The sequence below is a fragment of the Meles meles genome, chromosome 19, assembly GCF_922984935.1.
Source record: "Meles meles chromosome 19, mMelMel3.1 paternal haplotype, whole genome shotgun sequence".
Lineage (NCBI taxonomy): Eukaryota > Metazoa > Chordata > Mammalia > Carnivora > Mustelidae > Meles > Meles meles.
This window is the reverse complement of record NC_060084.1, coordinates 39,251,018-39,320,121: the sequence shown is the minus strand read 5'-3', so window position 1 is coordinate 39,320,121 and position 69,104 is coordinate 39,251,018. Positions and strand designations below refer to the sequence as shown.

Here is a 69,104-nt window from a genome sequence, read left to right as displayed (position 1 = left end):
AACAGATCTCTGGATCAGGAGGACCCACACCAGAGAGCCTGGGCACGGGGCCAGTGACTCCCCGAGTGACATTGTCGAGGGAGGACAACATTTGCAAGGTTCCTAATTCAGAGGTCCTTTTAGATTGAAATAGAAATTTTGCTCCTGCCAGAGCCAAATTGAATTCTGTAGAATTAGCTCATAGGCTGTACTTGGAAAATACTCATCGCGTATCACTTTTCTTAGAGATAAGACATTTCCTTTTCCCCCAAGGTGCCAGGATCTCTAAGTTGACATAATTCTGCACAAATCACTCTGGTGGTGTAACTTCGAGTGTCCCAATCCCCTTTGGACCCTGGCCTTTGTAACTGGGCCATCACTCACTTAGTTTCACCTTATCTTTAAATAAATGTAACCAGAAGGGACTTGTTCGGCTCACCACCTCTTGAGTGATGTGAATTATTTATATGGTCTTCATACGCATTCGTTAAGCTGCACACAGACAAGTGGAGAGGAGCTGTTTGTCTCTTGTTCAGCCAGAAAGGGTAAGACCGCGAGGTCGGGGTGCAGAGCAAGGGCCTCTGGAAGCCTTCCCCCAGCTTGGTCGTGGAGAATAGGGATGACCCGGACTGGTTGTCTTTGTCAGGCTCCTGGGTGGTTGCGCTTCATGGGGGGAGAGCTCCGGAGGCTGTCTGTCCACCAGGGAGATGCGGGAGTCTCGGGCCTTGGCCAACAACTCACCTGGCCTGTGGAGTAATATGGCCCACAACCCAGGCTCTGAAACACGGCCTCACTGGGCTGCCAGGAAGACCTCTGGCTTAATTGGACAAGGACCAGGAGAGGCTGCAGCTCCCTGGGAGTTTCTTATAAAGAAAATCAGTCTGGAACGATCTCCAAGACAGAGCCCATGCTCTGGTTAATTGGGCATTCTGGTTAATAAAGACTTCGCGCCTGGTGCTGAGGACGAATGAAGCTGGGAGTTGACAGTGCCAGGTTAGGGCAGGTCCACCTCTCTGGGCTTCATCCGTGAAAGGAGCATGACATCATCCCCACTCACACGCTTGACGTGAGCAGGAAATGGAATAATAGTACAGGCAAACGTGTTTGCTAAGCTCTGAGCTCTGACATCATCGCCAGCTGTGCGTCGGTGCTGTGGGGGGCAAATTTCAAACAGTAAAACTTGGGGACTCCCTTCTCCCTGTAAAGCTTTGCAGGACCATGCTCGTTTTCCTGTGGGAATCAGAAGGTGCGTCCCCATTCCACGAGCCGGCAGCCCTCACTGTGAGCCGTGATTAGGGCTTGTGAACTTCCTGAGTATTCAGATTTTTGGGGGATCCCGGCTTAACAAGAATGTGCTCTGTTTCGCCTGGGACCCTGGAATAGTCAACCTGGAAAGGCTGGGAGGGCCTGGAGAGAAAGAACTTACAACTGGCTACTGGGGACCCTACTGCAACTTGGTTCCTGGTCATGGCGGCATAACGCTCCCTCCTACCAGACACCAGACTCGACATCTACAAAGCCAGGCCAGTGACCTCATCTACGAGGTGAGCTGGGCCACGGCTGGCTTCGCGGGCACTGCAGCCCTCTGAGACCTGATCTTTCTATTTCCAGATTCAACTTTCCATGTGAAATGTCCTGAATTTCAAACACATTCTATTTAAAATGCTTGAGGAACACCATGCCTGTCAGATAAAACTCACCTGAAGGTTGCCTCCCATCATCAAACCACTGGTCTTGCCGCTTACTTTTGTTCTCCTGGTTTTGAGTATTAACTCTCCTTGAAGAGCGTATGCCTTATTTTCACTCGCAGAGAAAGAAACCAGCACATCCCAGTTTGTCCGGAAGTTTCCCAGTTTCAAACACTGGAAGTCTCACATCCTGGGAACCTCTCAGTCTCCAGCGAACCCCGGCAGGGGGAGAGGGGTCACCCTGCTGCCTGAGAGGGGTCTGTGTGTTTGTGGGGTGTTTCTGAGAAGATAACTCCCCTACTGAGGTCTGAAATGCATTTGTGGGATCAAACAGAATCTGGATTTAAATGTCCTCTCTGTCACTTACCACCCATGTGGAGATGATAGGAGATCATCTCCATGATGATGAGGTGACAGGCCCCATAAGGGTCATCAATTATCATCATCAGGTAAGAGTTTCCGATATCAGAATGCCAACCTGAAGCCCCAGACCTTCTGGAACTGTCCCCTATTAGCTGCCCACTCATTCCTCTCTGGTCCCTTAGCCATGTCCTTGGAAGTCTGGACACTGAAATGTCTGTGAGAAATCAGTGTGGGTTCCTCTGAACGGCTTTGCTCAATGGAAGGACTGTGGTTTCTCACACCTGCTTGGCAGTTTGAGGGACTGCAACCTGTCCCCGTTGGAAGAAACCAAGGTGCTGACCCAAGAGAAGGAAGTCCTTCTCATCCCCTCCTCTCTGGCCCCTGGAAGCTGGGAAGGGAAGGCACTGGTCAGCAGGCCTGGCCGACAGCATGCCCTATGTCTCCTTCTGTCAAGGCAAATTGAAATTACAGGAAACTTCTCCCACAGCTTCCAATAGGCTTACCATAAGTACTTTGCCTTGGAATATTGTATTACAAACTCTGGGCAAAGTGATGCGAAGGGCTTCCCTGTATTTAGAAAGAAAAGGCAGAGTTGTGTTTTTGTTGGTGTCTGTTTCCTGACAAATGCCAAGTCTGCGGAATCATGACTTCCCATCGACTCAAAGTTGTTCTCACTCGCATTCTGTGATCTATTTCTCAGCCCCCCAAAATTGCCAATTAAAAAAGGGAAAATGTCAGAGAGACCCACTAAATTTCTAAGGAGTTATTTGGAGTTGTTGAATCCGTAATACACGGCTTTCAAACTCAGTATTGAATAAATATCAGATTCCCCAGGAGACAGAAATGGCTCCAAAGAGATTTTCCCCAGGGTCTCAAGATCTGTAAATCGAGATAATTCTACGCATTGCTGCCCGAGTATGGAAATTACTAACAAAAGAAATTAAGAGCAGGAACCCCGTGATTAGACTAATGCATTGATCAAGTCGTTCTTCTCTGTTTCACTGCCGGCACGGCACATAAATAACACGTGGGCAATTACCGTGAGTAAATTATATGTGTTTTATAACCTTCCGTGAACATTTTTCCTTTAAAAAAAACAACAAAACAAAGCCAAACAAAAATATTCCTCAGGGGAATTGAGTATCAGACAAAAGAGTCAAATATGTTTTTAAATTTTTCTATGGATGGGAGAACGGGGCGGGGTGAGGGGGGATGCTCTCCACTGGGGCGGTTGGGTTGGAGGCGGATGCTCTCCACTGGGGCGGTTGGGTTGGAGGCGGACCCGTGGGGGTATTAGGTGGACCGCTCTCCCGTTCCCTCTCCTGTGTGAATCTCCTTCAGCTTCATGGCTTGCTCTCTTCCTGCTGTCTCTCTCCGCCTCTTCCCCTCCCTTTACTCCCTCTGTGTCTCCATCTCCCTTCCTTCCTCCTTCCCATGAGGGTCAGGAGGACTTGAGAGGAGAAGAAGACCTTTCCAAGCCCAGCCATGTGGCTCCAGAGGTCCAGGCAATGGACCAAGGGGTGCCCGGCCAGCTAAGTAGGTGGCGCGTATGACTCTTAATCTTGGGTTGTGGGTTTGAGCCCCACATTTCCTTAAAAAAATATAGAGTCAGTGGACCCGTCAGGTGGGAAATGAGGTCATTGCTTGCATCCCCCAGGCTCTGCTGCCACGTTGGGTGCTGCTAACTCAGGCTCACACACGGAACAGCCTTGCCCTTCCGTTGACCAGCACGGCCCACCGGCCCTGCCCACCATCCTAGGTAGGGGTCCCAAGGAGGCCACTCTGCAGGTCATGTTCTCTGTTTTGGGGCATGTGGATAGCCAGCAGTCTGGATGCCCATCCTCTGGGGACTGCTGGTCCAAGTTGCCACCTGCTTTGCCCTTGTCCATCAGGTCTTCCTGAACGGGCGCCCACTTCCGCTGCACGACCTTCCGAAGCCATGGTGCTCCGCTGGGTTCCTCTCTCTCCAAGCTCACAGCCCGGCTGGAACGGCGGCAGAAAGAGCCCCATTGGATGCCATAGAACACCAAGTGTGGGGGAGCTTGGGGCCTAGCAGGGTTTCTAGCCCTACCTCCTGGCATCTGGGGAGGGTTTCGGAGCAGGTAACATCTGAGCTGAGTTGTGAAGGTTGAGTAGGAGTGTTTCTGTTCCTCAACCAAAGGAACAAACAAACTTTTTCCTTGTGGCTTTCCATGTGGCTTTCCAGCCATGAAGGAACTTTCTCCACACCATGTGTCTACTCCAGCAGCAGCCCTGTCTCCCGCCCCCCTCACCGCCTGAGCCCAAGATCCTTGCGGTTCTCGGCAATGCTGACGGGTTGCTGGCCCACAGACCTCGAGCCTGGGAAGGACCAGAGCTTCCCCCACAAAACCAAGGTGGGCTCAGTGCCGGAATAAACTAAGGTCTTTCTCTACAGGAAAGTTTTCCCCCTCTTTGTCTCACAGTTTAAAACTTTCAGGGGTGCCTGGGTGGTTCAGGTGGTTAAGCAGCTGCCTTCGGCTCAGGTCATGATCCCAGCGTCCTGGGATCAAGTCCCACATCGGGCTTCCTGCTCCTTGGGGAGCCTGCTTCTACCTCTCCTTCTGCCTGCTACTCCTGCTTGTGCTCTTACTCTCTGTGTCAAATAAATAAATAAAATCTTTAAAAAAAATAAAACTTTCAAAACATTTGGCCAATTGAGGCAAAATGAAACTCCTCACTAAACTTTTGGAGGCCTCCCCCTTGATGGGATCTGCAACTTGGTCACTTACACCAGAGTCTTCCCCAATCTCTGGCAACTCCCTCCAGGGTGCGGGTTCCAGACCCAGGTGGATCTGGCTTCGTGCTCTGGCTCTGCCCTTCCCTCTACCTATGCTTGTGCAAGCTGGTCACACCTGCTCACTTCTATATCCTTGCCCATAAACAGCAGGCATAGAGCTTACTGTAGTATCAAGGTCCGTCCCATCAGGAAAGCATCTAGCCCAGTTCTGGCACAGAGTGGTGCCCAATCTTTTTGGTGTGAGATTAGAATCATGAAGATAATTAGCAGGGAGTGGCCAGAGACCTGCCAGGTGTTCATGTAGACCTCACTTAGAACCCTCTGGACATAAGGGAGGCCACCTGTGCTGGCCAGAATGACCCATTGCATTGCACTCTTTCCTCTTGGGGCACGTGGTCAGGTCCCAGTGTGAGGAGAGGCATTCCCTCCCATGATTTGGTTATGGAGGGAAGATGCCCTTCCATGCTTCATCTTTCAGGGAATCTCGATGCCTCTATGTCGCTCGCTGGTCACGTGCCTCCCTCTCAAGCGGCCTCCCTTCCTCAGAAGGACCTTTCCTGCCTTCCTGGGGTAGGGTCCAGAGCCAAGCCTTCCCATTTCTCTCTGTGCATTCTGGCTGACTGCACCAAAACATAAAAATCTTGATTTAAGTATTTTTGTATTCAAGGATCATACGCAAGTGTTCATTTGAAGGTTCAGTGGCATTTTGAAATGAGAACATCATATATAAAGATGTCAGCGATGGAGCCTCCCACAGTGAGGTTGAAAGAGAGAGAGGAACAGAATGAATAGAAGAGTTCCTGGGATCCAAGAAATTTTAACATCTCATTATTTAGATTACCCTACATATAATTTTCCAATATTTGGTATTATAGACTTTTGAAGGTATTGGTTAAAATTACTTCATGTCTGACATCAATTTAGTCTTATTCATTATCTAGCTAAAATAAAACCTTAAAAATAGCTGATTAGAGTAAGTAAGCAATTTTCTGATAAATGCAAATTCCCTACCATTTCCAAAGGAGCGCTCACAGCAGACAGAAATAGAAGGGCCAGGGGGTAATGGTCCTTCAGTGTTTCCGCATCCTGGCGTGGAGCAATGTGGATTCGGGAACACTCCTAATGCCTGCAGGATTTGATTGTGTTTGGAATGTGCCCAGATTTCCAACCCTCCCACCCCAGGCTCCTGCCTCCATGACGGGCCAAATGCTGTAGACTCCACTCCCCCTGGATTCTGCCCCCAGTCCTCTGTGAGCCAGCGAACCATAGGATCGATATGTCCCCATCATCTCAGAGTGAGCAGAAACAGATGCATCTCTGTGTCTAATCGGGGCACTCACGCAGGGGCTCCCTCCCCAGCCACAGAAGGTGCCAGCCATCCTTCCAGAACTTACGGCTCCTCAGTCTGGCGGGGCCCCTAACTCAACAGCACCGCCCCCCCCTTCAAATCGGTTACCTTGAATCACAGATTTGTACCTGCTACCTGCCTGCCTGGCAGCTGGAGTTGTTCACTCCAGGAGCGAGGTTGTCCAAGCAGGAAGGAGGACCGCCCCAGACCAACTCTCGGTGGCTGGAATCAGGCTTGTTCTCACCACGTGGCCCTTACAGAGATCAGCAGCTAGAGGCACGTGAACTGCTGTATCTCGGAGAATTCGAGGAGGTCTTTCACCATGCCTGAGTAATTTCATTCAGCTCCAGGGTCTTCAAAGTGTCTGAACTTTTTCAGTTCAGAGTTGCTCCTTGGACTCCGGGCATTTTCTGGAAAAGCCCCTTCTGCACGTCAGGATGCGTCTCCCGACCTTGTCCTTCCTGTCTGTGCCCTACAAGTCAGGTGCGCCGTTGAGACCTGAGGCCCTTGGGACCCTGTCTGATTTGTTTCCCTACGAGAAACAGGAGTGTATTCCCACCTCCTCCACTGAGTCCTGCCTGGAAGTGTGGCGCTCTGGGGATCCACTCAAGGGTCAAAAGGCACCATCACAGCCGCATTTGCAGCTAAAATATTGAAATATTATTGTCCTGGTTGGCAAAACCCAGCTTCCTGAGCCTTGAAGGTCCTCCTCGTCCCGGCCATCCCAGCCCTCCCTGAGACCCTTCCGCAACCCAAGAGCTAGAGGACCTGGGATTGGCAGGTTCTAGTAAGCTGCTCCTATTTTGCTTGTACAATAAAGGTTGTTAAGTATTTGGGTGGTATCTCTTTTCCCTCCATGGAAAAGAAGAAAAGTTTTCCCTTCCCTAGTCTACCTCTGTCTCCAGAGATATAAACCACCTTGTCCAGCTCACAGGGAGGAAAGTTTAAGAGTGGCCTGGGTTTTTAAGTGGGCACGCTAGATGGGTATCATAACCTTGAACCTACCTTGGGGAACAGACAACCCTCACCTGCAGGACAGTCAGCAGGCATCAGGCTGGTCGCCGTCCTCACCATCCTCCACTAGGACAGAGATGAGGTTAACTGTGGTTCCATGCATAGTCGGTCATGCTGGGACAAAGGCAGTGGGATGACTTTTGTCCTCTGCTCTTTTTTTTTTTTTTTTAAAGATTTATTTATTTATTTATTTGGCAGAAACAAAGAGAGAGGGGGAACACAAGCAGGGGGAGTGGGAGAGGGAGAAGCAGGCTTCCTGCAGAGCAGGGAGCCCGATGAGGGGCTCAATCCCAGGACCTCAGGATCATGACCTGAGCCGAAGGCAGATGCCCAGCGACTGAGCCGCCCAGGTGCCCCAGTCCTTTGCTTCTGTCATCACTGTAGACTTACCCACATGGTTCTCCTCATCCTTCCCTCCTCGTAGGTTCTTGGTTGCGTCTGGAATGTGCTCATCTCTCCTCTTCCAAAATGGTTGTCTATGACAAAAACAGTGTTCTGGGATCCCAAAATCTTTTTCTTTCCAACAATTTGCTGTGCTATTTGAAACTCATCAGCTTAGAACCTACACCCATTTGTTTTTCTCAACATTTCTGCTGCAACTACCCCTTTACCAGGTAACTGAAGAAGGGAAGCTCCAGCTTCTGGAGCTGAGGGTTAATGCCAGGACAGTAGGGCAATAGTAGGTGACCCTGTGAAGGGATGCCCACCCCTACATGCCAGTCCGTCTTCTCTGGCATCTTGTTTCCTTTTTTCCTTGGGGAATTGGTGACTCCCAGCCCCATGTGTTGAGGCTTTGGAGGTAGCCAAAAGATGCTCCCGCTAGCACAAATCCTGCCATTATTTTGAGCAACTTCACCTTTCAGTTCCTTTCCCTCCAATAAAGCAATCCTCTCCCCAGCCAACCATTGGTCCTGACCTTCCCAGAATGGCTCAGTGTTGGTATTTCATAATGCCCACAGCGTGCGCCGTGACCATGATCACTTCTGCCTCTGGCTTTTGCTCAGGGAACACCGTGCTGGTATTCTTGGCCTCACGTGTTCTTCAGAACTCTCAACCCTCAGACTCTTCCTATTGTCGTTCATGTCTCTTCCCTTCTTCCCAATCCAGGGCCCATCGGCACAGTCACTCACCCTTCTGTCCCCCAGCCCTCCTGCCCAGAATCAGCCCCTGTTTACCTGCTCTGTTCCCCTAGTGGTCACCACCTCACTGGGCCCTCTGCTTGCCCCCCAATCCTTTCCCTAGCTCGTTTCCACCTTCTCTACTCTCCTGAAACTCTCACCATGCCATCCATGTCTCTATCCTCATAAGGTGATTGAATGAGAGCCCCTTCACTTTCCTGAACCCCATCCTCAAGAGTTAACCCTGTTTATCTTTTTTCCCCTCTACCTGTCCAGATCACACACTCCACACCTGTGCCTGGACATTCATCCCTTCCTTTCTCATCGGGCCCCTCCCCATCCCTCACCTCTCAGTCCTCTGCCTCTACACCCCTGCCCTTCACTGACTTCTCCCTGTGAGCCTTTGAGCAAGTTCAGATCCTTTCTCTCCCATATAAAGTAGCAAGAAATACTGTCCCCAAATCCCCACCTCCTCTAGCTACCTCCCTTGCCTTTAATGCTTGGCCACCCCTGCTCCCATTCCCTTTCGATGTTTCTTTCCAAGTGTGATTGGACGTTTCTTGTGCAGGTGGTTTTTTTTGTTTTGTTTTGTTTTTTTTTTTTTTTTTGTGCAAATGGCGGTGCATTAATTATCTTATTCTGTGTCTTACTGTTTTCACAGAGCATGGTTTTTTATGCCCATGCCTGTTGCCAAGTGATGACACAGTCTGAAGCTTCTACTGCTGCATGATACCCTGAGGAGGGGATCCGCCAGATGACACAGCCCTTTGCGCGTCCGGGGTGGATGCCCATGTGGCTTCCAGCTCCCCATCCCCACAGGCAAGGCAGGAACGAACACCTTTGCCCAGGCCCTTCTGGGGACCTCTATGAGAATTTCTTAGCCATGTGTACTGAGTAGAACTGCCCAGTCAGAGTGGATCTAGGTTGTCATTTGGCTCCCCGTGCCTGACTGTTCTCCAGAATGCTTGCATCGTTCGAAACGTCATCTAGCTCCGTGTGAGAGTTCCCGCAGCCCCATGTCCGGCCAGTGGTCAGCCTCATGAGGCTGATTTATGCCATCCAATAGATACAGTACATAGAAAGGAACATCTTCCCCTTGTCTTAATTGACATTTCTCTGATTTCTAATGGGTCTGAGCATCTGTATGCATTAATATTTTGGATTTCTTCTTTTGTAAGTTACTTATTTCGTCCCTTCATCCCTTTCTGTAGGTTGTTTCTTTCTTCTACCTTTTCTAGCGTTCTTTGTATTACCTACATACAACCCCATGTTGGTCAGAGACATTTGCAAATACCTTTTCCCGATCTGTTATTTGTGTCTCAGTTGTGTTCACAGTTTCTTTCTTTGTGACGAATGGATCTTTGGTTACTGTCACCTCCCTGGTAATCCTAAAGCACACCTTTGCTTACTTTCTTGTAAAATGCAGATAATAGGCATATTTACTTCATGTGGTGGTTTGAGGGTTCAGCAAGATGGCACACCAAAGCCACACAGCAGAGCTCAATAAGCAGTGTTCGGAGTAGTCATAGTATTTGTAGTAATGGTAGTTGGTGTTTTTTTCATGGCATTTCACAGGCTCCTCAATGACCACTGAAGCTATAGGGTAAAGGCAGCAGAAGTTAATCAGATGCCACATCAGTAGGTCATAGTCTCTTTCTCTAACCAGAGCCACCTGTGGTCCTGTTTAATCAACAGCCTTGGGTGTACAGACAATCTGTACGGCACGTACGTTTCCTGAGGCTCTAACACAAAACCACATTCTCCCCAAAATCAGTTCATACCCACTGTAGGCTGCTCACAGTGGAATTTATGTCCCTGCCTGGTGTTTTGCAAAGTTACAGACCCATCCAGAACGACTTTGGTGTCTCCTTATCTGTCTCTGCGGATCAGAGGAGCAGTGGGACTCCCTCCCTGGGAAGAATGATTTCAAAAAGCTGCCTGGGTGAGACTTCCCTGAACATAAATGTGAGCCAGATTCACACACATTTCATTTCTCCCCCAACACAGACTCAGAAATTAAAGGCAGGAATCGTTGTCAGAACGCATTGTGGCTGTGATAGGAGACAAGAGACCACCGTAGAACATGGGAGCTCTTTTAACAGATCGGATCTCAGCCAAGAGAGCCGGAGGTCCCCCGTAGGGGACGCGGGTACTGAACCACCAGGAGGGACTGACAGGGCAACTCTTGCAGACAGAGGAAACAGCAATCCTTCAATCTTGGCCTGAACTTGCTGCAGGTGAGTTCCAGTGGGCACCTTCCTCTTCCTCCAGACTGTGAAAATCCCTACCCTGTGAGGGCTTCCTCTTCTTCCTTGGGGACAAAGATGGCTCCATTCCATGTAGCCATTAAAATGGAAAGAAGTCACCCGGTGCACCTGCTTCATTCATCAGATGGGGAAACTGAGGCCAGAAAAAGGAGTGAACCCCCTCAAGGGAGCACAGCCAGTCAATAGGAAAGTCTGCTGTAGAACACAGGATTGTTCCCTCAAAGCGGTCTTGCCCCCTACGAAGGGAGCTCTCTCTCTGAGGAAGCTTCCAGAACAATCCACCTTTTCGAGGGTTCCTGTTCCAAAGACTAAGCCACTGGGAATGAGGGGCCAGGAAAAGGCTCGCTGTCATACCAATGTGGGACAACGTTGCTCCAACGGCCCTTCCCGGAGGACACACACACCAAACAACTGGAGCTCCTCTTTCACTAAGGGCACTCTGTGAGGGATCCGCTGCCAGAAGCCATTTCCCCACATTCCCTCCCCTCCAGAGAGAGGCCGGTGGCAGCAGGTCAGAAATTCACCATGGTTCTGTGGAACAGTACAGCTGGATCTCTTCCTAACATGGCAAATGAGGTGGAAATTGAGATAGTTTCAAGACTTTCCTAAGGGTATGCAACCCAGAATGGGCCCGGGGTGCTTGAACCAGGCTAACAGATGATCTCAAGGCCCAGAGCCTTCCAGTAGCACACACTATTTGCCCTTGCAGCTGGGAACCCTGGGTGGGCCTCAGAGGGGGTTTCTACACCAAGGTCTGTCATGCAGTCCAACCAAGGGCATGACCCAAGCTCCAGGCAGGTCCAGTCGACTCAGGGAACCATCCACTTCCAAGCTCTGTTCTCCGCAGACTGTGGGCCCAAGGCTACTCTCAACTCCTGGTTCCCTGGGCCTCCCACACAGCAGCTTCCTTCCTCCATAGCCCGTCAGCACAGTGAAGGCCACGATCTGTTCTGACCTAATCACGAAGGAGCCTCTCCTCCTGTCGGCTGTGACCCCTCGCTCAGAAGTTGGTCCCTTGCTTGGGTCCACCTTGGAGGCGAGAAGTTTCTACCACCAAGGAAATACCACCAAGCAGGGCTCACTAGGGACTACCCAAGAAGTCTTCCTACCACAGAATGGTAGAAAGGGCAGAGAATTTCTGGAGACACTGTGGACAGTGAGTAGACAGTGATGGAATGGGTCAAGGTGGCTGTGAGGTCCAAAACCTCACAGAAAGTCAAGAAACCAACAAGAAAGTCCCAGAAATCCACGAAAAGAAGACAGCAGCCTGAGAAGGGGGAAAAAATGTACAAAGGCTATAAATAGTCAATTTACAGAAGAGATGCAAAAGGCTAATTAATAAGCACATAAAGAGAGGCTCACATTTATTAGTAATTAGAAAAATGCCATTAGAACAAGATCGCACTTCGCACCATTTAGACTGGCAAAACAGACAGCCGGAGAGTGCCACGTGTTGGCAGGCGTGCGGGGCTTTCATCACTGCTGGTGGGCGTGCAGACCGAGGCCACCACGCTAGGAGAAGCCGTGCCGCCTAGTCAAGTTTAATAGACGTACATGCTAGGACCCAGCAATTCTGCCACTGGACATCTGTCCCAAAGAAACCCTCACTCTCATCCCAGAGTATGCTCCTGCCACGTTGCAACCTGGTTGCGACACGGATGCCCTCTCCTGGGAGAATGTACGGGCATTGTGGAGCATCGTGTGGGACCAGAAGCATCCCACGGTGTGTTTATAGGGCCACGTGTGTCCACAGGAGGATCACGGTGCCCTTGAGAGACGGGACAGACAGGCGGTGAGAAAAATAGCACCGCAGCCTTTATACACATTGAAGATACATGCAAACACAACAAAAATGCACGCTAAACAAAATTCACACGTTGCCTATAGAAATAGGAGCATGGGAGGGGCAGAGAGGATAAACGTACAACTCAAGAAAAGAGCCACGTACAGACCAGAGATAGTCAAGTCCTAAGAGCCAAGGAGTAGGAGAATTGAACCCGCTGCCTCCAAGGCAAAAGCAAACAAACCAAGACAGAAAGTTTTGCCTAACCCATCAATCCCTTTAGTTGTATGTGGTGCTCTATCACAGGCAAGAACCCATTGAACTGGGCTTAACCCCAGGGCTGTGCCAGCTTATTTCACCCCAGGACTCTCTTTGCACAGAAGACCTACTGAGAATGGTTAGAATCTGTGCTTGTTGGCATGTGCTTTGGAAAACATAGTTGACAATAAATCAACCTGCTGACTTTGCATTCACTTCATGGCCCCGGGAGCCTGCTGTTTGTTTATGCTTGTGTGAGTGTGTGTGTGCATGTACAAATGAACGGTGATGGTCTCTTCTGGGAATTAATGATGCTTTGGACTGGTGCATTTCTCAGAACCGCTCAAAGGGTTAATTTGGCTAGATAAAAATTCTTACTTGGCTTGTGACTTGTCTTCTCAGGACACTGAATTGTTTCTCTTATTTTCATCTTGTCCCATTTTTTTCAAATAACAACTCCTGGTGATCAAGACTGGACAGTAAATAATTAAACTTTGGGTTAAGCTCACAGATACAAGGCATGAGGTCTGAAGTGTGAGAAAATACACACACACACACACACACACATCCCCACACACAGCATCCAGCTTCCCAAAGAGGTTCTAGTTTCCAATATTATCAGCACCTGGCAGGATGAGACTATTTTATGTAAATGGATTCATTATTATTAATTTCTGCCGGCGCTGAACGATTTATGAACTGCTTTTCGAATGTAGAAAAGTGGTTCATGAATCAGAAGGAAAAATGTTCCCCAAAACTGGCATCGATAAATAACGACTTTTATTCATGGATCCCGCCCATGGTGTCTTTTATCTTCCGAAAGGATGGGATGGAAATTACCAAATCAGTGCGGGGGTGGGGGGCTGGGACACACAAGAAAGCAGGGGTCAAGGAATCCCAGAGCTGGTTCTTGCTGCTGCAGTTCCAGGGGCCGGTGGTAAATTGTGCTGGCTGAGGTTACCCTCCCTGCCTTCTCCTCCCGAAGCACTTTCTCTCCTCTCCTCTCTCTCATTTGTGTATCAAAGTGCTGGATTAAAATAGTTTTGCACTTTTCCAATTGCAAATGAGATTCAGAAAAACAACTTCATCTGCCAATCACACTTTGATTCATTGTCCCGGGAAAGACCAGCAGAGGAGAGCAGGGGTCAAGTGCATTGGCTGCCGGAAGAACCATACCAGTTTAGGGTCTTCTGTCTCCAGAAATTTTTGGAGCCACTTTGGACCTGCAAGGCAAGGACAGGAATTAGGGAGTTCACCAAACACTGCTGGAGGGCGCATTTCTAGGATCCGAAGTCAGCGGCAACAGGGCTCTTTGGTACATTATTATTTCCAGGTTCTGCCAAGTTAAGAAGACCCTGGATGTCACTGGACTGCTGCCTTACAAGACTCACAGGCCACGAGGCAGATGGGCAAGGCTCTCGCAGCTTTGGCAGGCAGAGGGAATTCAAGACTATTCCTAAAGCCCCGGGACCCCACCAAAAGGCTACCTCTCACACCCAGAGAGAGAGATCCAAGTGAGCCGTCCCCCCCACTGCCTCCAGACAGAAACACAGCTAGCGAGTCCTCCCAGGGATTGGGAAGTTCATTGGCTGTCTGCACCAGTCTCCAGAGAAGCGATAAATCAAGCTACAAACAATCTGGGACAGCCCGAAGCTACAGGAGAGTTACCACTGTTGGATTAATGCGAACGCATACCCACTCGGGGGAAGAGGGGGCCAGCGGAAGAAAAACATTGCTTGAAGTGGTGGCCCCCGCTCTACCTGCCAGCTCACTCAATCAGCTTTTGCCTGGAAATAAGCATAAAATTGAACCATGAATCTGCAGTCCCTTCTGGGTCTCATTCCCACATGTCTCTCTTTGGGTGGTCATCTCATGGTGTGTGATTCTAGCTCTTTAAAATATTCATTTTTAATACAACTACTTAATCTAGTGTTCCACTGTAGAAACAGTGATCTGTTTCAACACCAGAAGATAAATTGGAAAACCAGTTGTGGGAATCCCAAAAGCTCATGTGACCATTTCCAAAGGGACACTTCACAGGCCGGATAGGCTTTAATCCCCAGATAAGATGGGGCTCCCTGCCTTTGTTGGTTGGCTTTCCATGTTAATGAACTCCTCCCTACCTCTTAACCCCATGGTGAATAAGCAGAAAAGCACCTTTGAAGCTAGTCAATAAATAAATATATTTTATTCTGTTCCGTTGTGCAATGAGTTAATCCATGCACTATTTCTGGACAGCAGATGAACACTTCTATTTAAAGGAAGAAAAACGAAGATACCAAGTAGCCTACCGTGACATGCCAGAAAGTTGGAATCAAATTAAAATGAAAACTTTCCATTTCTGAGTCTTCGTCCCAGACAGACGTATCCATTCAGTTCTTGAGCACCTTCTGGCTGCTTCCACCATTGTGTGGGCCCATGTGGAGTTTTTACCCCAGGGCAGGAGAGGACAGTAGTAAGATGGCATAATGAAATAAAACAAGATAACTAAGACATGGCTATTTTTTTCTAACAAATCAAATGGTCAGGAGAAGTCATCCAATGAAAGGAGGACACGACAATGTGGAGAACTGGCAGACAAGTCCAAACAGACGGACAAAAGTGCGTGGGAACAAGAGAGACCCAAGAGGGCTGGCACCAGACAGGCAAGGGGAAGGGAAGAAAAGGATGAGCTTAGAAAAGCCAGCTGAGTCAAATCATGCCGAACCAACGGTGAGGTGCTCAGTTTTTATTCTTCACACCATGGGACGATCTGTTAGACAAGGAACCAAGAAGGTTAGTTTCAATGACTTTATTACCATGGAACCTCACTGAAGAAACCACACTCAAAAACCAAAAAACCAAAACAAGAACGCAAAGAAGAGTATTTTCTCAACCTACTGGCAAAGTCCATTCTCAGGGAGAAAGAGAGGACTGGCTGTCCTTAGGAACCAAGTAAATCACCTATTGCCTTTAAATATCTCCGCTGGTCTGTTTGTTCCAGCGTAAGCCAACCGCTTCGCTACTCAGGACACCAAAGGTTGTCCGACTCTGAAGAAGTAGGGGTGGAAAGAAAAGGCATTTGGGAATTAAATATATGCTTTCATCAGTTGAACTTTTATACAGATTGACTGCAGTGAAAAATTAGAGCTTTGTGTAATCCAATAGAGTAAAATCAAATGCCCCAAATAAATAAATCGTTGTCTTTTTTTATTAGCTTTCCATCACCCCCGGATCCATTTGTAAGTTGCATTGTGTCAACTCTCTTTTCATTTGTAATGTTGCCTTTGAAAACTGTTTTGTTTATTTGAGCTCAGCAATCAGGCTTAAATGTACCAATATATATTGTTCTACCGTGTATATTTTTTCTGTCTACCAAAGACATAGTGACGACTACTTTTATGGGAAACCAGTTATTAATCCAATAAGTCTGCATGAATCAATATCTTTGTGAAATGACACCATGTTCAAGTTATTTTATGTTATGTTGATGGTTAGCTAATTTTGGAAGAGACATTTCTTCTAGAAACAGACATAGTATAATTTAGTGGTGAAAACGTCAATCACTATAGGTTGTATGTCTTTGTCTGGGCAGAAGAAGGCAGATTTATTGAAGGAAATGCAGCCATATATTCCTTGCCGCGCTACGCCCCAAAACATCCATTTTGCGTATAATTTTGTTTGGCAAAACGGCATTGACTGCCATCACTAGCAGGAAGGTGAAGCCAAAAGCCATTGTTCTTGGGTTCTGACTCTGTAGTCTTACTGTAGGCTGATATGGTTACAGTATCAACAGGGCACCAACACAATAACATTTTTCTCTGTTGACAGAAATCTGCAAAGGAAATCTGCATGATACTAAGTAAATTTGTGAAATTGAGTCTGGGAAAAGCCCTCCAGTAGAACTGCTTGGTCCAGTATCTAACAGTCTACAGAGCAGGGTGTGGTCCACAGATTCTCCGTTAACCCTGAAATCTCTTCTTCCCCAAAGCAATTCATTGACCCCTGCCCATCCCGTCCTGCGGATGTTTTGCAGCCATTCAGAGGAGCGGGGAGAAGAGAAGGAAGAATGGAACCAGGAGGTGAGGGACAAAGAGACGAAGATGAGGAAGGTCAGACCTGGTCCGGAACTGCCGGCAAGATTGGACAAAGAAAATTCACAGGCACACGTGAATTCACAGTCATTTGGGTACAGAGGTCGCCCAGCAAGTTTAACTGAGTTATAGGTAAAATGGTTAACTTAGGGACGTACTTTCATCCCTGAGGGAAAAACAGGAAAGTGCTCACATATCACAGTAAGGAATTTCTCTTCTAAGCCAGGCATCAACATCAGCATGAGCAGCAGGATAAGAAAGGCATGTGTGTTACGTTTCCCCATCGACCGCTGCCGTGAGTCACATCTCCCAGTGTCCACGCTCTCCCACGGCCGCCCTGGGCTGGGCCACGTTCCCTGCTTTTGTTCATAGCTCACACACTAACAGGAAGCAAACACAAGATGGTACCTTGGAGCTGTCCTCGTGAAGCACTGTCACTCGTGAAATCATAGGCCTAGAGAACATTCAAGCACTAGCTTCTCAGAGAAGGTTCAGACATTTTAGGTACATTATCCCACACATGCCCTCACAGCCCTCTGACTGAATTACCATTACAGTGCCCATTTCATAGATGAAGAAACCGAGGTAAAGCTGTCCAAAGGCGGGAGTGCTTCATTGCCCGAGGTCATACAGCTGGCAAGCATTAGGCCCCATGTAGACAAGGCTGGATGGGGTTTGAGGCCGGCTGATGCTCTGGCTGGGGAAGTGAGCTCAGTGTCTCCCTCCTAAATTGCAATCCTCCTCCCCACCCCACACCCCTCATCCACGCCTCCCCACCCCCAGACAATCATCCTGCCCCCACCACCCAAACAGGTGTGAAAACTTAATTGCTTTTAGGCAATTAAGGAAATTAAGGAAAACTGGGAGAGTTGTATCAGTTTCTGGCCTCTCGTTCTTTCCCCAGAGGGTCCTCTTTCCTTGCGTGGAGCCTTACTCACACTGCTCCGAAAGAACACATGAGGACATTGGTGATAGAAAAACATTAAGGATGGATGGATGTTTTTATGTGCCCACAAAAGACACAGAGCTGAAAATCTGAAAGCTCTTGCCCGAGAGTCCTGAGGGATCTGAAGATTTTGTAGGGTCTAGAGAAACTTTTCACATTCCACCTAATGGAACACTCTGAAATGAGGTTTGGGCACGTCTTGGCCTCCTCTAGAGCTGATCTCTATCTGCCCACAGAAGTGCGGTCCATAGGGACACTGGGAATTGAGACCTGTGAACCACACCCCAAACAGGACCGTTTGCACCAGCTGGACCTAAGGTGCTCATAAGCTTTGAGGACTCTGGAAATTGGGAAGGTGATATGGAAATGTGAGACTCCAAGAAATAAGTCCCTTCCCACGACCCCCAGAATACAGGGTGGCCAAGTCAAGGGCAGGGTCTGGGTTTTAATTTGCTGCTGTCCCTACCCGGGGAGTCCTGGGGACCTACAGCAGGGCTCACACGAGTTCCTGCTATCTGGAGGATAGAATAGGAGAAGACCCAGGACAGAAGGGGTAGCTTGCTTCAACCTTATGTTCAGGTAGAGCTCAGACCAGCTCTGCGGAGAGCGGACACTTTTAGGTGTGTGAGTTAGAGACTGCCTGCAGGGCCGGCTGGGTTTCGGAGCCCCCTGTGAGCTGCCTGCTGACTCAGAAGGCAGGACCAGGCCAGCACACATCCGAGCCAACCAACTAACCTTCCCGCTGTACTTATTTGCTGCTGTCAAAGTTTTACATGAACTCTGTGGATTGACAGGGTCCATCCCCCAAAGAGATATGGAAAACAAATGTCACCTACGGGAGGCAAAGCAACCACTGCTGACATTTAGTGATTACAGTACGGGGAGTAAGAGGTAGAGGGAATGAGTTCTCAGAGAGATCCTGGGTGGGCTAGGGCCAGCCTCATCTCTCTTTCGTCCTAGTTCCTGATTGCGGGACAGGACACCTTAATCTCAACTCATCCAGAGTCCACCGTGTACACACCTGCCCCAGGTCAAAGTCAGAAATGGAATTCCGCTGCCCCCTTATTTCTTGGAGTCTCTACCATCTCAAGGGGTTTCTCTCAACCTGCGTGTCTCTCAGAGTCCTGATCCCGTCTACACATATTCATTCTCTGGAAAGAGAGAGACCTCTCCACGGGTGGGGAATGGAGAGGCTGCCTCCAGCCAGCAGGGACAGCAGCCTGCCCTCCTTCACATCCCCCCTAGGGGTATCTGAAGACAGTCATCTGCCCAAAGGCATCTCTGATCCTGAGCTCTGCCCCCGGCCCCTCAGCATTTTGGTTCCAGTTCCAGAAAGGACTGCTTCCCTGGCTCCTCAAAGACGCTCAGAAAAGCCCTGAGGTGGGAAACTGGTATTTCTCAGGAGGTCTTGTGCAGGCTTCCTTTATCCCAGGAAAGAACCCATCTGAAGATGGACCGGAGAGAGATAGAGAGAGAGAGAAAGAGAGAGAGAGAAAGAGAGAGAGAGAGAGAGGTGTTGCAGGAACCGTTCTCAGTTCTGCTGGGGTTCACCTCCCTCCTTTCCGATCTTTGGGTTCCTTTAATGAAATGGTCTCCATTCCAGGAAGGAAAACCATTTCCCTGCAAACTATAAAATCTATTGCTGAGTGCTGCAATGAGAATTAACCTTGATTACCACAGTAATTTACTAATCAAAACTGGAGACCTGCTAATCAAGCTAGAATTGCCAGCTGCTTGATTTTTATAGTAACATAACCAAAATTGAACATTTGGTAAACAAGGGGTGTGGGTTGGATGGGGAGACTGGAAGAAGGGGAGGGAAGGGCAGGGCTTACCAGGCCGGAGGGAGGTCGGCATTTGCACCATGGGCCTGTCAGCAGGGAGAGTGGAAACAGACGCACAGCGGAACCCCATGGAAATGCAGAGACTTTTCTTGAATGGGACAGCCCATTGAAAAACACACAAAGGGTGAGCTGGGGAACAAACAGGTTTCCCCAATCTGTCTTGTCTCAAGTTGGGTTCTTCTAGGAGCCAACACTTAGAGGAGGACACCAGCGTTAGCATTTCCTTGGCAGGGAATCCCAGAAAGCATCAATGGGGGAGTAGGACTTGGGGGGACAAGCAAGGGAAGGCAGGTAATGCAGGAGGCACTGGAGAGCTGGCAAGGGCTGTGGGCCAACGGCACTCAGGCCTGCTGAGACTCAGCGGGATGCCGTGCAGAAGGGGCCACGGGGTTGATCACCCCCACCTCCGCCCATGTGGCAGAAGCCACTGTAGGGCAAAGGATGGTCCCAGGGTGTTATTTTCCTGGCAGTCTGGGTTGCTTCCCCTGCGGGTGGACAGGCTTCTGTGGCCGGAGCAGCTTGCCCCAGGAACCGGTCCCTTGGGAGTGTCCATGAGGGCGGGGATATGATACAAGTGGGGCACTGTCCCCATCGGCTACACCATGCGGCTACTCCTTGACCTCCACTCCCATAGCAGACAACAGCCTCTCCAAGACGACTCTTCTTGAGAAAGAAGGTCCCGTACTCCTTCACAATGTTGTGCAAGCTGCTCACTCTGATGGGGATGGGCTCAGCTGTGGAGCCTCTCCCCCACACTCAGTGACCTGTGTTGTGCCCAGAGCTTCTTTCCTCTCTGCACTGGATGACACCTGCCAGTCTGTGCTCTCGGGTTTCTATTTCTAGCTCCTCCTGCTAGACTGGAGCCCACTGGTAGACTAGTTTGTGTCTTTCTCTGCATCCCTCAAGTCTAGAAGAACCCCCAGCACATGACGGGTTCTCAGTAAATCTCTGCTGATCAGGTGATTTAGCTGATGAGCCTGGACGAGGGATGATGGAAGAGCACACCTGTGCAGGGGTGGCCTCTGCATTTGCAAAAAACCTTCCCCGTGCATGACTCCACTGCACCCTTAAAGTCCATGGGATGGTAAGGCAGACATGGTCATAATGCCCCTTATCCACAGGAGGAAACAGACAGCTGGGTTCAGGCTAGGCTTAGCTCCTTGGGTCATCTGCTCAACCACCTCAAGACGGTAGGTGTCTAGGTGGAGAATTGAACCGATATGGGCTGACCCTGAGCCACTGAGGCTGCCTGGACCACAGAGCACCCCCCCTGCACCTCGTAAGGCTCCAGCCTGGGGGTCCTTTCTCCAAAAACCACACTCATTTCTGAGTTCTTCCTGACACCCACACGGTGGACAGTTTGGCAGTTAAGGGTGTGCTTACCAACGTTTGTCCTGACTGGCTCTATGTCCTATGCTCAGTAAGTATTTAATAATTCACAATGACAACCAAGTTCACTCTGTGTTAACATGTCTCCCTGAGCACAGTGCTCCTGACCACAGAAATCTGGCAGAAGGGGGCGCTGCTGGTGGAGTGCAAGCTGGTTCAGGGGCTTGGCACAACACAGACGAGGGTGGTGTGAATTCAGGGAAGGGACAATGGGCACAAGCAAGGTCATGGAAGGCCACACAGACTTCATATATTCACCCTCCCTCCTCGCCCCAGATCTCACAGGACCGCCTCAGGAATGTACCGCGGTTCCAAGACGTCTCCTCTTGGCCTTGGGAGTCCCAAGAGCCGGTGTGGAGACCATGAGTGAGAGTTGCAAAGTCGGTGCAGGGCTGGGCCTGGATGAGAGACCAGGGAGAGGACTAGCCAGTGGTGGGGAGGCCTGGCCTGGGGAGTGACAGTCTACGACACCCAGAGATGATAGGCTGCCATTTTTAATGCAGCAACGGTGGATGACGAAAATGAGAATGATCTGAGCAGTCCGCACAACGGAAAGAGCCCCGAAGGATTTGGGGGGAAATCTCTCTGCCTAGAATGCTTTCAGAGTCTGGAAAGACCCAAGGGCTGGAGAAGAAACCCTTCTCCCTGAGCAATTTATTGGCCACCTGCCCTTGATGCCATGGACGTAGCGATACGGAGAGACTTACCATCCAGCACCATGGACAAGGAGAACAGGAGGTCTGGGGCACATTGTTTCCCTTGTTCCGCTTTTAGGTATGGGAGATGGCAGGAATCTGCCCAGAAGACCTCAAAGGGCTGAATGATGACAGTCTGCAATTCTGTCTCCTGCCTGACCCACATCCCCATCCCTCTGAACAAGTCTTCAAGCACTATCTAGCAGGAAAGCTACCAACAGCTCTTCCTGAGTAATCAGCTTCACCGAAGGCTCCATGGTGGTTGTGGCCAGTGAACATGAAGGGAAGGGGGCCCAAGGCTGCCGTGGGTGCAGGGGCCTCCTGCACATCAGTCTGGCTGACCTCCACCCTGCCGCCCTCTAGTACTATGTACGGTCCCAGAGCTAGAGCTCTTTGAAAATTAACATAATTACTCAAAGACTTCATGAATATGTTCTTACTATAGAAATTAAAAGTAAATCCTCTGTGGCCTTCTCTGTTCCAATCTCCCCTTACATTATCATTGTGGGTGTGCAGCCCTCCAGACATTTCCCCTGTATTGGGATAGGACATGTAAAACATTGGTGGGGCGAGGAGGGGTTGTTCTTGCTGTTCTCGTCGTCTACATAAATGCAACTCAGACGCTTCTTCCCTTCTCCGAGGTGAGCTGTACATCTTGTATCTGTTCACTGTCTATTTCCGTCTTTCCCTGGTGATGGGCAGTTTGGTTAATTTTGGACATCACGATTGCTGCCCAGTGCTACTGTAAGCATCCTTCCATGTGACTCCTTGAGCCACACTGTTCTAGTGTCTACATTTAGAGAGAGAATTCTGGAAGAGCAGATCGGCACCTTTTCAGTCATACTAGGCATGACTAATCTGTTCCCTCAAGGGTTTGCAAGACGTGTGGTCCCACTCGGTCTCTGCCCTCCCCTCCCCACCCCCCAGTGCTTTATATGGTCAGATTCCAAAGTTCTGCTGATGTGGGGCATGTGATGCTGTTTTCTTTTACTTGTCACGGACAGCTGGTGAAACTGAGCAACTTTGGGTGTGGGACCATTAGATTTCATCTAAGAAGTCCCATCATTTGCCCATCTTTCCATTGGGCTGTTGTTCTTTTTACTGTGTCTTTGTGGTTATCTATATATTGCACACATATATTTTGGATACTAGTGATCTTAGTCATTATAGAGGCTGCCAGTCATGAAGGGGTGTTTCTCCCTCTTGAAATTCTCCTCCTTCTACTTTCTCATTTTCCTACGTGGGAGCATCCAAGTACTGCTTAGGAAATATCTTTGCATCTGACACCTTCTAGGGACTTTTTCCCCATCTCACCCCTAGAAAGCAGAAAGCCCCAAGTCTGACAACCCCTGCTAACAAGCTAAGTATCCCCTATGATCTGCTTTCTTGGAGCTTTCTGATTCATACAAGCCATGAGTTCTGATTACACCAAAGGACAGAGCTGTCTTGGATTGTAAACGATCGCACCCCTTCTCTGGTGCGTATGGAGGACACAATTAGTTCATCAGTGAACTCCCTCAACCCCGTCTGGGTCCAGCCTCGGAACCCTTCCTAACAATAGTGACCACCGCTACACCACTGGAGGTTGCACCTAGGAAAATCTATAGACCGTCTTTGCCCTGGTGTCATCAAGTACATTTTAATCATCCCAGTTGGCAGGGGAGTCAAACCCTCTCCACCTCACAATGATTATCTTATCAGAGTTTTCATTAAAAAGAAAAACTCAGCTGATGGGTCTGACCTCACCATTTGGGAATAGGATACTAACAACAAGCTAACGTTTAGTGAGTGGTTCCTACGTGCCAGACATGATGTAGAGTGTCTTTTCTCATTGAACCTGATGGCAACTTCTTAAGTGGATAGTGTCATGTCCCAGGATAGAGGCAAAAACAGTCCCTCTGCTGCTTTCAGCCTGACCCTTCCTCTCCTAGGTGTATGCTGCCAGACATCAGCATCATGCCTAGTTAGCACGTTTATCTTCTGTGACGTTCAAGAACTTACTGGAGCACGGTGAGTCTTCTCGCCTTCATGATCCAGAGTGTAGACTCAGCTCAACAGGAAAAATGATGGAATGAGATGTCACTGGATAGTCCTGCCCACCGAGAGCAGGAGCTAAGGGAGGTCCAGCCTGGCCAGATCTCCCCGGAGCAGGTTGTGTGCTCATCTCTGGCTGCCATGAGTGCTGGGTGGTAACCAGTGCACACATCTCCTGAAGATTGTTCTCAACCCTTGGGAGTCACCTCCCCTGGAAATCCCCTTGAGGTGACCTCAGCCAATGGCTGACTGAAGCAGCCAAGACCCTGTGCCTCAAAGGTGAGGCAAATCTTTGTGCTGTTGACATTCCAGAGCCCCTTCTCAATGGGATGGAGAAGACCCCAGCTGAAGTGTATGGCGTCATTGGGGGGGGCTCCATCCCCTCCCTTCCCCCACCTCCTCCTTCATCCCCGACAGTTCCCATAGAAGAACACTCCTTCCATAAATCCTTGACTTGAATTCTCTAGGTACATTTTGTTCCAGCATCAACATTTCTGAGAATCTTTACTTAAAAAACCACTGGGCTTTATTCAGTTATCCATTACCCAGAAAACCACACAGTTCTCTCCTTTTGCTTTTGCATGGGTCAAAGGCAAAAGAGGCAAAGGTCATCAGACCAATCTGATATGGAAACACCAAGTCCCGGATAGGAGAACTGTTCATGAAATCCCCATCTAGAAAATGTCACAGCTCACCTTGTGCTTGGGTTGAGTATCCTCTTCTCTCGAGCTGCTCTGAGCTTTGGTGAGAGCCTTCCCTACCACGCCTTCACTTTCCTGGGTCAGTAGTCAAGCCCCGCCCTAGTGCTACCAATGAGCCCAATGTGGCCATCCTACTTTGGTCAAAAAACCATCAGGAATTTTCTGGATTCTGTCCTTTTCTCGGGGGCTTCTTCAAGTTCGTACATTTCAGGGGCAGGCTGGGCAAGCTAGTTAGCATTTGCTGCCTTCTGGACGGCTGCCTCCCGGACAAAGCTTTATCTAACTCTCCCTGCATCTACCTAGAAGGTGGAAAGTGTGTGCAATGACCCCAGGATGGAGTTTGTGGTAAACCCGTCCTCTCCTAACCCTCACTTGCGGGCAGAAGCCTCTTCTTAGACTTTCATTTCAAGGCAACACACTAGCTGGAGGGTGCCAGGTGGAAAGGCGTATCAAGAGAGTAACTGAGCAGGAATTATTTAAAGCCCAGGTCTCTTTCTTTCCTTTGCATCAGTATCTGAGACGATGACTCTCTCTAGGGAGGACGGTGAACCCTGTGCACTCAGGACTGTGATGTGAGGCCAGAACTTCAAAATGGCAGAGGACGAGAGGGAAGAAGAAGAGGGGGGGAGTTTTCGTGTTGCAGCAGGGCGGTTTCCAAGTTCATGCCAATTTATCCCACAATAAGAGCAATCCGCCTCACTTTGCCAAATCATGCAATCCTTCTCTCCCCATTACATCAAGGCACGGGAGACGGTAACGAACAGCATTACGACGTCACAAATCAATTTTATTGAAAACGTATTAGGTTTCAGGAAAACCGAAGGATCAGACACCGGAAGAGAGGAAGCCAGGGGAGAGACGACAGCGTACCAAGATTTACTTCTGAGTGCTACAAAATATTGAACTAAAAATAACATTAAAGATGAAATTTGTGATGAATCTCCAGCTGCTAAATTCCCCAAGGCTAGGTCTGCCAAAGGCTTTGCTGCAATCCTCTGTTCTTTCCTGTCTTTATTTTAATATTTTATACAGTTGTCTATGTTCATGTGCAGCGTGAACTGTCATGTATATTTCAGCCCACTCTAAAATGGATCTTAGGCTACCTCAAGCTGAGCTCTGCATGCAGTGGGTCTGAGCAGAGGGGTAGGTGAGGATGGAAGGGCAAATGAAGACAGATCCTTAATGTACTTGTTGTGTACTTAGATTTGGCTGTCGTGGTTTCTACCTTAAAGCTGATTTGTAATTCTATGGGTTTTGTGACATTACAGTGAGATGAGATGTGCGTAATACTCCCACTTAGCAGGGACATTGATGGACACGTGAGTTAAAGAGAGTGGTTGACGGGGAGCGAGCCGGGATTCGGACCCCGAGGCTTAATTCTCGGTGGAAGAACTTACTCCGTCTGTAGCCATAGTATTTCATGCTTTCCTGTACATTAGACTTTACCAAAGTGAACTTTTGGAAGAATAAAGCATTTCCAAGATAAATTCAATTTTCCCTAGTGTTGAACTTAACTTTCTATGTCACTCAGTGATTTACTCGGGTCCGGGTGAAAGCGTGCATTTTGCTGGTTCTCACTCAGAGGGGGAGGATGGGTAGTGGATGGGGGGCCAGGGAGAAAGAGAATGAGGAGCACAGGGCATTGGGTGTGGAAGGCCTGGGAGGGCCTTCTTGGACTTCTCACATAGAAGCCCGTGTGTGTGTGTGTGTGTGTGTTTTAAGAGTAGGGACATGTCCTCCATAAAGTTCCTGTTTTGTCCTACAGAGGTGGGCGGGCTGGGTGCCTGGCCCCTCATAGCCCTGCCCGTAGCATTAGGCGAAGTGCTCAATTCTGGGCAAGGCAAGTTCAGGGTGGAGGGTGGGGTTCTTTGGCGTCCCCTTCCCTTTCAGAGGCTGCTGCTGCCCGAGTACCACCCAGACTCGGTTATCAGTCCCCCTGGCAATGCCTTTCCCTGCAGCCCGAAATAGAAGGGACCACTTCTTCTCTCCCAGTGCCCAGTAAAAGTAATTTCACTCCATTCTGCTCCTGGTCCTTCCCCCTTCCCCTGACACATCCATGGAGAAAATGCTCATCCTGGACCAATCAACACCTTCACCTTTGGGGGCTCCCTCAAGTGCTCTAATTTCTGGTGCTGTTGCTGTTGCTGGGATCTGTAGGATGTCTCCTAAGAGAGAAACATCGTTCCCATAGAAACACTTGTGGGGGCAAAAGGAGAGAGGTGTGGAGGGAACCCCAGGGCCCTGTATGGCTTTTCTTTATGAGATCTACAATAAGTATAACCATATTTGGTTTCTCCAGTGTGTGCTGAGAATACCCAGAGCTGGGTGGCTTTCTCCCCTCACCGGCTGCTCCTCAGTCCCCGCGTTAGGTTCCTCCCTCATTTCTGCATAGGACCCTGCAAACCCCAGTACAGTCAGACTCTTACTGGAGGGTCACGGTGGGTAAGGAGCCGACTTTAGTAAAGGGGTTGAATGGGCCTCAAAGTACGATGTCCACGTCCTAGCCCTCAGAATCTGCGACTGTGACCTTGTTCCAAAACAAGGTCTTTGCAGATGTAATGAAGTTAAGGCTGTTTGGATGAAATCACCCTGGATTTTCGTGGGGGGGGGTGCCTAAATCCAATGAGAAGTGTCCTTACATGAGACGGAAGAGGAGAAGTCAAGGACAGGACAGAGGCACAAGCCAAGGAGCCCCTGTCCCGGCCCCCCAGAAAAGCCAAGGAACAGATTCAGCCCTAGGAAACTTAGCCATGCTCCAGCTCCCAGTTCCCTCACTTACGCAGGCGTGATCTCATGTCCACGTAAACTTTGAGATGTGTGGACATGTCACTGTGAAGGGGAGGTCTCCAAGAGCTGGCATGTTGTTGACACTCAGTGATGGAAACTTCCTCCCTTCCCAAAGCCCCTCTCCGGGAGCTGCGTATTTCGGACAGTCTTCTTGGCCTTTGTTCTTCCCTTTGCCCGCAGGAACCTTCAAGGGCATGCCCCACAGTGCTGGTCAGGACGTGCGCAGAGACCATTCCCTCCTGAGGGAGGGCACTTGGTCCCAGGATCAGCAGGATCCCACCACAAGGGATCCTCAGGGCCTCAGGGAGTCAGAGGAGCAGCTGTCCCTGCAGCCAGGGTTCTGGGGCCCACACCCAGCGGCACACTGGCCACGCTGCTTGCAAAGTCTGCACAGCCGCCTCCATGGTCAAAGCGCCTTTGGCTGCACGTAACCGCCGCTCACTCATTCGGTCTTAAACCACCAAGTCTTCTCTGACTCGGAAGGATGGCCTTCTTTCTGGGATGTGCAGCCAGGCCCCAAGCCATTCCCTCAGCTTCCCTGTCTCCCTCAGCAGAGGAGCTCTCCCAGCCTCCTTAGGACAGAAGATAAAAATCCATGGGTCCCCAGTGACTGACTTTTCCCAGCACGTGAATGGGAGGGGCCCGGCTCCTGGGACCCCCCACTCTAACTCCCTGCGGGGAGGAGGTGAATGGCCTGGCATGGGTCAGACGTCCTCTCTAGCTCCATCTGGCAATGACCATGGTGAGAAGGCCATCTAGTGCCTCATGGCCTCCAAGCATGAGTCCTGCAACTGGGGTCTATTTTCAGGATAATGGGGGATTTCCTAGTTCTGCCAAAGAAACCTCAAACCAACACCCATCATCCCATCGGGGCCCAGGCTCTACAATGGGATGAGTTTCTCTGGGGGCGATCAAGTCCGATCAGGCCCTGCCCCCGTGGGCCTCTGGGGTCCCGGCTTCTCTGCAGTGATTTGGTTTTGTAGGTAATAAAGAGAGGTGTGTGGCCGGACTCTGGGGGACAACTTCACTCTGCATCTGTAGGAGCCCTCCTTCAGGACCCATGTTGCCAAGGAACTCTTGGAGAGTCTTGTCAGGTTACATGTATCCGGAGACTTCTGGAGAGTGGGACCCATCTAAGAGTTTGGGCCTTCAAGAACCCCAAGGCCTTGGGGGAGGCTGGGGCAGAGGCCAACGCATGCCACACACAGAAAGACTGGAGGGCTGGCCTTTTTCCCTCCCTTCTGCACCCAGCCAGGCTCTGCCTGCACTCTGGTTTATCCTAGATTAAGAACTCAGTTAATTAGTAGAGACCCCTGGGCCTGGTGTCCATAGTCTGAGGTCTTTATCCATGCCTCCCCCCTTCCTGTGTCCTCAGTCAGGCTCTCTGGGCTTCGGTCTCTTTGTCTGCAAAATGGGTATGCTAAGGCCAGCCCCTGCTGGTGGTGAACATCCTAGAAGGTGCTTTGAGAAGGGAAATTGTTATGTAGACCCCATGTTTTAGCACGAATTCGGGGCACAATGCAGGGTCTTTTGTCCTTATTTCAAAGGCAGAGATTCCACTCATGGGGGTGGAGTCAAGACCCTGGGATGGGCCCTCCGGAAAACCCGGGGAGCAGGCCTGGTGTCCCTTCTCATACAGAGGAGAGTCAGGCCCGGGAGGGACCGCCAGCCAGGGCAGCCTGCCTGTCTTGCTGTGGTTCTGCTAGGTTAACTCCCAGTGGGAATGTGCCCTGCCCTGCCCTCTCTTTGTCCCCTTAACCTCTCTGTGTTTCCTCACTGACCCTAGGCGTGCATTGACTTGTGACCCCCTTGCTGCCGGCAGAGTGCACGCATTCACACGCAGGGAGGACAAGGTGATGATTAGCTCTCAGAAACCTTTGCCAAGGGGAGGGGCGGAGCCGAGCTGTCTCCTAGGGAGGCCAACAGAGCCGCAGCCTGATCTGTGACCCTGAGCTCTTGCTTACCAAGGACGACACGTGTCCTGGGGAAGTTGGCCGGAAAGTGGCCCAAAGGGGAAAAGAGACTGCACATTTGTGGACTGAATACTGAAGCCAACATCTAGAGCCCTGGCCTCTGCTTGATGGCCAGGGAAATCACGTGTGGTAGGGACCACAACAGCCCCTTCGCAAAAAAGTCAGTTTCTGTCTTAGTCCGTCCAGGCTAGTAGCACAAAATGCCGCAGACAAGGTGGAAACAACGGAAAATTGTTTCTCACAGTTCTAGAGTCTGGGAGTCCAAGTTTAAGGTGGAGCTTGGGCAAAAACTCTTCTTCTGGGTTCCTGACCATCCCCTGCCCTCTATGTCCTACACAATGGAAAGCATTATAAGGTGCTAATCCCGTCCATTAGAAACCAATCCTCACTACCTAATCACTCCCAAAGGCCCTACCTCCTCGTAACATCCTTTGTGAGGGGTAGGATTTCAACATCGGAATTTTGGGGAGGCACATGTGCTTAGTCCACAGCAGGTCCTGACGCCTGGAGCTATGAATGTCACACCAGAAGGAAAAGGGGTCTTTGCACATGGCATTCAGTTAAGAATCCTGAGATGATGAGATTATCTCAGGGATCCCCAAATGCATCCTAGGTGACCTAATAGGAGGGAGGAGGATGGGGGTTGCTTGTGCAGAAAACAGAGAGAGATTTGAAGATGCTGGGACTGAAGGTCACAGGGCCAAGGTCACCAGATGGAGAATGCCTGCTGTCACCCAAAGCCGGAGGAGGCAAGGGGTGGATTCCCCAAGCGAGCTTCCTGAGCCAGCCAGACCATGCAGACATTGTGATTTGGGACTAGGGATGCTGATGTTGGGCTTCTGACCTCCAAACTGTGAGAATAAATGTCTGTTAGTTAAGTCACCCAGTCTGGGCAATTTGTGACAGCAGCCCCAGGAAGATAACACAGGCATTCGAATAGACCTGGCACTTAGATGCTTAGTGGGATAGCTCCCAGGGTCACAGACTGGGGTTCTGTGCCCCAAGCTCCAGGGACCGGGGGCACACTCAGACCTGTCTTGCTCCCTGGCTCTTTTCTGCCCATCTTTGGGGCTCCTGGATGGCCAAGTCCATGTGCTATGGCTTGGTACAAAAAATGGACATAAAATTTGTTATTTTGAGTTATCAGCACACGTGAGCCGCTCATGAAAAGTGGGTTAGTAAATTAGCAGGATGGAATCTATTGTGCGAACGGCAGATATCTTAGAGCATCTTATTATATTACTATTTGTTTTGCATTTTGATGAGCTTCTTCAAACATGTGCCTTGCCTTTCCAGCAAGTCTTAAAGTCTCCTAAAGGCAGGGACCTCCTGCCCTGCAGCAGAGACATGCATGGAGCTTAGCACTCAGTGCTTAATGAAGTGCTCAATGAAGATCCACTGACTGATTAGCTGGTGATGGATTAAACACCTAGATCCAGCTGTACCTGAATTTGCCATCCATTTGTCGACCAATATGTTTCATCTAATCTAATTGGAACTAGGTGTCTCTCACTTGCCATCAAAACCCATGGCAAATACAGAAAGAAGTGCACAGTCTCAGAGTTGCAAGGGAATATGAATTGACTGATGAGCATTCAGGTAAGGAACAGATTATTTATTTGCCTCGCAAGGACATCTAACCTTTAACTTCAGGTGGACAGGACAGTGAGACTTATTTTAAAATGCAGAGTGACAAGAGTCTCAAACTTCAGATTCTGTAACTCTGGGGAAGGCCCAGGAAGCTGCATTTTTAATTAGGTCCTGAAACAAGGGGGAAGGGCTGTTGGCTCCAGAGCCACTTCTGGAAAGGGACACTGACAGAGATTCCTGAAATTAAGGAAGCTTTTCAGCTTTCCGTGGACCTGCTCCGGACGTTGCAATCCAGCTCTCTGCTTAAGCACAGCCATGAGTTTAAAAATGTGGATGTGGGCGCCTGGGTAGCTCAGTGGGTGAAAGCCTCTGCCTTTGGCTCAGGTCATGATCCCAGGGTCCTGGGATCGAGCCCCACATCGGGCTCTGCGCTCAGCAGGGAGCCTGCTTCCTCCTCTCTCTGCCTGCCTCTCTGCCTACTTGTGATCTCTGTCTGTCAAATAAATAAATAAAATCTTTAAAAAAAAAATGAATGTGATAAACAACACAAAATCATCTGGCTCCATTCGGGGAGGAACCCAGCTGGACATCAGGCAGGCAGGACCTATTTGCATATGCTGATACTCCAGAGGAAAAGTTATTCAGGAGGAAGCATGAAAACGCAGTGTAGAGAAAATTAAAACAAGACACCGAGTGAACACAGGATGGACACCCTGAGAGGTGTCGCGTAAACATGTCTTTTTTTTTCGGGTTGGAGATTATTTCTGAAAATGATGGATTTTCGGCATTTGTTGGGTCGAAGCAACTGCCACTCTAAAGGCCAGAAAAGACTGTGATTTTGGCTGAGGGTTCTTGTCTCTGAGACAGAGCATGGCTTCTGCCCAGAGACCACCCTCAGGCTGCCTCTTATCTCTGGAGGGTTACACATCTGCCCTGATTTGCCCTGGATGGCAGCAATCCATCAACATCTGTGTGAGAGCATGCGGGGTGCACGGCAGAAGTCACAATGGTAAACAAAGGAAAAGCACAAAACCGGGGGTCTAAAGGGCTCCTTCCCTTCCTGGGGTCCTCAGCATTGCCATCTGTGAAATGGGGGGATGGATCAGCCTGGGCACTCAGTGGTAAGAGTTTGAGGCACAGCACAGACAGCCTGTTAAATAGTAGCAGACCCCATGCTGAGAACCGTGCCCATGCTTGAATTCTCTTTCTGTCCCTCTGTTTACAACAAGGTGAAAGACTCAGTTTGGTGCCTGGACACCTTTGACATCTTTTTCACAGTTTGCTCATCTTTTTCAACAAGGGAATAGGCATAAGGCTCAGAACTCTAGGTAAGCAGAAGTTTCCAGCTAGCATTTAATAAGGTCGTCTTATTCCCGTCTTATTCTAGGCAAGCAATTGTGGTCTTACATCCATGGTAATGATACCAAACTTCCTTCCAAATGAATGTGTGTGAGCATGAAGGATGCGGAAAATGGAACAGATGCACGGGGTAAATCCAAAGGCAGATGTCGGATGGAGAACGGTAGCAGATGCTGGTGTTTACCTGGGGGTGCCTGAACCTTCCTGTGCTTGAGAACCCTCCCAGCCCATCGTTCTGCAAGGCTTTCTAAGAACGGCTCACGGTTCTCAACCAGCCACTCTTTGTCCCTCTGGGGGCTAGACCTGCAGTGACCATGGAAGCATCTGGCACAATGATCGCCTTTCCTTTCTGGCTGAAACCTCCAACCTCCAGCCATAGCAAATGCCTCCTCTCTCATCACTGCCGTGAAGGTCCCCACCATCTTGGATTCCCATGACACGGATGTTTCCATCCAAACACATATTTGGGTGTGTGTTCTACATCAGAACCCAGCAAGTTTCTCCCTCTGCCTGTTTACATTAAAAATACTCATTACAATTCAAATTACCTTCAAATTATGCTCATCTGGATTTCTGTGCTTTATAAAGACTCCCATGCCTATCTCTTCCTGAGGTTATAAGTTAAAATATTTTTATTATGATAGAAACTGCTTTAAAGACACCATAGACATTTGCTAAGCTGTAGATAAGACAGTTTCATGCTGAATAAGCTCTCCGTCACAGCCCACAATGAAGGAAGGGAAACTGAGACTGGAAAGAAAGGGATGTTGCTTCAAGAAGAATTAGCTTCACGCTTTGTGTGCTAGTTTTGTTCATACACAGGCCAATACCGCACTATAGTATTGACTGTGGGTTAACTTCACCTGTCACTGGCGGTATGGAGGGAATCGTTAGTACTGACCATCCTCAATATGAATGCTTGCATTCTCTGACTTTTATTGGCAGAGAAAAAGTACAGGGAAATATGTTTTAGCTAATATCAGAGGAAGATTTCCAACACTCAGAGTTTTCAGCAAAGAAATACACTGACTTCAAAGGTAGTGAGTCTCAAGACACCTTAGATGGATGCTAATAAGAGAATTAACAGCCAGCTGCCATTGTAGAAAAGGTTCAAGCACGGATTGCAGAGCCTCCATCCTCTTCCAGCCCTGGGAGAGTACGCGTCATCCCTTCTCTGACACCAGGTTTGGTAGCAAGTGAAAGATACCGCACTCAAATTAAATTAGGTGAAATGAATTGGTAGACAATGGGACTACAGATTCAGGTATAGCTGGATCCAGGTGTTCGATGACATTATCAGAAAGCCATCTCTCCTCTGCCTTCTGCTTTCTCAGCGGCGTCCTTCTCCAGAAATCAGCAGAGATGACTCCCAGCCACTCCAGGCTAACATCCTACCAGTCAAGCAGCCTGAGCAGGAGAAAATCTCTTACCTAATTGGTCCAATAAAAGTCTTGAGATTTTCCTAAGAAGATAATCAGAGACTCTCAAAAACTTTAATACGGGAATGTTCTCTCCTACCTACTTTTTTTTCCCCTGAAAAATAATTAAACATTTGAATGACCTTAAATGTCGGCTGCTGGATGACTTCTCAAATGAATGGTAAGACAGCCGCAACCAGGAAAAAGGATGCTTTCTGAGAATAATGAAAGAAAACAAGATGCATAATAATTGATAAAAATTAATAATAACATAAATTAATAATTATAATTAATTGATAAGATAAATAATAAATTCACAGTCTTATTACAAAATATTTACTAATAAAACTTGGGTGCAAACTGGACGCTGTGCCTGTTCTGGATAATTCATGACCCATTCCTCCCCCCTTATTTAGGTCATTTGGGAATGGCTTCTAGGAGGATATGAGTCACGGCCGTGTTTCTGAGGGCAGGAAGGGCAAGGTTTGACAGGAATGACGGAAGAGTGCACTGTCTATAAAACTGAGACAAATACATTAATTTATTTGCTGCGAGCCCTCTGTATACATGTATACACCAGACACTCAGAACACAGTGCTCAGCAAGATACGTGGGCCTGGACTTGTGAGCCACAGAGGGTCACAGACAGTCAGTTAATTGAGAGCAGGTATGAGGCCAGCTGGGGGCTGTGTACACTCAGGAAAAGTCACACATGTTGTTGAATGATAATCAACACCCAACCTAATGAATGAGTGAAGAAATAGATGCTTCCCACCCGCCAGACAGGCCAGTTGAGCTGTGCCGGGTCTGAGGGGGCATGTTCAGAGGACACTGGGCCGGAGAGCTCCATGGCTCCACTGGCAGGGGTGCCCGCAGAAGGGGCTGGGGGCATGAGCTGGAGAGGCAGGCATCTGCCTTCTGTCATTCGTGCAGCCACAGTGGGGCTCGGGCTGTGGCCGGAGGGCAGCTCCAGAGAACAGGGAGCTCTGATGGACAGCTTCTGGTCCAAGAGGGCAAACTGTGCTCCTCGGGGCCAGGACCCTCAGTGGGAGCTGAAGAAGTCACACCCGCCCCCGTCCCTGGAGCTGGGGCTGGAGGGGACCCTGCTCTGAGAGCCTGGGGATCCTCTGGGGAGGCCTGAATCCCGCCGTCAGTGGCCTGCAGGCTCTCCTGCTCTGCTGTAGGCCAGGACAGTGCATGTGATGGCTGTCACAATTGCAACCACGATCTTGTGCAAGAGGAACAGGCATCAAACTGGCTAGGCATGGTGCCAGTGAGAGGTCTAATGGAGGTCTAGCCAGAGGCTTAAACTATGTCCCGAGGCCTCGTTCACAGCATAGCTGGATTCAGGACCAGTAAATGCCCTTCAGCCACCCCAGGGTCACACCTTCCTACCCACTGCCACGACAGGAAAGCAAATTGTCCTCCCTGGAGGTTCAGTCCCCAGTTCTGCTCCCTACTCTCCATAGCCCAGACAGGGCAGGGAATAGTTCCTGCACCAGGCTCAGGGGCCTGGCCAGGGTATGCTGCTTGCTGATTTGGGTTGCACTGAGGCTCTCCTCCAGGGAACTAGGGGCCAGGGGAGGAGGGACACATGGTTTTTCATCCCATGCAAGTGTCATGGATGGAGAATACGGGAGAGGTGCTTTCCTTCGAGGCAAACCATGGCGCTGCCAGTGAAAGGAAGAGGAAAAAGAGCTGAGCCCTCAAAACCACATCTGTCTGTGTCTAGTATGAAGGACACCCCCGAGCAGGCTCCTGGTTCCACCCACGTCCCCCAGCCCGCTGCTTCTGCACCAACAGCAAGCCTGCCCCCCAAAGTGCTGGAGGACAAGGAGAGGGGAGCATGTCACCCCCTCTGCACACTTTCTATAACGTGCTTAGAAAAATCCACCTGTGAAGGCACAGTTGAGTTTTCCATCCTCGAGGGCGTTCTCTCTTTTTCAAAGAAATAAATAAATATAAAAAAACAAACAAAAACAAAAAGAAAGAAACCCATCTCCGTCCTCTGCTCTGCACAGTGTTGCTGTTCTGACAAAGTACAGCCCACCCCTCCCCTTGGGACTGTAATTAACTTCTCACACTTGCCATCAGGAACATCAGAGCTTCTGACCTCAGACGAGAAGGGAGTCCATTTGGGGTTTGCTCTGTGCTTTTCCTCCCCAGTGTTTGCAAAGCTTGGCCTGCTCAGAAGTTTTTCACAGAACAGCATTTCTCTCTTTTGGGCCAAAAAATTGAATTGCATATCTGCCTTTTCTCCCTTTTTATAGAAATATTTATGATCTGTCTACTAAATAATGCATCCAAGGACAACTATAGTGGTACATACTGGTATAGGCATCGCGTAGGATCCAAGCCTTAAGTGATGTAAACATAATTAGACTGACAATCCTCGTCCACAGCCCCATTTTCAGGTTTCCACTTTTAAGGTACATGTTTCTTTCTTCGATGAATCCGTGCATATACCACGGTCCCCAAGATTAAAATTTATTGTTGTGGGTGTTTGGATTTTTTTTTTTTAAGCTTTACTTCCCTGCGTGCACACCGAAAATTAAATGTTTCCTTTAATTTCCGAATGTGTAAAACATTTCTCACGGATTTTGGAGGCTTCAGCCGAGTGTGTGTGTGTGTGTGTGTGTGTGTGTGTGTGTGTGTGTGTGTGGTTTTCCCTCTCTCTGCTCTTCTTTCTGGCTCCTCTGGGCGAGAGAATTGGATCAGGCAGCAAATAAGGCATCTGATGAGGGAGAGCCGCTCGGGGAGGTAAAAGTCACTCTGACATGCTCTGAGCACCTTTGCTGGTCTTCCTCTCCACGATGTGAGTTGCCATCAGCACCGCCTTTCCTGGGAGCCAATCTGTGTGCCCCCCACTCTGCCTTCGGCCCCAAGGCCTGGCCGCTTTGCCCCATATGACTAATTCCAACTAATTGTCATGGATCAAATAGCAGCCAAATATTTCCAGTTGCCAGTCTCCTGTTTTCCAACTGTCCCTCTGTTATCCGTCTAAGTAAACATTTGTTCTGCTTATCGTTTCTGAGCAAAGACATGAATCACTTGCCTAGGAGAAACCGCAGCCGCAGCTGTTGCCTGTTAGGAACTGACATGTGGGAACAGGGCCTGCAACACCCGACTCCAGAACTCAAGATTGCTTTCGGTTTGGCCTCATTCTAGAAAAGGAAGCTTGGGGCACTCCGCTGAACCAGCAGCCGAGACTGGCCCATGATTCCGTGGTAGGACATGGGAAGGACCAAAACCCCCCTGCTCAGAAACTGTTTCTTCTACTGGTTTGTCAGGGTACCTGCCTATCCTTCAGAGGGATGCTGTCTTCAGAAGATTCTGGAACAGCACTGAGATGCTGCCTGAGGGTGGCTCACAGGGACCAGGTCGTTCTCATGGCAAGTGCCTTGTCTGAGACCTCTGTTAGGTCCTGGCTTCTAAGGAAGGATGTGGAGGGAACCTTAAGTTCACGGGCTCTCAGGCTGTAGGGACGTGTCTGCTTTTGCGGCAACTCACATAAATGCCGCATTTTTCGAACAGGCTCTGTGCCCGGCATTTTGTACATGTGGAAGATTTAAGTCTTAAAACCCAACCAGGTGGCAGAAAAGGTGATGTCATCAGAGAAGGCAACAGACAAAGAAACACAAGTTTTGAATCAGAGATGCCTTCAGGCCTGATGGATTATCGATGTGGGCCTTGAAGGACAGGCCAGGCTGACCTAGGTGGGCAAGTAGGAGGCCAGTGCTTGGATGGAGGAACTGGCTTCTGGGAGGATGGGTGAGAGAGGGATGCTTGGCTGTCATTCTACTGGACAGGTTTGGAACTGAGAAGAGCTGGTGACACAAAACCTGAGGAAGTCCCCAGCCCCTCCCAGGGCTCTGGGTCTACGCTGGTCTACGCCCAGATGCGGCCTCCCCTCAAGGAAGTGCTGTGAGCTCATCAGATGGTTCTTCAGGCCCCAAGTCCCACTGATCTTCCAAAGCCCAATGCCTAACAGAGATGAGTATACAATGGGTGCTCAATAAATGCATACTGATGGATATGGGAGTAAGTTTAAATATGTCTCCATCAGCACAATTTAAAACTTGCGCTTTATTAAAAAAAATAAAATGCAGGGAATGAAAAGGGAAAATACTTGCAAATCACCTGCTCAACACAACGAAGAGTTTGCATCTTTAATACAAAAAGTACACTCAGAACTCAACAGTATCAGAACCAACCATTAAAAAATGGGCAAAAAGACTCTAAGAGATACTTTACCAAAGGATAGAAAGATGGGAAATAAGCACATGAAAAACGTCCAACGTAATTAAGCCTTAGAAAAATACAACATAAAACCCTGGTAAGATACCACCATGTACATAATAAAATGGCTAATCCCCCCCCCCCCCAACTAAAGTGCTATCCATACCAAGTTCTGGCCAGATCTCACAATAGGAACTTTCCTTCCTCGCTGGTGGGGGCGAGAAATGATACAGTCCTTCCACAAAAGGGTTAGGCTGTTTCCTATGACGTCGAACATACCCTTACCATAGGACCTGACACCTCCACGGCTTAGGTGCTTACCCAAGTGAAATAAAAATCTATCTCTACGCAAAGAACCACATACTAACCATATACTTTATGGCAGTATTGTTCATAATTGCCCAAACGGGAAACAACCCAGATGGGCTTCAAAGCAAGAATGGATCCCTACATGGTGGCGGATCCCTACCGTGGAGCCCCACTCAGCAACAGAGAAGCAAATACCGGTGCATAAAAAAGACTGGATGAATCTCAAAGGCATTGTGCTGAGTGAGAGATGTTAGTCTCAGAAGGCCACATGTTCCATGACTCCATACGTATGGCATTCTTTCAGAGACACAGTATAGCCACGGAGAACACACCAGGGGTTCCCAGGGGTTGGTGGTGGAGGGAGGGTATGTCTAAAAAGAGGAAACCTGAGGGCATTTTGGTGAGATGGGGAGTGGAAGTGTTCTATGTCTTGATGGAGGACATAGTTAAAGAATCCACACATGTATTAGAATTCACAGAAATCGTACAGCATAAAGAAAATGGGGCCTCGAGACCAGCCTCTGCCCTGTGAAGCAGACAGGAGAAGGAGCTGGGATTTTATTTTATTTTTTAATTTTTTTTATTTTTCAAGATTTTATTTATTTATTTATTTATTTATGTGACAGAGAAAGAGACAGCGAGAGCAGAAACACAAGCGGGGGCGGGGAGCGGAGGAGAGGGAAAAGCAGGCCTCCCGGCGAGCAGGGAGCCTAACATGGGGCTCGATCCCAGGACACTGGGATCACAGCCCCAGCTGAAGGCAGACGCTTAATGTCTGAGCCACCCAGGTGCCCCAGGAGCTGGAATTTTAATGACAGACTTCCCCACAACCCCTTGAACTTGGTTGCATTCCCAGACCTCTCAGGGGGCGTTTATTTTGATGATATACATGTTATGAATCTTCCCACTTTCCAAAAGGATGAGGAGGAGGTCACAGGCTCATGAGTGGGGGGTCTGGGGGTCCAACTACTCCCTGTGGAGACCTCACCCCATCTTTGTGGTGTCTTCTGATCTACTTTGGAGTTCTGGCCATAGACACACAGCACAACAAGATCTCTTTCCTTCCCTGCTCAACCTTTACAATCCTGGCTTACACCTGCCTGCTCCTTTTGTCAAAAATGGAACTTGTGTGTTTGTTTGGCGTTCTTCTTCTTCTTTCATTTATTTGCTGTTATTTTGGTTGTTGTTTGTTTGTGGGGAAGAAGAGAAGGCAGCGGAAACTTCTTTGTCCTGCCAGCTGAACTCAGACTTGGTAACTACAGTATCAGAACATTGCTGGGGTTGGTGCATGAACAAAAGGAGGGATTAGAGGGACAGAAATGACGTGAGCTCCAGGAAGCAGCGGATTCACTGGCTGAAAGAAGTGAAGGAAATCCCCAGGTCAGTGGTGAAGGAAAGCCCCGGAGGCCAGCTGTGTGGTCACCCCACTAAGGAGCCAGATTCGACATCAGGGGCTGCTGAGGGGATGCATTCCAGGACAAGATGAACCTGCTCCAGCAGGGGACCCGAGACGTTTGACCTCGTGGGCAGATGGTACTGAGAGGCTGCAGGTGTGGGCAGCCTTAATCACCTGCACCAAGAAAATCAAGCAGTTTGGCTCCAGGAAAGACAAGGTGAGAATGGAAACCACAGAACCACCCTAGGACACGACTTGACTCAACAGTGAACGGTACCTACATAATGAACAATGAGTGTTCATTGAATGCAAGCGTGCGATGTGCCTGTCGTGAAAGAAAGGGGTGGGGGGTGAGGAGAGGAGACAAGGAAGGCCAAGGTCACACCACTAGTGAAACCCACGTTGGTAGATGCCAGCGCCATGCTTCACGTCTGTGGGGGTGCCCAGAACAGCACCATTCACTGGGCAGTTAGGGGTGTGTGTGTGTGGGGGGGGGGGGTGTCAGCAGTAAGAGAACCAGCGTATAAGGGTCGGTCTTTCCCAACAAGGGGGGAGTGACTGTGAACACCCCTGAGGTTCTAGCAGCCCTGAGGGACCAGTGTCACGGGCAGGGCCTTTACCCCCTGGACTCAGCATCCGCGGTTGTCAAGTGCTCTGTTTCTGGGCCGGGTGGGAACAAACAGACCCAAGCTGAGATGTCTCTGCCTGGCTGGGAACTGGGACTCTGAAGACCACGGCTGAATCTCCACTGGCCCATGGAAGCCTCAGCCAGGATCCTCTGCTCAGAAATGGAACAAAACCCTTGTTTTCAGGAGCCTCTGGAGAAGGCTGGACGAAAGAGCTGTTCTCATCAAGCATCCAGATCTAGGAGGACTTTGCTCCTAATGCCCAGACAACAGGTGGGGGTCTTAATCTGTCTGCCTGGACAAGGGGTGCCAGGGTGAGGGCTCCCCTCCCTCGGAAATTTTAGAGGTGTGTTAGGTCAGAAAAGGGAGTTGGAGAGTTCTGATCGCCGCATTCCGTGACCGCCAAGGACCCGCCTTTGTTTCCCTCTGGAGAATCAACATGATTCATCTCATCTCTGCTTCAAGCCCCATCTGAACCCTTGACTGGGATGTTCTCCTGCCCGAAGTACCTTCCCCCTAGTCTGACTCTTCTCCACTCTTCCAAAAAAGAGCTTCGATGGGAAAGTGACCCGCCCGGGTGCCTGACCAGGTGTGACCAAGATTTGTCTCCTCATTTGATTGTAAACTCCCCAAGAGCAGAAACTGGATGACGTGCAGTAAGCTAAGCTGTGTAACAAAATAGAACCAAAATGCAAAGGTTCCACGCAACAGATGTTTATTTCTTGCTCGCATGGCAGTCTTCAGGGGGTGTGTCCATCCACGTGGTCCTCCAGGGACCCAGGCTCCCTCTAGTTTGTGCCTCTACCGTATCTTTCCCTTGATCTCCCTCACAATCTGGATCCAACCAGTAGAAGGAGAAAGACCACAGAGTGTTGTTCCCAAGGTGCTTTTAATGGGTAGGCACTTATGCCCATGTTCCATCTGACAAAATGTAGTTAAACAGTCACACTGAATTGCAAGTGACGAGAAGACGTATTGTCTCTTGTGTCCCCAAGAAGGGGATGACTTTTGTCCCCTGCTCTCCTGTACCCCAGGTCCCCTGACTCCTTCCAGAGCCCAGCACAAGGAGGGACCTTCCAAAGATGTTGCACGAGGACCTGGGGAGCTTGGCCTGAGGTCGCCCGAGACTTGGCTGACCTCATACATCTCTGTGGATGGAAGCAACCAGCCAGCTCTACCGGAGCCCTACTGGGACGCCCTCACACCTATACGCGTCAAGCCTTTCAGAGGAGGCGGGCTCTGGCGTAGCTGTGGTTGCATCAGAAACAGATCGAGGTTGCTCTTGCCATCCACATAAACCTCATCCTGGCCTCTGCCCACGGGGGTCACAGTCTGGGGAAATCCATCTCACGGTGCCAGGTGGGTGAGCGTTAAGCACGTACTGCGTCACTAAGCTTGCATGTCTGGTCCATCGGTCCCAGAGCAGCTCCTACACGGGGTGGGGTTGGAGTGGGGGTGGGTGGGAGGTGGACATGGCAAAAAGCCAGACCAGAGGACCTTAAGGAAAAAACAGAGATAAGTGGGCTGCAAGTGAAATTTCCCAATTAATTTGGAAAAATAAGGCTGACGGCAGTGTTGCGTATCAGAGCTCTCATGCACCCTCAGACACACACCTGGACCAGGTACCCCCTCTCTAGGACCCCCGCTTTCCGCTGTTGCTATCTCACCACCCCTGCCAACGACTGGTCTTTATGCCTTCCAGAGAAGCAGCAGCCTCAGGGTTCGTATCAGGGTTTGACTGCAGGTGGCGCTCTGCTGCAGAAAAGGCCCTGGAGTAGAAGCCCCGGGATCCGTCTCAGCGCCGGGCCTTCAGGACAGACCCTGGCTGGTTCTTCACCACCCCACCACTACGGCCACCCGCTTGGCCCAAGCCACCACCCCGTGTCGCCTGGACAGTTGTCATTGCCGACTCGCGGCCTCCGGATCTCGCGGTTGACCTTGAAGTTAATTCTCTGCCCCACTGCTTTTGTGAACTTTTAGGAATGTAAATCGGATTGTGTCACTCCCCTCCTTTACACCTGCTACCGGCTTTCTCTATACCCAGCCCCCCGGGCCACTGTCTGCTTCATTTTCTCCACAGCAACTCGGTCTACCCATAAGCAGACTTAAGTTTTAGTCATTGTACTTGCTGATTTCCTCTGCTGCTGGAAGGTGAGGAAGAAAGGCCTCTGTCCCGTTGGTCTCGGAGTCCCTGCCCCTAGGAGGTGGGCTGCTGTTTATTTCTACAGGGTTCCCTTTCTCTGCTGTCCGAGGGGGTGATGTATTATTCCGTATGTTTCACTCCTTAGGGTTTGGAGGATTCGACAAGAAGATGAGGCCATCCCACCCCGTGGTCCGTTCCCATTAGGCTGCTGTTAAAGGACTCTAAATTTTACAAGAGGATTCCCCGTCATCAGAGCCCTTCTGAGGTTGAACCGCGGCATCGTCCCCTGAACATAATACCTACAGCACTCCTCCCAGCGAGGAAAACTAGGAGTCTATTGAAAATAAATTAGTAATGCCTCATTCTCAATGAGAAAGTCTCGGGGAGACTTATAATTTTATTTTTTTCTAAGCGTGAGGAATAACATAAATCAAAAGGAGCCATAGTCCACCTTGTGTTTTGACTACTTTGACCCTCTTCAACCTCTGCCAATTTTTATCTCATTTTTGTTTAACTTTATACATCAGAGTTTAATTTGAGAGCTGGTCAAGAAGACAGTGATGTATAGGTTACATCAAGAGCGGCTGAAATTACCCCGTCCCCGGGGACTTCAGGCTGAAGGGAGGATCCCCATCCCGTTTCAGGGGGTAGAAGAGGAATGGTACACTTTGCCCCTTGAACCCATCCTCCCTCCACCCAGCAGCCTTCATCTCTGCCTCTCATTTATTGATTCCACCGGGTTTGAAGAGCTCACAAGATTGCATCCATCCACCGGCTCACACTTCCCAGCACAGCCACGGGCTCCCAGCCTCGGCAAACATGGACGATGTCATTTTAGGAACCAGAAAAGGAGTTCTATTAGCATTGATTTTTCCTCTTGTTTTAAATTGGTATCTTCTCTGGGTCCAGTTGGCAGCACGGCGTGGCCAGAGGTGATGTTGGCCTTGCTTTTCTGAAGGTGCAGAGCAGTGCCTGACACTCCCCTCCCTCGCCCCCCCAACACCGATTACTCACTAAGAATTGATGCGTGAATGAATGAAAGAATGAATGAATGAACGGCTTTCTGCTTCCTGATTAATGCTGCTGTTCCAGCTGGGCTCAAGTGTTTTTGGAGAGGATAAACACAACAGATGAGCTGGGTCACTGACTTAAGGACCGGCGAGCTGCTATCCATCCCAGAAACTTCCCGCATGTGGCTTTGGGACGCTTGAGACCAGAAGGGACCTTGAGATCCTCCCACTGAACTCTCATCGGTCAAACCAATGTTCAGCAAGACAGCCTGGCCAGGTACTGAACAACTTCTGTTGAACACCTCTAGGGGCAGGATAGGGACCACCACCTCAAGCCATGACCCATGGGTTAGCATTTTTTTTTAATATTTTATTTGTTTATTTGACAGAGTTCACAAGTAGGCAGAGAGGCAGGCAGAGAGAGAGGGAGAAACAGGCTCTCCACTGAGCAGAGCGCCTGATGTGGGGCTCGATCCCAGGACCCTGAGATCATGACCTGAGCCAAAGGCAGAGGCTTTAACCCACTGAGCCACCCAGGCGCCCCGTATGGGTTAGCATTTTTTAAATACACATCTCCTTCACAGAACTTACCAGAATTTGAAATCATATACTTGGGCAATGTGACTGCACAATAATGCAATTGCATTATTTGATTAAAGTCTGTCTTCCCGCCAGACCCTAAGAACACTGATAAGTTCTGTAATGAATTCACAAGAAAAGTCTGTTTATTCACCTGTATCTCTAGGGATGGGCACAGGGTTAATGTCTAGGAAGTGCTCAGTGACTATTTCTGAGTGAATCAGTCCAAAACAAGCTGGGACCCAGGGGATGCTGTGATGTGTTATCAGCAAGGAAGGAACAAGGACAGCAGGTAACAAATGTCCGGGTGTGGAAGTCCTCTTATACCTGATCACCTGATCTATGCCCCTCCCAAAGTCCAGTAAAGGGGTCAAGGGAGGCAGTAAGAGCTTGCTGGATTGGGGCCCACGGTGAAGATGCCAACAGTGATGGGGCGCCTGGGTGGCGGGGTTAAAGCCTCTGCCTCCAGCTCGGGTCATGAACCCTGGGTCCTGGGATCGAGTTCCACATCTGGCTCCCTGCTCTGTAGGAAGCCTGCTTCTCCCTCCCCCTTTCTCCCTGCTTGTGTTCCCTCTTTTGCTGTCTCTCTCTCTCTGTTAAATAAATTAAAAAATAAAAACAAAAAACAGAAAAAAAAAAAACAAAAAAAGGGGAGCCTAGGTGTCTCGGTGGGTTCATGTCATGATCCCAGGGTCCTGGGACTCAAACCCCACATAGGGCTCTCTGCTCAGCAGGGACCCTGCTTCCCCCTCTCTCTCTGCCTGCCTCTCTGCCTATTGTGATCTCTGTCTGTCAAATAAATAAATAAAATCTTAAAAAAAAAAAAAAGATGCCAACACTGCCAAATATCTCCGGTAGATTCCTTGCTGTAGACCCATGGTCCTAATCAGGTAGCTCTTTGCCGCCTTGGGAGCCTATTGTGTGCTTAAACCGTGACTGGTCTGAAATGCGATGTGTCATACATGTAAAACATACACCAGATTTCAAAGGTTTATGTGAAAAAAAAATAAAATAACATAAATAATGTTTATATGGATTCCAGGGCTGAAATAATAATTTTTAGACATAATTGGTTAAGTAAAATGTATTATGGAAAATAATTTCACCAGTTTCTTTTCCTTTTTTTAAATGGGCTACAACAGGGGCACCTGGGTGGCTCAGTTGTTAAGCGTCTGCTTTTGGCTCAGGTCATGATCCTGGGGTCCTGGGATCGAGCCCCACGTTGAACTCCCTCCTCAGCAGGGAGCCTGCTTTTCCTTCTCCCTCTGCCTGCTGCTCTGCCTACTTGTGCTCGCTCTCTCTGTCAAATAAATAAATAAAATCTTTTTTTAAAAAATGGGGCTACGACACAATTCAGAATTGCCTGTATGGCCTGCTCTATACACTAGCGCTGTTCCAGACAGATGTCCTTGCAGTGATTCAGGGGTCAAGAGCCTTCACCTGAGAGCCCATCTCCCAACTGGCTAAAGGAGTTCTGTTTTGTATGCATTGTTTTAGGTACTTCCCTGCCTAAACAGAGGCTTATACCTTTGATTTGGTAGTTTTATTCTTGAGGGGGGGAGGTCATTCTGAAGAAATCATCTGAAATGTGAAAAAAATTCTCTGTACACAAAGTTGTTACTTACAGCATTTTATAATATGAATGAAAAATAGGGAAGAGCTCAAACACCTGAGTAGTGTAAGAATGATATTCTGAATTCTGTTACATGCCTACAAAGGGAATATTACACAGCCACCAAAACCTCTGTTTACCCCAAATGAGCTTATAACCTGGCAGAGGGGCCGTGACGACGCTCAGTCAAAAATGCGTAAGTCAAAACTGCTTAAGCAATATTGCTGTAAGTCGGGAGGAAAGGCTTTGAGGAAAGCGGGGTCTACCTAATCATTAAAGGTTGCTGTCTTTGGAGAATGAGATGATAAATGACTTCTCTCTTCTTCTTTCCATTTTTTCCAACTAAATTTTATTTAATAAGCTTTTGATAGAAAAGAATTTCACATATTATGTCTCGGGTCAAAAGGGCCAGCCTCAGGAGTTGGCCTGAGTGTTGCGAATGGCTGTGGATGGACAGGCACGTCCCTTTCTGCCTGTCCCTCCAAGGCAGGCATGATCACAAGGCAAACGGCAAACCTTCTCCGTGAAAGTGCATCCTGCATACTGAGGTTCCTTGAACCTGGTGCATCCCTGAGTCTCAGCCCAGTCAAGGCCTCCTCCTAAGATCCCACCTGGAGGCCACGGCTACCTCCCTGTCCTCCCTCCCAGCACAGAGGCAGCGCCCAGGGGGGCTTTGCAGGAGCGCTTGCACTGGGCTGATTCCCCTGAGCTGTGTTGGGGAGACCAGCCTGGACAGCCAGCCTGGATGTCTGCATGACCTTTGCTGATTACCTTCTGATGGGTTCTTCCAAAGGGCAGTCCTGGTGGGAAAGCAAAGGATGAGGAGACAGGGTTGTCCAAGGGCGCCATCCCCTGATCAGTCTTCTGAAGGTCATGGCTCTAAAGACGCCCCTGGCCACACTCCATCTGTCCTCCAGACCCCAGATGTGAACCCCTGCCCTGCAGACCTGGGGGTTACTTCCACCAGTTCTGTGACTCTTCTCCTGTGCTCTGCTCACCTTTCCCTTCACCTTGGCCAACAGCCTCTTTGGGAGATCCTCCTGCCCAATCCTAATTTGAAGGCACTTTGTTTCTTCTGCCAGGACTCTAATCTGACGCAGCACTCAATGGGAAATGCAGGACCTGTGCCAGAGAGTGTACCAAGAATAGAGGCTCAGAGCACATTCTAGAAGGTGCGGTGTCCCTGAGCCTTGTGCGTGGAGGGGAAGGGGTTGAGCGCTGGGGCCTACAGACCTGAGTTTAAGTTCAAGCCCTACCCCTTCACATGGCCATGAGGTTCTTAGCATGTTCCTTACCTTTCCTGGTCTCACCACCCCCTCTCTGCAAAGTGGGGTGAGAACACCTGCATTTCATTCAGCATTGGTTGGATTAAATGAGATAAGATCCCTATACATCTTGGCCTGTTGCCAGGTGTGCAGTAACCCCGAGCGCACGTTAGCTACAGTATTATCACTATAATGCACGGGGGCTGTCAGTCTTGTGAGTGCAAATGTCCCTCGGGCCGCCACTTCCAGAGACTCACTGCCAGAGAGGCTAAGTCCTTCCCTCCCCTCCTGAGCCACAGAGACTTCGGGGAAGGACGCCACCCCCTGCCCCACACTCTGCGCAACACTGGGCCGCCTGCAGGACTGGTCAGGGGTTAGTCACAGAGAAAGAGGAGGGGAGAAGCAGCAGGAGATAAAGTGCATTTTGAGAAAATCACTCATTTATTTAAATACTGTACTTAGGAAAAATACCAGAATGAGAAATATGGGCATTTGTGGTAATAATCCAAAGGGGAGAAAAGGATATAAATTATCAAAAATACAGGGAAGAATCATGAGACATTTGAAATAAAAATCTGCATCTTTAAAATAGCTCTCCTTCAACCTCAGAACGAGTGTACCTTTTAAAAGCTCTTTGAAGACACTTCCCCACTCTCTTTGTCTCTTTTCTTTATAAGGGCATCTTCTCTTTAACTCCCTTTGGGAAACTTCTTATAAATGAGGATTTGCATCTCTAGGGATTACCCTGGTTAGGAAAGTGTTTTATTAAAAAAAATATATGTTTGCCACAGAATGCTGAGCGATATAATTAGCTGGTCCCTTCTGTTTTATTTTAAAAGGCTGTATGGCCAAGTTCTAATTAAACATATTCTCAGGACGTTTGAAATGTGAAGGTGCCTCAGAAATGGGCACTCAGATGAAAGAAGAGGTGTGGGGGATGTAAGCAGGGGCTAGCGTATGAGCAGGTTAACCTCATCCCTACTCCTGAGCGCACAGCAACCCTGATTGATAAGCTGGTCCCAGCTCCCCTTTGGTGGGACCCTGCCCTGCACCTGGGAAGTGGATTCCAGAGTCCCATGCTTCTAGGACAGGATAAGGGATAGGTTCTCACATCTGAAGTGAGAGTTGCTCCTGTCCCCCACTCTGACATTCTGATTACACGTTTCGATGGGTTCCTTTGCCTAGTTCTTGCCACACAACACCATAGTGCTCCAAATGCACACACTTCATTTTGCTTTGTGGCTTTTGGAATAAAACCAGAGGCCATGGAATCTTGCTCCTTATGGTACTAGATAAAGCCAGGCTGGCTAACTGAGAGAGGGGCCACGCTTTGTGCTCATTTGTAAGATGGGTAGAAGGATGCTTTCCTGTCTCCCTTCAGAGAAGCAAATGCCCTGGAAATTGAAATGTCCTGTCTGCACGTGGCAGGATGCACGAGGAGCCCCGCAGGAGTTGAGAGTTTCAAAGTATCGCTTCTGAATCCCCGCTACATCCCTGCTCCTGCAGCGCCCTTGCTTCCTGTAAAACACTTCCACACCCATTAAGACCTCTTCAGAAGCGAGAGAGCTTTCATTCCCTGTTGGTGGGGCTGCAACATGATAAGGTCACTTTGGAAAACAGTTTGACAGCTTCTTATAAAGTTAAACACACTCTTAACGTATGACCCAGCACCCAGAGATCCCACTTCTGGGTGTTGAGACCCAGGAGAAAGAAAACTTATGTTCATGCAAAACCTGCATGCCCATGTTTCTGACAGCTTTCTTCATTATCACCCCTAAACTAGAAACAACTCAGTTGTGTTTCGGCTGTGCATGGGTAGACTGTGGGATCTCCATACAGAATATGGATTCAATCTACACACGGGTCAATCAACCTCAGATACATTGTATGAAGCGAAAGAAGCCAGACCGAGAAGGCGACATCCTGTATCATTCCATTTAGATCACATTTTGGAAAAGGCAAAACTATAGGGAGGAAGAACAGATCAGTGCTTCCGGGTGTGGGGGATGTGGGAGTGAAGGGCGAGAGGACCCTCGGACTACAAAAAAGCAGCAAGGTTGTGTTTTGGGGTGACAGAGGTATTTCAAACATTAGTTGTGGTGGTTCTATGACTCTAGAAATCTGTCAAAACGCAGCGACATTAGAAGAAAAAAGGGAAAACTGAAGGGGGGAAATCAGAGGGGGAGATGAACCATAAGAGATTATGGACTCCGGGAAACAATCTGAGGGTGTCAGAGGGGAGAGCGGTGGGGGGATAGGGTGGCCCGGTGAAGGATATTAAGGAGGACACGTGTTGTAATGACCATAGAGTGTTATATGCAAATGATGAATCATGGAACACTACATCAAAAACTAATGATGTGGGGTATGGTGACTAACATAACATTAAAAAAAAAAAAACCCAAAAAGAGAAAAACAAAAAACTCAGAGACCTATATACCAAAAGAGCAAATTTTACTCTATGAAAATTTAAAAAATAAGTTTTAGAGTTTAGTTCAGCAGTCTTGGCGGTCAATGTGCTGGCCTTTTGAAGCTGATTCTCCCCCCACCCTTTTTCATTTCCTCCTACAAAGGATGCTCATTAACCCAATCAAGGCTTTGCATTCCCTGGTGATCACGACTGGTCCACAGAATGGGGCCCTGAAACTGAAGGGAAGGATGGAGCTCCCCCGGATCAGCGGTAAGTTTCTGATTCTCGTTTCTGTTGGATGTGGACTAAGAAGCAAGCAGTTTCACTTACTATTGGAGGCCCTCTTGAAATCACAAGACCACTGGGGACGAGCTGACACCAAAAACACGAGCTAAGCAGTCAGAGGGCAGAGCAAACTGGGTTTCTGTTTGTATAATCTAGCCACGATCCACCACTAGACAATTTCCTTAAGCTAGTGTGAGTCAGGGGCTGTATCACTTGCCGACTAAAGCATCCTCAGAAGCGCGCTTAGGGATCTCCTCAAAACATCTCAAGTTCCAAAGCCACTTGAAACAAGAGGACACGTACCTCCAACAGAAAATGGGAAAAGGACTTGGACAGGGCCCTCAGGAAAAGGACATCCAAATGACCACACACATACCCACAAGTGCTCAATCTCCTTAGCGTTCGTGGGAACGCAAGCTAAACACAAGGTGAGGGGGAACAGCAACCACAACCCCTAGATTAGGAAGCATGGAAAAGAAGCGGGAGAAAATAGCTAATACTATCATAGGCTGACAAGGAGGTAGAACAATGGAAAGACTTAAAAATAGCTCCTGGGAGTGAAAAGTGACATCATCTCTTTGGAGAACAGTCGGGGGTTGTAGGTCTACGTGCCGGACAACGGAACAATGCCACTTCACATAAACGTGTCCCAAACGGGCTCTTTCACACGTGCGCACAACACATGAGTAAGTGTGGTCACAGTGGCGTTTTTCATAAGAGCTGGACAACTGGGGAAAAAAAAGAAAACTACTATATGGCAATAAGGTTGCGGTCCATGGCTTTGAAAATGACCAAGGGCATGCATCCACAAGTTAAGTCTCACAAATGCGGTGCTGAGTGAAAGAAAGAAGACACAAAATAACTCGTGCAATACGACTTCGCTTATGTCAAGCTGGAAAACACGCACAGCAATGAGCACCTGTGTGCTGAAACCACAAAGCAAGGCCATAAAGGGGTAAAAGTCAACATGGTAGTGGCCTCCAGGAAAGGGGGTTCTCATTGGAGGGTGTTGGGGGCGAGGGGGGGCTCTGGTGATAGAGTGGTGGTTACCCAGTTGTTGGTTTTATGATATTACTTATAGCATACAGGTGATTTACATATTCTTCTACATCTGTAACATATCTCACACACAGAAATATAAGGAGTGAAAAAAAAAATCAGATTCTAGAGAAATTCCAGAAACCAGTCTGATGCCATTAACTATGGAATGAGTGATTCTGAGTGAGGAATTCTGGAGGACTGGCCCCAAAGAGAGACTATCTAGACGGTCCTCAGCTTTGTGGTACTTCATTACCATTTATCCCAGACAGAGGCCTTTTAGAAGTATTTGCTCTTTTTTTTTTTTTAAGAATTTATTTATTTATTTGACAGAGAGAGATCACAAGTAGGCAGAGAGGCAGGTAAAGAGAGAGGAGGAAGCAGGTTCCCTGCCGAGCAGAGATCTCGATACGGGGCTCAATCCCAGAACCCTGAGAACATGACCTGAGCCGAAGGCAGAGGCTTAACCCACTGAGCCACCCAGGTGTCCCTAGAAGTATTTGCTTTTAAGGAAACATTGTATTCTTTGTCAAGTATCCATCTCCTCTCTTAAGTTTGATATGAGTATTAACCTTACAGAGGGCTCTTACTGATTCACTACACTTCAGATCAGATCTGTTTCTTACGCCAGTCCACAGAGACATAAGGTGAGCTGTTCTACCCAACGCCTTCTGATTTAGCTGGAGGACTGTCATCTTAGAAATTCAACCATCAGAACTGGAAGTGCAGGAGGCCACGCCCAATACCTCTCGAGGCAGGAAAATAGATGCTGTGGGGTCCGGGCATAAACCATGCCGTTTCCTTGCAGAAAATACTTTCTGGGTCTTATTTGAGTCTATTAACTCCATTTTAAATGTAAATCCAACAGACTCAGAAGTCTGTTTCCAAGAATGCGTCAGCTTAGAAAGAGAGACAAAGCAGAGGACCGCTACCAGAGCCCAGGACCACCGGGGAGCTGACACTGAGTAAGGGGACAGTGGGAAACACATCTCAATTCTTCTGGGCCTCCAGGGGCATTTACTGCAGGGACAGCAGTGAATTGTTAAATTCGACATTGACTAAGTCTTTTTTAAGAAATCAGTAACAAGTGCCCTGCATAATAAATGATTAGTATTGAATGGTTAGCACACCTGTGCATTCCAGAAAACTAAGTTTTATAGAGGCTTTCCTGCAGAGAAGTCATTTTGTGAAAATGCTAGAGATATTATAGAAGCCCTCGTATCTGTGGTTCTGCTGTCTGTGTGGTCTCAGTTACTCGCGTTCAGCCGTGTTCCAGAAGCAGATGATCCTGCTGATGTAGGGACAGGAGGCCCATCGTCACTAACGCAATGTCACAGTGCCCACATCGCTGAGCTCACTTCATGGCATCACGGAGGCATTTTATCATCTCACATCATCACCAGAAGAAGGGTGAGTACAGCACAATCAGACACTCAGAGAGAGACCACACTCACATAACTCGTATGACCATATACTGTTAGAATTGTTCTATGTTATTATTAGTTATTGCTGTTAATCTCTTAGTCATACCTAACTGACAAATTAAACTTCATCCTGCGTGTGTATGGATAGGAAAAGTCATAGGATATACAGGGTTTGTTAGCATTCAGTTTCAGACATCCACCAGGGGTCCTGGAACGGATCCTGCATAAAGAAGGGGGGGGCACATAGTAACCCTATTCCAAGTCCCTATGAGTATATGTCCGTGTACAGACACAAATATTTAAATATATTCATGTATATAGAAGTCTATTGGAAAGTACTAACCTATGTTTTGCTGTGAGCGTATGCATATGTGTGCACAGGCGTGTGCGTGCTGGTTTGGATCCCGTTAAAGAATTCGGGATTTGGATGGAATTCACTCTGATAGCTGAACAATTATGGAACAGCTGCATTTTCAGAACAAAATGACCTTTTCATCAAGTTACAAAACATTAAAGGTTAAAGAATGTTTGAAAGGAAGTTAATACTTTTAAAACATTGGGGAAATTGCCATGCTTTCAAAGACCTGACCAAAAGGAGAGGAAGGCGCCAGACCAGCAGGTATGAGCACTACTGGGGGGGGGGGGGGGCATGACATATTTGCCTTGCCTGCTTCATTGAAAACTATGAATGAACCTACTTCCTCAGGAAATGAGAAGAGGCAGGCCTGTGATCTGCACAGCACGGGAGCTCATGCAAGGAACCCTTAGCGGGCTGGTTCCTAATTGCAATTTTGAAGTCACATTTCTTCCTCTCGCGAGTAGCGATGGCAGAGAGCAAATCAATGAGTGTCAGATTTTCCAGGCTTCTATTTTCCATCTGACCTGAATGGCTCACATTCCAGTCACTACTAACAGGGAAAACAGAAATATCAGGGAGGCTCTTCACCATGCCCCTTCCTTTAATTAGCTCCCGGAAAAACCTGGAGGGATCCGCCTTATTCGCCCCTGCGAATGCTCACTCTTCCCAGGAAGTCAGGAGGCCTGGGCACCACTGTGCCTCCAGCATCTCCCTCTTCCTTTCTTTTTGCCCCAGTCCAAGCACCTGCTTGCACCCTGGGGTGCATCCAACATAACCCCACTTCTAAGCCTGTCTACAGAGAGGTCTGACCCTGTGGCTACCCTTCTCACAGTGGCTACCTCGTGCTGAGCTCTTCACCAAGGCACCCACATGCCTCAGCCCATGTGAGCCTTACTAGCACCCGGGCGGTGGGCTCTACTGTGACTTGCCCACAGGCACACACAGCTAGGAATGCTGCTCCTCCTTCAAACCCCTGTCTGACCCGGAAAGCTCCCAGTATGTACACAAAGAGGCAAAGATTTCAAAGGGCATCTCCAACTTTAATTGGATTTTTCCTCCCTGAGTCCCTACTCGGTGCTTAAGATGGAGAGAACTGAAAGAGACAAGGCTGAATGAGGGGTGGGGGGAGCGATCTGTCCGGGTCATGAGCTCCAGCCCTGCATCACACGGTCAGAAGTCACATTCACCTGTCAAGGATAGGTGCACACCCACGTTATACTCACCACCGTGGGTCTGACCCTTCTATGCTGCCGGCAGTTACTTCTCTCCTAAGACACACCATTTAGTTGCTCTCCCTCACTCCTTCCAGACTGCTCCCTCATTCCTTGCGCCTTGTCTGGTTCAGGTAGGGCAAGGTGCTGGGCTGGAGAGCCAGCTTCCTAATTTCTCACCTTTACTGTCTACCTTCTTGACTCTCAACGACGTGCCCTAGATAGTGCTGTCCTTGAGAGGGAGCAGCTTACATTTCTGGACATTTGAGATGGGAGTGTCTCCTTGACAAATTTCACTGTTGGAGAATGACTCTGGCCCATTTTCAAGTCTCATTGGTCCTGGCCTACAGGTGAGGTGTGAGGAGGAGTAAGGGGGGCTTGTGGGCTCATGGGGGCGGGGGGCTCTTTGTCCTGCAAAGTAAGCCAGACCTCTGGGAGGGCCCCCTCCCTTCCTGAGCCTGCCCTCACTGCCTCAGGGGCCACAGGCTTTCTCCTCCTGGGAACCTTATCCCCAGGCATTCAAGTGGGCTGGGGCTGAGGGTTCTCTTGGAAGCAGGGAGGCCCTTTTTATACATGAACCTAGCCCACCACCAGCTGTTCTCCAGTGTAGTCCCAGCAAACACCTTCTCTTTAGCAAAAGCATTCCTTAAAAAAACCTTAAATGATGCAAAAGGCTTCTTTATCATTCAATTCCCCTATTTGGGCAATATATTTTGAAAGTGTTCATAACAGCTTTAAGGTGATCAAAAGTCAAAATCTTGTGTCTCTCAAATTGTATTCAGTAGCTATTTTTTTTTTTTTTCCTGTGTGCATTTACAAATGTTAGCTGGGCAGCCTTCTGCCAGGCTCCAGAACACTACCTGCCCCCACCTCCTGCTTCAGCCCTTTTGCCCCTTGCCCCCTGCAGATGACCGCCTAAGCTCAGTGTCTCCTAGAGAGGTAGCTAGAAGGCTCTTTGGGCAGGAACTTGGACTTCCCTTCAGCCTGACCATCATTTGGCTAGAAGGAAGGGTGGATGGAGATCAAGCACCACCCTTTGGAGCAGTTTTTGGCGGGGACCCTACTCTAAGTCCTGTTGAGATGGAAAAAGAACAACATTCTCGCCAGGCCAGCACAGGAAAAGACAATTGAACTTCCAAAAACTCTGTACTTTAAAAATAAGGCTGCTGATGTGGGGTGCCAGGCCCCAGGGTACTTGGCACAGGATGGGCTAGGGGGCTGGGGGGAGGGGAGAGATGCTTGGGTACAAGATATACCCCTTGATCCTTGGCACAAGCCAACCCAGTATTCTGTGCGAAGCCCCCTGCTAAGTCTGGAGCCACAAGGAGGAGCCAGGCCAGGAGGGCAGCTTGCCTGGGTCCTGTGGAGTCCTGTTTTCCTGCACACCCACAGGTCAGCACAGTGACACAGCCCATCCATTGTCTGTGCACTTGAACACACACTGATTTCCACACCCCTCCATGCTGGGCATCTGCAGCCTGTGCACACCTTCCTCCTGGCATGCCTTTGCACATTCACAGGATCCTCTGCCTGGAGGTCTGGGCACTTTCTCCAGGACATGTTTTCCCAGGGGAGGATCCCAGCCTGACAAGAGCCATTGTCAGCATAGTAACACTGCCTGCTTTTCCCAGGAGCGGGGTTCCCACAGCCTAACTAAGGTCCGAGGTGGGGCCCAGGCTCTGGGGTGTCCCAACCTAGTCCTAGCGCCCAGCACCCTGGACTTCGGGGTCTCCGTGGGCAAACAGTTCTCTGTTCAGGGAGAGCTGGTTTTGCATGCTCCAGAATTTCAGTATTGCGGCGCTTTGGGGAAGGTATCATAGACTTGGGTGGGCAAGGGTCTTGTCTTGAAACTATGTTCATGGAGCAACCATGCTCTTTTAACTTCAGCTAGGTCAGCAGAACCTAGGAAAGGGGGGTTAGGGTGAAGGGGCTAGAGCTCTTCTCGAACCCCTTCTTCAGAGGTCACCACCTGCCCCTGCAATCCACCAACACATCCAAGTCATCCAAGTGCAAGACGCGCGAGGGGACCACAGCGCACCTAGTCCAGGAGGGCGGCCCTGAGAGCAACCTGAACCCACAACCTCCCTGTCCCTACTCCTCCAGCCTGGGGCTGGAGCGACGGCCCCCGATAGCCCACCTCTAGAGGGCGCTGAGGGAGAGGTGGTACTGCGAGCTCCCGCGGCGGGCTCCAGGGGGAGCCTCAGGGACTCCACCCCTTACCCCCGGCCTAATTTGAATATTTCATTGGCTGCCGCCAGTCTGGTCAATTTATCATGCAAATACGGGTGCCCTCCGCGCCGGAGAGGAGCCGCCGCCCGCGCGGGAGAGCGGCGCCCGATTGGTGGCCGAGACAGCGGCATTTGTAATATTTTTCTTTGGGCATTGGAGTCATTTACCAATGCCATCGTCGCAACTCCAGGCACTGAATCACAAGCCACTTAAGGGGTTTTATTGGCAGCTTTGAAACTTCTTTAACATGTTCTTTTATTTTAAATCAAGTGCCAACCTATTTCTGACCTCTCCCCACGCCCACCTAAAAAGCTACAGCGACTACAAACTACCTTGCTCCCTTGTGAGCTGTGCGTCGGGTGACCGCCCCTGCCTTGCCACAGAGAGGAGGACCCTTTGGGGTGAGCGCTTGGTAGACCCGAAATGGAGAACTTTTGCGAATTCTTGTGGGGGTTGGGGAGGGGACTGATAGAAGAGGAAACACAAAAAAGCAATCCGGAGAAGGGGGGGGGGGTGGAAGAAGATGAAAGAGATGGGGAAAAGAGAAGTGTCAGGAAGAGGAAAACAGAAGAAAGAATTCACAGCTTCTCTACAGAGGAGGAAAATCTTGGAGCTGTCAGAGCCTCTGAGGTCAGAAACTACCTGCATACAAAGAATCTGACCCTTCTGACAACCTTGTCCCAAAGATCTCTGGCTCTCCTATTCTGGATATACCGGTGATGTGCACCAGGCTTCAAGAAATTAAAAAAAAAATGAGAAAGAACGAAGACCCAGCCCAGTGCCCCACTCTCTTGTACCTGTCCTACTGAGAATTGCCCTCGGTCTTTCCCGTTTGTAAATTCAGGGAGGAACACAAAACCATAATGTGTATGCCAGAAAAGAAGAGCGATTTAGGGAAAGAGAAAAGGAAACGAGATTCTTCCTCCTCTTGAAAATTCTCCGGCTAGTTAATGAGGTCACCAGGCATGCAAAGCTGGGCTGTCTGGTCTTCGAAGAGCGGGTGGTTTGATATCTGAGACCCCCTCCTCCTCCTAGGGTTCCTACATAGGAGCCCGGACACAGCCTCACACTGGGGTGCCCACGCATTGGTTCAGAAACACGACTCGTGCCGGGCATCTCTTGCAACAGCGGGGGAGAGATGGGCACTTTACTTCCCAGCTAGCAGCAAAGTACTGGTCCCTTCCAGCCAGGGGTGAGTCCCACCGCGCCTGCACCCATCTCCAAGGTAGTTTTTTGTTTCTGTTTTTTTGAGCTCTGCCCAAATGGTTTCCAAAAATCCATTTCATCCAGAGTGGGAAAAAAAACATACCATTCCACAGCGAGTAATTCGGGAAATTCCCGCACAAGTCAAAGTAGGCAGGAGAGATTGGACCGAAGGGCATTTCGCCAGTAATTGCTCCCTCCGAAGTAGACTTAATGTGTATGGGTCCTCCTTAGACCAAAATGCAAAGACTCATTTTCTTTATTAAATCGTAGGTCTCCTGAAAAGTTTTTGAAAGTTCGGTAGATGATTGAGCTTGAAAAATTACAGAAGAAAGGGGAGAGGTCCTAATTGAACTTTCCAAATCTAAAGATGCTAGACTAGGAGCACAGACAAGCTGGGGGGAGGGGGGTGATTCCTAGCCCATCTTAGGAAATTGGAGAAAGTGGTCCCTAGGAATCACCCAACCAGGAGATGGGTAGGTAGGAAGACCTGGTTCCCCTCGAATAACCGCGTTCCTTCCCTCCCTGTTAGGTATATAGTTTTCTTTTTGTTTTAACACAACTATAATTGCCTGGAAATTTCGAGTCCATAAAAATGAGGCATTGAAGAGGGGGACCTGCCAGCCCTCACTTCCTAAGTGGCTCGGCTGGGTCAGTTTCAATCCAGAGTTTCTTAAGGTCCAGTCATGCTGGCAGTTCAGGGTCTGCCTGGGGCCACCTTCCTCTGCCTCTCCCCCCAAAAGACCAGGGACATCATGCCTGGCCAGAGAAAGGCCACAGGCCTCGGAGTCCAGTGGTCTTACTGGGAATGGTGGGATGCAGTGAGCATAGTTGGGAAAATTGGACCAGACCACTGTGCTCCCAGCTACAACAAATTTACAAAGCAGTAAACCCCGGGAGGGGAAGAGGTGGGAGTCTGTGTACCTCTGTGTGTGTGTTGGGGGCGGGGAGTGTTTCATGCCCCAACACCGGTCCTTGACCTTGGGAGACAGCAGTCTCCTAAGTTTCTTCGAAGCTTGATCTGCCCCCCCTGCTAGTTCAACCCCAGCTCACATCCAGGCATGCCTGATGCAGCTCCCTCAGGGCCCCACAGAAGTGGTATTAATCTATGGCTCCGATTTTCAAAGGTTTATTTCACGTCAAAACTGTAAAAGTTCTTAGGAGAATTTACAGACAAAACATCTGGTTCGTTAAAACAAAGCTACCGGAATAAGAGAAATAAACTTCGCTGTTATGTAAATGCACTTTTAGCAAACAGTTTACCGCCTGGCGAGGGTCTGGCCCCAGGGTTCAAGTCTCTAGCGCTTAGGCAGGGGCCTGAGGTCCTGGGCTCAGTTCCTGGTTGAGGTGTGCAGGTGGAGGCAGGCAGCTTCTCTGCGTCACGGGGTTTTCCTTTGCCTAGCCCAGACAGTAGTGTGAGGAAGTGTGTAAGGGGGCAGCCGGAGGCCAGCATCTCGGGGCGGGGGGCACAGGTAGGAAGAGGACTTGGTACTACCTCTCTTGGCATTGCTGGGCAGTTAGCGGGCTCCCAAAAGGCCCTCCACTGGTACCTTCACACTACGAAATGGCGGGGCAGGCTCCCTGCATGCTCCACCCAGCATGCTTTGTCCCTCCAGGTGGCCTGTTCTGCCCGGAGGGCACAGAGAACCCCTCTTCGTGCCCTGGGTTTAGGCCCCTAAGTTCCTGGGACCTTGGCCTACCCTGGCTATCCGCCCTGGATTGGCAGCATCAAGGATGCTTTCTTTCCAGCAGCATTTCCCTCTGTGGCCATCCCAAGTGAGGACCTACCTTGCCTTCCTTGGGTCAGGCAGACTGTCACCCACTGGCCTCATTTGCACCTTGAACACAACCTTGGACTGCCACTGCCCCGGTCCTTCCTTAGACTTCAGCAGTATGTTATGGGCCAGCTCCCTGCCCTTCCACTGAACACTTGTTCCCAGCCACACCTGTGTTTGACCCTCCCACCGCCCAGATCCTCCCCCCCCCCCCGCCCCCCACCGTGGGTCTCTGGTTGGCCAAGTTCAGGAAGGTTTCCCAGGTTGGGGCAGACCCACGCAGATAGGCCTGGAAGAGTAGTGCCCACAGCTCGCAGAGCTCAAAAGGTTGGCATCACATTTCTAACCCTTGACCTGAAGAACTAGTATTTGGGAGGATTTGCACTGATTAGGGCTCATCGCAATGCCAGGGAGGAGGGGCAGGGTACCACTGGGCCCAAGTCGCAATCTTGGGGCTCTGGAATGGTCTTCGTGGCCCGTGGGAATTTTCTGGGCCCATAAGCGTGGCCCACCCCGCTGCGTGGGAGCGCAGTGAGAGCTGTCTGTGTCTCCTATGGGCACTTGCCTTTGGGCATTTCGATGTGTCCCTCCACTGCTCCTCAGCCCGCTTGTCCTTCTTTTGTTTTCAGGGATTTAAAAAAAAAAAATCCGGAAAAGCGGCACCTCCCCAAAATGGGAGCTTCTAACTGGCCTAGGGGGTTACTTTTTGCGTGACTCACTGGGCTAAGTTAACCAGGTGCCTGCGCGCGAGCGGAAGCCTGCTGTTGCTTTTCAGAGGTATCTGCAACTCCTCAGAGCGGGGTAGAAAGATTTCTACACAGTTTTACCTTCTGCAGAATTCTAGCTTCTCCGCCGGGCGCCGGCTTTTCCGCCCTCTAGTCTAGCGTGGAAGCGGTTCGGCCGCACCCTGGAGCGCGGTCCCTCCTACCCATAGGAAGGAGCCTCTGTGTGCGCCGCTGCGGCCGTCTCTCCGGCCTCCTCCAGTGCCGCGCAGACCTGGCTCCCGGCACTCGCCGGAGAGCGGCTCCTTCATCCCTTCTAACTCGTGAATCGGGCAACGAAGACAAGCCCAGGTTTTGACCCGCTCCTGTAGTCGACTCTTGAGGGGGCAGAACTCACCAGACACCCGGACAGAAATATTTGCAGTAGGAATAAAGTCAGGTAAAATGCAGGGGACCGCCACCCCGCAGATGTCCAAGGAGTAGGTCCTCCGTGCGCCCTTCCCTTGAACTTCTTAGGGGCAGGACAAGACAGACCTTTTGGCCTGGCCAAACTGATCAGGCACATATATGAAGATATTTGTCCTCTGGGCAGTGGGATGGGGAACTAGGGGTGGGGAAAGCAAGAAGAAAAGCAGGGGAACTTGCAACCACAGCGGAGGTCAGCATTCTTGGAGAATGGCGCGGGGAACTACCCGCAACGCTCTGGCTTCTCCAACATATGTATGGCCCTGCCCTTTCTCCCTCCGTAAATAGCATGTTAATTACAGACTTGCTGCTATCCGGATACCATTTCTCCCTAAATCGAGTCCCCGTTTTTTGCCTGGGATTCGCGTTTCCTTCCCCTTCTCTGGGTCCTCACTGTCAGGCCGTGTCAGGCAGTAGCCAGGTGGGGCCTGGCAAAGTTTTAGCTTTATACCTTCTGGCTAAGGTCTGCCCCAGATTCGGCCCAGCTGAAGTGTATTTAGGCCCTGCATTCAGGTACCTATTGTGCTTGGTGCTGATTTGGGAAGTCTCCCTTTCCTTTTCTCCTACGCCACACCCAGTCCACAGAAAAGGGGCAAAGAGAACTTGGAATTACAAGGGCTAGGTTGATAGTGTCCCTCTCTACCTGCCCTATTCCAAGGACGGCCTGCAAGACTAGTCCCGTTTTGAGGTCTTGATATTAAAGATGGTGCTCATGGTTAAAAGAACACCGTAGAGATTAGGGTTCCAGGCTGTACCACGCCGGGCCAGAACCCTGTTTGAGTGTTCGGGCAAGGCAGCGCGGTCGCAGTATGCACTCCGCATAGCCCGTGTTGCGCGTGACGGGCTGTCGCTGCGATGTGCAGCTCACTGACACTGATGGATGCGCCAATGGTTGGACGGACAGATGTTAGGGCGGATCGCACCGCGCGCGGCGCCTGAGCGGGGGAGGGCGAGGTAGCGATCGGGCGGTGGCTGCAGGCGGCTGGGAGACAGGAGCTCAGGCCGCGGCCCGCAGGGGGAGGGGGCGGAGGGAACGAGGTTTGGAGAGCAGCGCGGGGAAGGAAAGGAGGAGGGGGAGCATAAGGCGAAACTCTCAGCCTTCCGTGCGCAGCGCCCAGCGCTGTGCACCCATCACTACCGGCGCGCTTAAGTGGGCGCTCCGCGTTGGGAAGGTGAACGGGGGGCGGGCAGGAGCTGACCTCGCAGGGCACCTACCCTCCTTCAGGCAAGAGGCTCCCAGCGCCGCGACCAGAACCGAGAGGCCGCGGGCGGCGTCTGCCAACTCACCGTTTCCTCGTTCGCAAGAAGCGTTTCACGCCCCACGGCCGCGTCTCCCGGGCCTGGAGGGGCAGTCGCTTTAGCCTCTGCGGCCGCAGGCACCAACTGCTCGCCGCGCCCCCGCCCCCGAGTCAGCCACACACTCGACCAGCCCGGGAGCCCAGCCGCAGCCCGACTCCGACTCCCCCGCAACCGCCTGGGGTCCGCACCCCGCAACTCCAAGCGCTCCGGCGCGCGCGAAGGCGCTGGAGGCGGCTTTATAGCCCGGGAGGACGGCAGCGGCACATCTGCATTCAAGGAGGCGTCTGGACCGAGCCCAAGCCCGCAGGCTGGGGGCGAGAGGAGACTTTTGATCTTACCGTCTGGGTGAGATCACGGTCTCCTGGTCTAAAAGAAAAGAAAGCATGCCTGTGAACTTTTAAAACAAACTTACATAAACAATCACAAAGAAAAAAAGATACAGGGAGGGGGCAGAAGAAAAGGGGAAAAGAAACACAAGAAAAGGAAACATTAAAAAAAAAAAAAGGAAGGAAGGAAGGAAAGAAGGAAGGAAGGAAAAAAAGGAAGGAAGAAGGCCGGGGTTTGCAGCTCCAGGAACGCTCAGGCAGCCAGTCCCAGGGCGCGGGGCTCCGGCCCTCTCCGGGACTGTCGGACGCGGGGCCCAAGGGAGCCCCCGGGCCCCAACCGGGGCGCCCAGGAGCGGCGCCACCTCGGGGACCGTGGGGCTGGCGGCCGCCCCCACACCCCCACCACCGCCGCCCGGCAGCGCCCGGAGCCAGCCCCGCCGCGGCCGCCCCATTCCCGGCCCAAGAGCTGGCCCAGGGAGACGCAATCGAGCCCGCAGCGCATCGATGCGCCGCCGCCCGCGCCGCTCCGGCTCCGGCTCCCGTTCAGCCGCCGCCGCCCGGGGGTCGTCCCAATGAGCTCCGGCCCACCCGCGCCCTCGCGGCCGCCCGTAAGTGAACCCGCGTCGCCCTGCCGCCAACGCAGCCCCGCCAGCTCCTCCTCTCCGGGGCCCGCCTGTCCGGCCCGCTCGGCGCCTCAGCGACCCCAATCACCCAACCAATAATCAATTCTTTTCGCCCAGTACTGGTGGCAAGCCGGGCGCTGGGCGCGGTGGCCCCCTCTCGGGGGCGCCCCGGGACGGGGGATGGGCTTGAGAGCCCGAGTTCCTTCCCCCGCCCCCGTCCCGCCCTCGGATCCTCCAGCTCTAGGGGTGGGGGGCGCGGCCGGGCGCCTAGGGGGCGTGGGTCGGGGTGGGGGTGGAGGGACCGCGATCTTCCCAGGCAGAGGAGGAAACTTGGAGGCACCCCCTCCCACACCGACCCCCGGGACGGGCCCGGGAAAGTTTGCCCGGGAAAAAAAAATTGGGGGAAGTGGCGGCGGCGGGTCCCGGGGGAGGAGCCCGGGTGGCGCGGGGTCTGAGAGCAACCCCCACCCACTCCGGCCCGCGCCCGCCTCCTCCCTCGAGGGCGCCGGCGCCCGCCCGCGGGCCCTGGCATCCCCGGGGGCTGCGGGCCCAGGCCCGGGGAGCGAGCTGGGGTCTTTGGACGCGGCGGGTGGAGAGGAGTGCGGCTTGGGCGGGGCAGAGGGGGGCGGCCAGGGGGCGAGGCCGGGTGGGGAAGCCGGGCGGGCGGGGGTAAGCGAGCGCCCCGGGACGAGCTGGGCCGGGCCGGCGCCGCGCCCCTGCGTGCGCGCACTGGGCGGGGGCGGAGGGGCGGCACCCCCTCCCCGGACGGGGCGGGGGTCCTAGACAGGCCCGGGGCCGGGAGCGGGGGCGCGGCGCCCCCGCGGGCGGGCGAGTGACACGATCATCTCCTTTTCCTTTAAGCTTGCCTGTTGCCGACGCCGCCGCTCCAGCCGCGCCGCGGGCAGGAGACTGGACCGCTGAGCCCCGGGCAGCGGCGGCGGCTGAGCGCCCCCCCCGGATGCCGTGACCCCCTGCCCGGGGGCGGGGGCCGGGGCAGGACCGGCCGGGGCCGCTCCCGCGCTCCTCCTCCCACCCCCTCTGCCCGCCTTCTCCCCCTCTCCCCGCCCCCCCGGCCCCGAACCCCGCGCACCTCGTCTGGGGACGGGGCGGGGGGGGGCAGGGCCGCCGTTCCTCCCCGCCCCCTCTTCCTCGGGCCTCTGGAGCGATTTGTCAAACTTCCCATTCCGCCGGCAGCGCGGTCCTCCTCCTCCTCCTCCTTCACCACCTCCTCCTCCTCTGCCTCCTCCTCCCCCCGCGCTCCTCCCTCCCCGCGCCTCCCTCGCCCGCCCTCCTTCTTCCCTCCGCACGTTCGGGGATCGCGGCGGAGCGCGGAGAGGGGGGGACGCGGAGAGCCGGGGCGCAGCAGCATCCTGCGGGCGGCCGCTCTCCGGGGGGGAGGCTGTGAGCCGGCCCGCCTCGCCCCCCCGCGGGCCCGCCGCCCCTCCCTCCCTCTCCTCAGCCCGGCAGCGGCGGCGGCGGCGGCGGCAGTGGCAGTCGCCGGAGGAGCATCATGCCGAGGAGGAAGCAGCAGGCGCCCCGGCGCGCAGCAGGTACGAGCCGCTTCCCCTTCCTCCTCCTCTCCTCCGCCTCCTCTTCCTCTCGCCGCGGTGCGCCTCCGGCCGGCGGCGACCCCGCTCTTCGCCCCACTCCTCGCCCCTCTCCCTCTGCCCGCGCAGAGTAACTCCGGGGCGCCAAGCTCGCTCTCTGCTCTGCTCTCTGGGTGCGTGCGCCCGCCTCGCGTCCCAGGCGCCCCCCGGACGCCCCGCCGCGCTACCCTGCTGGGGCTCGCACCCACTTCAGGAGCCGCGCGCGCTCGGGGCTAACTGAAACGGGCTGGGTCCCTGCCCCTTCAGCTCTCCGGCTGAGGAGGGGATGGGAAGGAGCCCTCTTCGGTCTCTTTCTGTGGGGGGCGGGCGGGGTCACCTGAGTTCCCCGGGACACCTTCCGCGTCCTCCCGCGGCCGGCCGGCGGGGGACAGCCCGGTGTCTGCCGAGCGAAAGAGAGCCAGCGAATGAACGAGCGGGTCCCTTCGGCCACCTTACTGCTAATCCGATTGATTCTTCATTTATTGGGCCCAACGCGGGCAAGCGGTGGAAGCCAGAGCGCACAGGGTCTGGGTATTGTCAGATGACTGTCAAGTCAGTGTTAGATGCTGGCGTTCTCTGTATCCGTGTTTGTTTTCCCTTACCCCCACCCCCTCCTTCCACTGCTTCTCCCACCCTCATCTTCCCGTAGCACTTAGTTCTGGGACGTGTCTCTGTACTTTCACCCCCCCCCCCTTTTTTTTTGCCAGGAGTGTCAGCTCCTGTTAAGACTGAGCCGATTTTTTTTTTCCTCTTTTCTGGAAAAAGCATCATTGAAAACAAAACAAAACCCACACACATAACATTATTTTGCAATAATGTCAGTTGGGGGCATGTTGCCTAGAAGAAGGGTTTCTGGCCCTTTGCCACCCTTGATTTGATGACTGATTGATCGCCCGTCATGCTGCTGCCTTTGATCTATTCATTCCCAATAAACATCAATAAATCACTCGCAATGGTGAGGCCAAGCTCTGTGACGTCACTAGGGCCCTGTCAGTGCAACTTCGGGGATTTGGGACGGATTGCTGAGAGGACCACATATGGACGGGATGTATTTTGATATGAGTAACACTCAGAGGCACAGAGGTTCAGATGCTGCCTAAAGCCTGAACGGGAGGGTTCAGTGGTGGTTCATGTCTTGTCTTTTCTGTTCTTCTCTTTTGGTGGAAGAAGGGAGAGCAGAGGGCAGGGTCAGGGCATTGCCTGACTCCCTTCTTGGATGAAGATGTTGTGCCCATGCTGCCCCCGAGTGCCTGTGGCAGCTGTGGGGGTGACGGTGATGGTCATTGCCATCATGTGAGCCGACATTGGCCGTGGAGCTCACACATTGGCTGCACTCTGAACTGGAGTCTCCTTACACAGGGTCACGCAGAGGGAACGCTCTTTCTTCTCCCAGAAAATGTACTCTCTTGTTCGTATCTTAAGAAAATCCTCGAAGAAAACAGACGTGGTTTGGGGACATATAATTGCAGGTTTTGCTCTCTGTCTCAGTGTTGCCCAAATTTAGGAAGTTTGAAAATCCCCGCGGTGGTTCTAGGGAGGGTGCTGGCACTCAGGTCACCTCCTGGCTGATGCTTCTTGCCCATTCCACCTTCTCCTTTAAATTCCCAGCTCAAGCAATGAGCTTATCTACCCAAAATAAACTCTAAAAGTTTGGAGGACTCCTTCACAAAGTTGGGCAGTAGGAGTGTCTTGGGCTTCTTCCAGTCTTTTACATTTTTTCTTTCCCTTTTGGATGCACATTTTAAGGTATCTGTGTGCCTCAATCAAATGAACCATATGTGATTACATCTTTACATTTAGTTTAGAACTCTCTCTACGGTTGCTTCATCTTTTCTCCTGCACCTTGCCAATCTGAGACTCTTCTAGGATAACTTTCTGCTAAAAATGTTAGCGAAGGAGGAAATGCACTGTTGATTTTATTTATTTATTTATTTATTTAAAGCAACCTGTTCCCTAACCTTTTTGCACCTTTTAAAAAAACCAGCCAGGAAATCGCAGGTCAGTTAAGAAATATTCATTATATAAAAACTTGACTGCCCGGCTAATAGGAGATGGAAGAATGGTTTTGCTCTATCAAAATGACCCGTCAAAACGACTTTGTTTCATATTTGATTTAATTGTCTCTCTCCTGACAGGCACATTCATCAATAGCTTAATGGTCAATCAGAAGTTGGCAGCCTGAGTGCTTTCTTTCTTTCCCATACCCTGGTTTTGGATTTACTTTATCAGAATGCCTCTGCCTAATGGACGCATGAGGAGGGGGTGGAGAATGTCTGAAGGGCTACTTATTTAAGAAGAGGGGAGGGATGAAAAACAAAACAAAACAAAACAAAAAAACCAAAAGAAAAAAAAAACCGCTCCACATTTAGGCCATCGCTAAGTATGCACAGGCCAATAAGTGAACTGTCTGAGGTTTTTGTTTGTTGGTTGGTTTGGGTGCAGGAGAAACTTCCCATTTTTTTTTTTCCGTCCTGTTTTTAGTTCTCACAGCTGCAAGTTATAAGGTTCATGCCTGCTTTTGTGGCATCCTGGGAGTGATGACAAATTGATTGCTTTGCCCTGATAGAGAGTGGGAAAAAGAAAGATGTCTGCTGATTGGTAACTGGAAATCCAGTCCCCAGCAACCTTGAGAATACTCGAGAATTTTTTTTTTCCCCTCCAAACTGAAAGGTCCGCTCAGCCATAAAAAAAGAAAAGTTGTTTTGCCAGCTTCATTAGTGTTCACCTAATTAGCTGTAAACCTGATGGATTCCTGACAGCTTTAATGATTGGAGATGACAAGCTCGACGCAGTGTCATCCAGCAGAATTAGGTTTGCAGCTAGTTTGATGTAATCAAGTTGATATTACACAGTCCTGGCTGCCTTTAGTTGTGCATTAACTCAATTTTCTGCTGCAGGTGACAAATGGGCTTTGGTACCTGGATAATCATGTCATAGGAATTAGGGCCCTTTTAATGGTCTGGGGTAGAATAACAACCACAAAGGGCTGAGAGCTGGGAAGAGCGTGCAGACCTAGCACACAGGTGCATACAGTTTTCATATCTAGGCCAAATGTAACATTGCTCTCCAGAAGGCCAGAGCAGCCTCCAAGAATCCCTGAAAAGATGTATTTCTGTACTTTAGGATCTTTCTTTCTTTCTTTTTTCTTCTTCTTTTTCTTCTTCTTTTTTTTTTTTTTTTTTTTTTTGATAGAAATTATGCATGGCTTCCTCTCTGTTCTCAAAGGGAGAGAGACGTTTCTTCACCTGCTGAAGAGAAGCCTGGGCAGGAGTGTCTTTTCTTCAGGCGTGTCATTCCAAAGGGCCATACATTTTTTGCCGGCCAGATGTTTTTGCCTCAGAGGAGAAGGATTGGAGAGACCCGTATCCTTCAGGCGAAATGACCATTGTCCCTTGCTCGAAATAGGACTCTTACCTGGGTGTGATTTTTTTTTTTTTTTAAACAAGTATTGTTTGAAAATACCAGAAAACAAAAAACAAAAAAACGAGAGCAGTATCTCATAGCAGATAACATTTTATCCGTTCATATCCATTTTCTGGGGGAGGAGGTCTTTAAAATCTTTAAAAAAAAAAAAATTGCCTCAACTTGCAAAAAAAAAAAAAAAAAGTCCTCAGTGAACAACAACTTGCCATTGACCTTTTGAGTCTTAGTCGCTGAAAGAGAGTACTCTTCCAAGGAGTTCTTGGGTGGTCACATCAAGAGGGGAAACCTTGAAGCATCTTGATCTTTGTAAAAGTGTTTGGAACCCCTTAGGTTCTGTTGGTGTTCCAGATCACCGTGGGGCCCTGGGGGCACGGTAGGCTTGCAGTGGTAAGGCAGGGGGTGGTTCACAGCGCCTGTGGATGTGGGCTTGCCTAAAAGGTAGGGGCATGGTGCTGTCCATGTCTGGCCGTCCGGGCCTTGGTAAGGCTCATCCACACACGGGGCAGCTCCTCTTCTCTATCGGAGGCACGTGGAGCCTTCAGGAAGGCATTTTGGCCTTAGCCCTGGGAATGTGTTTGCTCTCAAGCTTGCTGCACATTTCTCCTTTGGACAGGTATTCTGCCCTGTAGCAAGGTGACAAGATGACTGGTTCAGGCTGCTCTGTGACCCATTCTCCCCACCCCCACCAATTTTTCTACAACATGGGAGGAACAATGCACCTTCTAAAAAGGAAAATCAAGAAGAGGAGGGAGAAAAACAAAGAGGGTGGGAGGCAAGACTATCCTCCTGGACATCTACCTAGGGGAGGGAATCTTCCAGAATCAGCTGCTGTACCCCCCATTATCTTGACAACTGTCAGTTAGGGCTTCAGTGCTCTCCAGGGCCACAGTTGATTGTGAGCGGTGATGTTGTCATTTTTGTTCTCTGCGTTGCCTTGAGCGCGCTCATGAGCGAGCGATAGTCAATAACTTGCGTACCAGCAGCTCTTCCCCAAATTGTCTCACACGCCTGCCTTTCCCCTCTTTTTACCAAAGATCGTTTTGCAAAGCGATTAGAACGAAAGGTGACTGTTCAGGGCCATGGGGACGCCCGGGAAAAGCCCAGGTGAGGTCCCAGAATCAAAGCCCTTCCTTCCTCTCCCCACGCCCCCCCCCCACTCCTGAGGTTTCTGGAAGGAGAAGGATCACCTTCTTGAGGGCAAAGTTCCTGCACTATTTTGGGGCCGGGGGCTTCCCCTTCTGCCCTGGTGGTGACAAAGCCAGGCTGGGGCGAGGGCTGCAGTCCCAGGCAGGGGAGCAGGAGGGACAGGAGCAGAGTCCCTGTCCTGGTGTACAACAGCCATGTTCATCCAGGGACATGAGCAGGTCACAGTTATTCTGAGTGCAGATTGTGAGGCTTTTCTGCCGGCCCATTCTTATTCCTGCCTATCACTGGACAAACTATAAAAATAGCTTTGGTCCGGTAGTAAAAAAATTTAAAAATAAATAAATAAAAGAAGGAAGAAAGAAAAGAAAAATAAAAAAGAAGTAGGGTGTGTGTCCCCCCCCCCCCCCGCTTCTGTGTTGGTGTGCTGCCCAGTTAGGTCGATGGGCCTTTCTTTCAAAGAAGCTGTCTTCTAACACTCCTATAGCATTTTTCCCACAGCCCATGGAGAGAAACGGCAGCCCAGAGCGGTGCCATCTCTTACCCCGGACCCTCTCAGGTGTTCACGGCGGCGTGTGTGTGTGTGTGTGTGTGTGTGTGTGTGTGTGTGTGTATTTTAGTTATGCTCCAAATTGCGGTTTCTCTGTCTGAAGTTAAAAATGAAAGGTGAATACAATATATTGTATTTGGTAACAATGATATGGACTGGTACATCTAGACAGATAATGTGCAGTTGTAATTAGACTCAATAGACAGGCAGTCATTTTTAAATTCTTTGACACATGCATAAAATAGTCATATAATAAGATAAGATGACAATTTTATGTTAGGTTGATAAAGTGTCCCGATACATGCATTTAAATGTCTGTAAGCCTTTAAAAAAAATCCAGACAGATTAATTCTAGTTTCCAGTATTTGCAGTTAGTCATTAAATTAATTTTTAAATCCTACTAAACAATGGCTATGAATATTTTTTTTTCTTCTAGTTTTTTATCTTTTTAATTTTTTTTACCTGAATTG

At 50.2% G+C, this 69,104-nt stretch overlaps 1 protein-coding gene and 1 long non-coding RNA gene across 3 annotated transcripts in view; one reads left to right on the top strand and one right to left on the bottom strand.

Annotated features, from left to right (window-relative positions):
• Positions 1-13,374: 13,374 nt before the first annotated feature.
• LOC123931082 lies at positions 13,375-61,428 on the bottom strand. The gene is made up of 5 exons (XR_006816219.1): positions 60,972-61,428; positions 14,868-15,328; positions 14,272-14,363; positions 13,753-13,799; positions 13,375-13,664 (listed from the first exon to the last, which is right to left on the bottom strand). It is a non-coding gene; the product is annotated as an uncharacterized LOC123931082 (long non-coding RNA).
• A 1,929-nt stretch (positions 61,429-63,357) lies between these two features.
• The window catches only part of TSHZ3 (teashirt zinc finger homeobox 3), a 69,508-nt gene continuing 63,761 nt past the window's right edge, over positions 63,358-69,104 (top strand). Inside the window, exon 1 of one of the 2 annotated variants that reach the window (XM_045987811.1) lies at positions 63,358-63,482. Coding sequence is in view for 1 of the 2 variants with exons in the window: in XM_045987809.1 (XP_045843765.1) it covers positions 63,443-63,482 (40 nt within the window). In the remaining variant the exon portion in view is untranslated. The remainder of the gene's footprint in view (positions 63,483-69,104) is intronic. The other variant, XM_045987809.1, reaches the window with a different exon arrangement.